The 72089-nt window shown below is 42.4% G+C and overlaps 2 protein-coding genes across 2 annotated transcripts; one reads left to right on the top strand and one right to left on the bottom strand.

Annotated features, from left to right (window-relative positions):
* Window positions 1-35085: 35085 nt before the first annotated feature.
* On the bottom strand, window positions 35086-35385 carry LOC134482238 (small integral membrane protein 14-like). Its single transcript, XM_063274932.1, has one exon. The coding sequence runs from the start codon at window positions 35383-35385 to the stop codon at window positions 35086-35088; it is 300 nt and encodes a 99-aa protein (XP_063131002.1).
* An 8126-nt stretch (window positions 35386-43511) lies between these two features.
* Window positions 43512-50745, top strand: LOC134482167 (uncharacterized). Its single transcript, XM_063274910.1, has 5 exons — window positions 43512-43704; window positions 44445-44607; window positions 45762-45893; window positions 46351-46527; window positions 50155-50745. Exons 1-5 carry the CDS (start codon window positions 43554-43556, stop codon window positions 50237-50239), a joined length of 708 nt encoding a protein of 235 aa, XP_063130980.1. The 5' UTR covers window positions 43512-43553; the 3' UTR covers window positions 50240-50745.
* Window positions 50746-72089: the final 21344 nt, after the last annotated feature.

The following is a 72089-nucleotide window of genomic DNA, read 5'->3' as shown; positions in this document are numbered from 1 at the left end:
CAGAATTACATCCTATTACCTTACTTTGGAGTCTGAGGCTTCCTTCTAGCCTCGCATGTGCCTCTGTTCAAGACATAGATGCAGATATTCACAGCCAACCATTGGACTAAGCCTGGGGACCACAATGAAAGAGTTAGGGAAAAGCCTGAAGGAGATGAAGGGGATTGGAACCCAATATGAAGAACAACAATATCAATTAACTGGGGCCTTCAGAGTTCCTCGGGACTAAACTACCAACTAAAGAGGATATATGGTCCCGGCTATGGCTCCTGATACATATAGTGTAGAGCATGTGTAGCAACAACTGGCTCATCTGACATCTCTGGGATGGGAGGCAACTGGCCCTGTAGAAACTTGATGTCCCAGAGAAGGGGGATGCTAGAGGGGTGAAGTGGAAGTGGGTGGGTAGGTGGAGGAGTGCCCTCTTAGAAACAAAGAGGATTGGGAGGGTATGGGGGTTCAAAGTGGAGAGACCAATGATGGGGATGACATTTGAAATGTAAACAAATAAAATGACTAGTGTATAATAGATGGTAACAGACGTCTCCATAAGGACTAGATATTCATTTTCTGTAACAGGTTCATTGAAAGTCAAAATCCATAACTGTTGTGACTTACTTATTATTGAAATTTCACATAGATGAACACAATCAACATTTTAACTTCTCTCCTTGCACCCATAATAAATCATTAGTTACCTTTATAAAACAATTTAAAAAGCAATTAGGGTTTCTACTCTCTTAGGCTTCGATACAGCGCCTCATTTTACTGTCCCTCTCTATGTTCCCTCCATTGCTGCCCTCTCCCTGTCTCTTCACATTTCACATTCCTATCCCTGATAGTGTCCCTCAGCCATCCATGAGTGAACTTGTACTTCCCTAAATGAGGACAGTCTGGCCCACGTCCCTAGACCCTCACACTAAACTGATCATACAGTCACACAGATTGAAGAATCAACAGCTAACACCCACACCCACATTTCAGTGAATATGTATCCCATTTGTCTCTTTCAGTCTGGATTGCCTCATCCAGAATGACTTTTACTAGATCCATTCATTGTCCTGCATAGTGCATGCTTCCTTTTTGCCTTTTGTAATTGTTAAGCAGCAATGCAGTGTGTAAATGCACCACCTTTTCTTTATGCATTCATCCGTTAAGGGACAACTTAAATATTTCCAAATTCTAAGCATTATAAATGAGCTTCACTGAACATGGTTGAGCAAGGGTCTGTATTCTAGGATGAATCAACATCTGGACATGAGACCTGGAGTTGTATCTTAAGGTACAACAATTTTCACCTTCCTGAAGAACCATCATACTGATCTCCGAAGTTGCTGTAGAAGTTTGCCTTTCCACCAGGAGAGTATGAATGTTCCCCTTGCTCCATAACCCAGTCAGCTTGAGTTGTCACACGTGTTATTAACCTTAGTCATACTGACAAGTGTGAAAAGTGATCTCAGAGTAATTTTGATTTGCATTTGCGTGATGTGGAAGGATGATGAATATTTCTTATGAATTTCTGTCATTTGAGTTTCTTTTATTATGAATGTTATGCTTAGATATGTAGCACTTTTTAATTATTTTTCTTCATATACAGTGTTTTAGTTTTTCCAATATATATTTATATTAGCCTGTTGGGCCCTACCTTGGAGTGTTTCCCTTCCCCCTCGCTGTGCCTTTCAGCCTACTATGGCCAGAAGTTGTTTACACCCTTGGCAGCTTCTCTCGGTCCCTGATTTGGGGCCAGGACCTTCCATGGCACCCATTCCTCTTGCTGAGCCTTTCAGCTTCTTATTGTTAAGAAGTTGTTTACGCCCCTGTGTTGGGGCCAGGACTTGCCACGATGCAGATTTTTCCTGTTTTCCTATTTTCCTGGTTGGGGTTTTCACCTGCTTTATTGTTTTTCCACGGCTTTTGCCTCTGGTATATAAGGAGATCTCAGTAAAGCGTGGACAGCCTTCTTTTAACACAAATGACCCGAGTGTGTGTTTCTTCTTAACTCTTATAGGCCTATGCCCGGTTCTGAGTGTCCTGATGACACAGGCATCATCAAATGGAGGTCCCACCAAGATTGGAAAAGAGAGGACACCCTGACGAGATGGTCCCAGGAAGCCGGCCAGTGAAGGAGGGACGTATTAGGGAAAATGGGCCAGGAAAGGTCCCAGTAAGCAGGATACAGAAGCACCATGGGCATTGAAAGCACTTGCAAAGAAAAATAAAGATTTGGGGTACTGGTGAGTAAACCTTGTAAAAAGGGACAAGGTAATAATGGTCAAATGTTTTTGTGTACGTGTTCTTTTAGAGTTATGCTAAAATCTAGAGAAGCAAAGTTAATTCTCATAGATGTTTTTAGTCTTTGGACCCTGATTAGAGACATTTTACACCCTAGACAAGAGAGAAAATGGTTTGAGAAAAACATTCCTCCCAGACTCTCCACAGATGCTTTGGCAAAAGAAGGAAAGTGAGATTAAGCTTTTTAAGAGCTCTCCTAGGCACATCCTGCCTCCTTGCTGGCTCCTATTGGAGAAGTGCTTATTTCTGGTTCTATGTCCTTTAGGTAGGGTATCTGAGTCCTTTTGGTGGGACACCATCTAGCTCCTTCCCTCTATGTCTATTGTCTGTCCTTGTTGCACCAAGCTGTCCATGGATGTCAATGTATGTCTGGGTTGTGCTTCTTGTTGCTTGAATGTTTTGTGTTTCATGTTTAAAAGAAAAAATGGTGAAAACTTTAAATGCTGGTTGATTCCCCCTTGATTTAGTTTTAAGTCCTTTCAAGAAAGGAACAAATAAATAAAACAGTTTCAATTGACCTTTGGAGCCCAGCATCCTAGATAACTGGTTATCTCTGGTGTTAACTGTCATGTGTGTCTCTGACTGAATCCTGCCTCAATGGAGGAATGTAGCTAGGAGCCTAGGTCTGTCCACTGGGGAAGCTCCCCAGGGGGCTGGCTCAATGTCTACACTAGCTGGCCTTAAAGGTGCCAGCAGCTTCAAAGCTTCTATGGTAATGGAGCTGTTAGCTGTTTCTCTTAGAGAAATCTTTGACTGTGATATTTGGAATCAACAGGTAACAAGGTGCTTCTTTTAAAATGACAGCTAAAGAAGTAAAAATGGTGTTTGATCTAAGTACTAAAGATATGTGTAGTCACTTCATTTTTTTCTGTTTGGTTTTAAATATATAATAAGCTTTACATGTCTTGGCTATAGGTGACTGGCTTTTAAGTTATTGGGTATGGTTGAAAATTTGTAATATTTGTAATACAATGTTGGCTTAAAAAAGGAGTCATTCGAGAAAACACGTGGCATGTGCCAACCCAGGGAAACAGGTCTAGATTGGGATAATATTTTAATATAACTCTTATCATGGAAACCGGACTTGTAAAAGAATTTAGGGCAATGTCTCTTTGGTGAGGTATTAGAGCCTGCAATATCGATCCTTCATATGCAAGGCTTGGCCGTCATACTTGATAGCATGAGGAATGGACTTGGTGTTTTGGAGAGACTGGATTTTGGAGGATAGTTTGGTGGAGGGCGAGTTTTGCTTTCCAAAGATATGGCTGTGCTCTGATGTTACAAGGGAAACTTAAAGATTGTGGCTAATGATTGCCAGTGTTACATTGACTACAGTTTACAGTCTCATCACAGACAGACCTCGGGATTCTAACTCACACATATCTGTGCTTAAGAAAAAATCAAACAGGTGGAGATTGTCACAAGGGTTGATGAGGCTATGGAATTTATAAGAGCATGACAGCCTGCTTCCTCCAACTGCTATTTCAAGAAATACATATAGAATTATTATAGATTTAAAAGATTGGTCTTTTTTTCTTTTCTTTTCTTTTTTTTTTTTTTTTTTTGGTGCTGGGGACCGACCCGGGGCCTTGCTCTACCACTGAGCTAAATTCCCAACCCCTAAGAGATTGTTTTTATACTGTTTCTTGCACTCTTGGGTTGTTGTAAAATATTTCATTTCTTGTGTTTCCTTGGGTTTTGTTTGACTTGACCATACATTTGTATGCCTTTTTGAAAGAAAAATGTACTAATTTTTATTTATTTTGGTGAATTGTTCTTTGGATGACTTTTGTCTGTGGTTCCTCTGAATGCAGTTCCAACGGTGGCCAGAGAGACACCAGATACTGAGTTATAAATGATGGTTAAGCACCCTGTAGGTCCTCAGAGTGAAGCCAGCAGGTTGCCCAGGTCGAACTCCAATTCTAGCTCCCAGTGCACCATGATGTGCTACAGCTTCTCTGCTTCCTCCTGCTCTTCCTTGGCCAGCAGCACCTCTGCATTCTGCCCCTCCATGGCTCTCGCTTGAGTCTCAGTTCCTCCCTCACTTTTGGGGATTTTAACTTTAAGAATGGACAGAAAGTTTACAATTTGATGTTTGCTCTATACCTGAGAAGCTTTTTTGCCAGGAAAAGGGAGTTTCCATTGCACAAAATGGGATGGTAAGACAGAGATTTCAGGAAAAAACATGGGTGAATATATTGAAACCATGACCCCTCTCAAGACACAATCCATGAAACAACAGGTCCAGCTTGCATACATTTAAAGGTGTAGGAAAAAAATATTGGCCTCTAGGGAACAGTAAAAACTGTAGAAATTGGACTATATGTCACATGCATGGACACTGGGTTTATACATTTCAGGAAGAAGAATATCCATCATCCACGGTCTTTAGACCTTTGGCTGTTAACAAAGATGTTCTATCCATTTCAAGGCCTGATACAACTCTCCCTCTCCTCAGCAACTGAGTTGTAATGAAGGAGTGAGAACTCTGAAGCTCTGGAAGGAGAGTGAGCGAATGGGTGTTCCCTGGCTCAAAAGTGAGTCTCTGGAAAAGCCACTCCAGAAACTGGTCAGTCTGGGTGGAGGTAGTTAGCAAGTAAGCTATGGCATTTCCCAGTGACATCACCGGTAGTGTCTTCCCTGGAAATTCTCTTGTATCCAGGAGACACTAGAATGTTCTGTGATGTCAGCAGTGTTGTGGTGACACCAACTGCCTGAGCGATTTCCCTTCATTTCCTAATGGGTTCCCGAGGAGGCATGTTCTCCAGGATCCTCAGTCTCTTTCGGAGGGACAATCATATCCATGCAGAGACCAGACCAAGGCAGAGGGAGGCCAGCCTTCTATCATGTTGGAGAAGAAGACGAATGGAAAGGTCCTTGAGGAGGTCAAGTGAGTACTGGGCAGGGCAAGGGGAGCTCCCTGGAGGAGGTTGGCTTGTGTTGGTCCTTCCAGGAGTAGGACGTATGATTTGGAGCCTCAGTCTTCCTAATGGCTGACCCAGACACAATAATTTCTGATCATTAGTTTGACAGAAAACCAAGAACTGTTATATGTCAAGGGGCTTTCCTTGGATCTCTTTAGTGTCCTGGGCAGTGTCAAAGAATACCAGGATGAGCCTTTATAAGAATAACAAAGTGTCTCTTCCAGGATCCGCTGTTGAAACACTTCATTCTCAGCAGTGTCCTGTAGATTACTTGGGTAATTGATGCCAAGAGGGATACTCTCCTGGTCATATATCAAGGTCTCAGTTACTTTGTCCTTGAACACACATGATTAGGGATTCAAGATGTTAAGCAGTTTGAACTCAAGGACTTACCTGCCGTAATTACCTGTAATTTGCTTAGAGTTGAATCTGCAGCACAAGATGTCCAGGAGTTATGCTGAGGTGGAATCACATCTTTGCCTCAGACAGAAACTGAGGCTCAAAATAGTCCAAAGCACTCACCCTGTGTTGTGTTGTGGCACTCTTAACCATTGTTATTCAAAATCATTTGATCTGAGTGAAAATCATCTGTAAGGAGGGTTTAGAACAGTGAGACCCTCAGACATTGCTGGAGGTGTCAAATGGGTAGCCCTGTGAGACACCATGTACAACTCTTGTGAAAGTTCAACCTTTTGACACAGCAATTCCAGAAGAAGAAGTAGGTGTGAGCAGAGAAACTGGGGCACATTAGTGTTGTAGGGGTTCACCTCAGAGCAGCCATGAAGTAAAATTATCCAGATGTCCATCAGTCAGAAAGTGAAAAGGTACAATGTTGTCCAGCCCTTCCATGGACTGTGGCTGAGTTTGATTATACCTGCCAGCATTTGGCTTTGAATTAGCCTTCTCTTACTCGAATTATATCTGATAGCATCCCAGTACAAGTTTTACCTTGGATTGTGGTTATGGAGATTTCCTAGCTGTTTGTGCTGGTAGTTTGGCTCCCCTGTCAGGTACTGTATGGTAAAGGGACCTCATATTGGAAAATGCAGCTCACTTTGCATGCACTGGGAAACAGTGAGCAGAGGACTGAAGAGGCTCACCTGCCCCCACCCAGTGCTCTGTTGCCTGAAATCAGCCTCCTGTGCACAGCCATGTGACCTTGCTAAGGAGGCTTGGCTAACAGGCCTAGATGTCACATTTCTAATTTCTGATTTTCATGGGAATACACTTTATTGGCTGAGCTGTCTTTAGGCTATGCTCACTGTGTACTTACCCCATTCCAGGTTTTTTTTTCTTATGCCACAATAGTAGACTGGGTGATCCCTTCTATTACCATTAACTGGGAAACTAACCACATTCTGCAAAATACTCTGCTTGTATGTGTGAACAAATATAATTGGGGGAGTTCAAAAGTGTGTATGTCTGGGTATCTGTCTGTGTCTGTATACATGCATGCCTCCATGGGCAATATAATCTTCTAATGACCAGGATGAGGAGAGCATGGAGGAAAGTCTGCAGGAGCCCCTGAATCAGCAAAAACTGGTCACTGAGCAAAAGGCCTTGTCTGAGAAGATGCAGCATCATTTCGGTGTCACTGAGATGATTTGAAAGCACAGGATGAGAGGACCCAAGTAGATTCCCTGTACTTATAAACTGTCTTATTGGGTGTGTGACTTTCTCCATAGTTCTCAGCATCTGTCAGCTAGGAGCAGATCAGAATATTATTCTTGTCCATTTTAAAAGACATTCCGTCCATGAAGTGTATGTGATCCATAGAGATTCTGGCTATTGTGTACTGATCCCTCCAGTCTGAGCTCTCTAGTATTATCTGAGCCCAGTGCCTTTAAGTCTCCCCACAAATAGTTTTACGATACCCATAAACAAAGGAGTGGTATAGTTTATTGTCTGCATGAATATGTGCTTTAGAGTTCAATGCCTACCCTCGGCAAGATTTCCATGCCGCATATTCTTGCCAAATATAATATCACTTCAGTGTGCATGTACTTCTTGCGATATTGTTTCTCTGGGTCTTTGCTGATATTGAGGTTGTCAAGTGGACCCCAGGCATATTCCTGCACTAGAGGAATAATAATAGTCTTCATTTCAGAGATGGCCGGGTTTCCAAGGCCTTCCTATTGTTTTCTAGGTTGTTCATATCTCTCCTCAACTGACATTTAACCATTGCTACATGATATTAAAATATAATGTATATGTATGATTGGATTTATCTGCTCTCCACTGTTCAATTTTTAGCAGTTTTAAAAGCTGAGAAAATATGCAGGCCTGTGGGATCTCTTCCCCTTCTCTCTTGGGCATGAGAGAATGACCTCAGATGAAAGATCATCCTGGATTATCCTGCTGAATTGTGCTGCTGTGTATGGGATAAGTGACATGGCAGGTCCTCACCAGGTCTTTTCCACCCCAAGGTCTGAACACTGCAGCAGAAGCTTTCCCAGGGCACAGAGCAGGACTACAGCTCTCAGAGACAGAACTGTCCACCAGGAGCACTGAGGGTGCAAAGATTGACACCACCTCCCCCATCTCAGTCCTTGTAACCATAGCAATCTTGGGCTGCATTTGAAAGACCTTGAGATGTGGCCTGGAACACGCCTCACGTTTAACCTTTTGACGACTTGTCCATCAACAACCAACCACCCGGAATGAGGCGTCTACATTCATCTTGAGGAGATTTTTACCATCTTACCTGCCGTTCTGCTGTGTTTGCAAGGCCAGCAACAGGCTGGAGTTATATGTTGAAAACTGTGTAGCAATTGAATGCTGACTAATTTACTTGTTATATTTGATATTTAGTTTGAAGTTTGGTTTTATGCATTTGGTTTTATTTGTTTAAGTTTGAAGTTTTGTTATTTATTTGTTAACTTTAGTTTTTTAATTAATATGCTATATTCCTAATGCTATATACATTGAACTCATTGACTCCCCACTTTAAAATGTTCTTGAATAAATTAATGCTTGCCTATAAATAAAAATGTGACCTTTAACCCTTCACTCACAAGACCGTCCTGAGTCGTCTGTGGTTCTTCCTCCTGTAACAGCACAAGTGTAAGGCAACAGTGGTGTTCTGCAAGTCTCATGCAGCTTAGGCTTCATCATCAGTTCACAGCCAGCCAGAGCTGCACAGGAACCTGTGCTCTTGATGTAGACAGTTTGTCATGCTCTGTGGAACCCACTTTCATGATGAAAAATATCCTTGCTTTATCCTTGTGCTCACAAATTTAGCTTCCTTTATAATGACAAACAAAGGAGAAACACAGAAGTATTTCTCTAATACCTTAGAGGAAATAAAATCATTCAGTATGGGAATATAGAAAGCGATCAGGACACATGGAGCTGTATGCCTCTGCATTCCTTTTAATACAGCATCGGATATGACTGCAGATTTATTGAATTCCAGCAATTTTTGAGGAACGAAACTTTTAAAATTTTTATTAGACACAGTTCTTTATTACATTTTAAACATTATTCCCCTCCCTTGTTTCCTTCCTTAAGCCCCCATTCCCTTCCCTCTCCCTACCCCATATGTGTATCCCCTATACATCCCCCTTATTGTTCACCACTATTCCCCTGCACTGCCCCTGGAACATTTTCTTTATTGTTTTGTTGGTTTGTTTGTTGTTATTCTTTTTCTCCCATTTTTATTAAATTGGGCATTTCTTATTTACATTTCAAATGTTATTCCTTTTCCCAGTTTCCTGTCCATCAGCCCCTTAGCCCCTCCCCTTCCCGTTCTAAATGGTTGTACCCTCCCCGTCCAACCCCCATTACTGCCCTCTCCAACATTCCCTACACTGGGGGTTCAACCTTGGTAGTACCAAGGGCTTCCCCTTCCACTGTTGCCCCAACAATGCTATTTACTGCTACCTACGCAGGGTCAGTCCATGTGTAGTCTTTGGGCAGTGGTTTGGTCCCTGGAAGCTCTGGTTGGTTCTTATGGGGTTGCAAGCCCCTTCAGCTCCTTCAGTCCTTTCCCTAATTCCTCCAATGGGTGTCCCATTCTCAGTTCAGTGGTTCGCTTCTGGCGTTTGACTCTGTATTTGACATGTTCTGGCTGTGTCTTTCAGGAGAGATCTATATCCGGTTCATGTCAGCATGCACTTCTTAGCTTCATCCATCTTATCAAGTTTTGGTGGAGATATAGATATAGATATAGATATAGATATAGATATAGATATAGATATAGATAGATAGATATAGATAGATATAGATATAGTAGATATATACATAGATAGATATGGACCACCTGTGGGGCAGGCTCTGAATGGCGTTCCTTCATTCTCTGCTCTAAAATTTGCCTCCCTATCCCCTCCTATGGATATTTTGTTCCCCCTTTAAAGAAGGAGTGAAGCATCCACATTTTCATCATCCTTCTTGAGTTTCATGTGGTTTGTGCCTTAGATCTTGTGTATTTCGAGTATAACCAAGAGGCGAGGATGCAAAAGAATCAAATGGATAGCTTGACGCCAGAGGTTGGTGGTGAACACCAGAGGGAAAGATCATTCTTCCAGAAACAATTGGCAGGTTTCTGGTAACTCAGCTTTACCAGACTACTTGTTTGGGTCCACAGAACTCTCTCAGTTGCCATCAGCAAGGTATGTTATACCCACATACACTGGACAGTGTAGAAGGAGATGTCAAAGCCAGATGTCACATTTACACCTATGTAAATAAAAAACAGAGATCATTTACCCAGAAGGATTGCATACAGGTAGCCAATGCTCTGATAAATTATGGGAACCTGAATTAACTGACACATGGCCTCCTAGAGTAAGATAAAAGTACCTGCTTGTTTTATTGATACCTTTTCTGGGTGAGTAGAAACTCACTACATCAGACTGAAACTGATCATAGAGCAACTAGAAAGCTCTGCTAGGAACTTTCCCGCTAATTTTGCCACTCACTAGGAATGCTGCCATATAATAGCCCAGCTCTCACGGCCAAAGCCTGTAAAGAACAGTCAAAGATTTATGCATAGTTTGGAGTCTTTGTTGTGCAGAATTCTGGGCAGGTGGAAATAATGAACAAGATGTTAAAGGAAACACTATGGAAACTTTCATTAGAGTCCAGGAAAGGTGGAAAGGCTCTTTTCTTATTTTGGGCCTGCTGTACTCCATACAAGGAGGGATTGAACCATAGAATATTATGTTTAGAATACACCCCCCATTGCTTCTAAGTCTTAGAGATCAGCACTTGGCAGAATTCTTCAACTATTTTATTCTTGAAATCCTGTCCGTCCAGTTCTCTGTAAAGTCTATTACTTTGACTATCAGAGAGACCCAGTGAACCTCTAAATCTATCAACAATATCCCCTAATTTGGACCTGGTGGTAGTGAAACTGCATGAGCCAAGTGGGCAACGAAAAGGACAATGAAAGCAATTTGCAAAGGACCTACGTGGTGATGTTTTACACTCTTACAGCTATGAGGTTAGGTGGAATTTTAACATGGATTCCTCACAACTAGGTCAAGAACGTAGAAGCCACAGATGACAAGGCCAAATAGACTCCCTCCAGAACTTCTGGACCTATTAACGTTGAGCTTTCACCTGACCTCAAGCCCTTCCACTCCCTGCCCAACCTCCTGGATCTTATGTTTGGCATGAATACAGGGTCATGGTCCAAACTCTAACAACCTCAGGCCTGGCCCTGGGAACTCAGGAAGGTGGACACTAGAGAAGTGACGTCTAATGGAACTGCAGAGGACCAATCTCCGTCCATGTTGTCCTTTGCTCACTGATATCTGGTTATTTTTTGGAGAAAGGATTTGAAAGTTTATCATTTGAAGTAGGTGCACAACATTTAACGTTGTATATTCACTGTGTAACTGGGTTCACTATGTTACCAAGATCATTGCAACAGAGGGATGCAAAACAGAGACTTTGTGAGTACACATCCATGAATATATGTAAAGAAAGACACCTTGGAAGGAATGCACAATAAGAAAATGAAATCAATATCCAATAAATTAAAGGTCTGGAGGGAAATACTGCCTTTTGGGAAACAGGAAAACCTAGGAAATGGGAATGTATGTCACAGGACTGGATCTGGGAATATAATTATTATGCAGTAGAATGTCTTCCATCACGTGTCCCTTGATCTTTTCTCCCCATGCCAGGCCCCTGACGCAATCTGCCCTTTCAGAGCATGAAACTACTAATGGAGCAAAGAGAAATCTCTAGCTTTAGAGGGAGGAGATATGGAAAGGGTTCCATTGTGTCACTGGAGAGCCTCCTGGAGATGGCACCTCAGAATCTGGTCACCATAAGGAAAGCTGGTTAGCAGGAGGCCCTGGCAGTTCCCAGTGACATCATCAGTGGACCCTTCCCTGAACAATCTCTTGTATCCAGGAGAGCCCTGGCATCTTCTGTGATGTCACAAGTGTTGTGGTGGCACCAACTGCCTGTGGGATGTTCCTTCAGTGTCTCTATGGTTCACTGATTGACCTGTTGTCCAGGCTAAGCCGGCCATTTGGGAGAAAGAACAAAGTGCATGAAGAGATGAGAGTTGGGGAGAAGGAAGCTGCCCTTCTGTCTTGTTGTAAAAAAGGAAGAAATAAATGGTCCACGGGAAAGCTCAGTGAGCTCTGGGCAATGGGTGAGGAGGTTCCTTGAGGAGAGAGCTTAAGCTGAGCGTTCCAGGTATGGAAATCTGGAGCCGGGAGCTTATAAGAAGCAGCTGGACTTCCCTGCTTGTTATGGTTCCTGGAAGTCAGAGACTTTACATCATTAATTTCTCTATTTCAGATGCCAGTTGTTGGGAAGGGCACCACTGTTTTCCTGAGAGCTCATGGCTTTTACTCCTTTTATCTAGAAGACAAAGGTCCTTAGGAAGAAGGGAGAGACTAGTGTGGTATCCTCGGCTCAGAGCTGACTCTTCCCCCTTTGGATTGGTTCAGTTTGTGTCTGACACTAATATCTGGGAGAGAGAAGACTTCTAGATGAGACCTCATCATCTCAGGCTTTCCACTAGAGTTATTCTGACTACCATTCCCTGATAGTGGTCCCCTTAGATTTCTGAGTCAACACGTGTGAGTGTCTTGCAGTTTTCTAGTGCAGTGAAGAACTGTTAGTCAGTGAACCAGAACCAGGACTGGCTCCTTCCTGACTTCTCTAGGTGTCCTGAGTAGTAAGTGGGTGTACTAAACGATCATGTTCTACCAATACAAGGCATCTATATCTACAGTCCTGGGGTCTAGAGAGATCTATCTGTGATTCTGGGCATCACCACAGCAAATGATTGCTGAAGGAGTTTGTAGCTTTCATCCTGGTTATGTACCACAGGCTAGGGTGTTCTGAAGCCAAGTCCCATCCTGTGCAGCTGTGAATAGGCCTGAGGAGGCTGTCTCCTTGGTTTTCTGAAGTATTACTAAGGGAGCCAGAGTAAATCAGCACCCACTGCTCAACAGAGCTCTGGGAATGTTGACATCCTCAGCTTCAGCTACATATTAAGCTAGGTCAAAAGATCACCTATCAGGTCCATTCTTAAATATCCTTCAGGGTGCTAGGGTTGGACTGTAATGAAGTAGTATGCAGGAGAGGTGCTGGCCCTCAGCTGCTCTATGTCAGTGTATGTGGGAAACACCTGAACTCTTCTATTACAGATCAGAGAGATGAGCTGCAATCACATTCAGTAGACTGTGTACATTCCTGGGCTTTGACTTTGACCATGCAGGTCTGTTGTTTCTCACTGCATTGTTCATGTGGCCAAGTTGTGGGAAAGTCCCACTCACAATTGTTTCCCATCCTCCGTCCTAGGATCTTAGATTTTAGCACAACACTTCACATCTTATCTTCTAGATCCACGGTCCTAACTTTACTTCAACATGCATGTCTCTATTATCTGTACACCGTGTGTGTGTGTGTGTGTGTGTGTGTGTGTGTGTGTGTGTGTGTGTGTGTGTGTGGTTAGTTTGCATACAACTTTAGGGAAACCTTGCCACTGAAATCCTCTAGGAGTCTATGTAAGTAATCTGTAAATTGTGGATCAGGCAAAATCCAAATGCTCTCCCGCAACGTGGCCTTCTAGAAAGAGTAGCATAAACTGCAATAAAAGGATATACTTGAAAGTAAAACTTGGAGGAAAGGCCCTGGCTTATCTACATTGTCACTGTGAACTGGGACATGGCTCTCTTGGCTTCTGTGCCCAGACATGAGGGCTCTGAAGCTATGCTGCCTCCTGTGGAACTGTGAGTGAGCTTGTGTCACACGAAGCATGTGAATGGAGTGAGAAGACAGTAGGGGGACATTGTGACACTGCCCCCCAATGGAGACATGGAAGTGTTGACAATCACAGTGGGTGAGTCTCAAGCTGCACTTTGAGACCCAGCCATGCTACGTTTCACCTGTCAGCTCACTTCCTGCACATCCACCACAGGCCAAGGGCAGGCTCAGATGAAGCTCTGTTGAAGACAGGTGCTGTCCCTTGTGAGCTGCGTCTCAGGGTATGCGGAAGACCATTCAGCCTCCTGTGATGTGGGAGATCAGAGTAGTAAGAGGCAGGCAAAGGGGACAGTTGTGTGTTTGTTTTTCTGTGCTACCATAACTACATCTTCCAGGCTAAGGATTTGCTCATGGAAGTCTGCTGTGTCACATGTGTAAAGGCCAAGCTGTCTGAAGTCTCAATAACACAACTGGCTCCAGGCTGCTTTCTCAGTCACTGGGATTTACACGCAGTCCTTCATACCTTGTCTTCTAGATCCACAAATTCTTGTCTGGCTTCATATGGACAAGGCACTTTATATGTCTTCTTACTAATAGTATGCTTTATAAGTGTGCTTATCCAGGGTGTTTTGTTATATATTTTAAGACTATTTTGAGTAGAATATTTCCCTGATTTCTTTCCCATAGTTGGTTTTTGGTATACAGGAAAGGTAATGAGTTTTGTGTGTTATTTTGCATTCTACTACTTTAATGAATGTATTTTCAGCTTTAAGAAACTTAATTTTTTAGAGACAAGTTGTCTCTATTTAGGATCACCTCTAACTAATTCATATTTGTCTTTGCATTTTAAGTATTTCAATCCACATTATTTTATTTTATATTTTCAGATGATTATGAGGGGAATTTTTCCCAGATTTTCTCATGGTATGATTTGGATTGGCATAAAGGAAGGCTAAGAAATTTTGTGTGTTCACATTGTATTGTGCTTTTATGAATGTATTTATCAGTCTTAAGAGATGGTGATATTGGGGTTGGGGATTTAGCTCCGCGGTAGAGCGCTTGCCTAGCGAGCCCAAGGCCCTGGGTTCGGTCCCCAGCTCCGAAAAAAAAGAAAAGGAAAAAAAAAAAGAGAGAGATGGTGATACATTTTTAGTTTTAAAAATAGTATCACGTCATCTGCAAATGAAAAGATTTTGACTTCTTCGTTTTTCATTTGGGTTACCCAAGTTCACCACCCACCACTGATGCTTATTGTTATTTATTCCACTTTTCCTCTGGGTTTCTCTCTTGTCTCTTTTCATTGTTGCTACTCCCCCCACCCTTTGTCCATCCTTCCCTGCCTCTACCTAGGTCCCTCCATCCTTCTGCCTCTCATGATTATGTTCTTCCCCTTCTAAGTGGGTTCAAGCATCCACAATTTGGCCTTCTGACATGTTACCCTTCGTGTGATCAATGAATTGTATAGTGGGTCTTCTGAACTTTTGGGCTAACATCCATTTGTCACTAAATACATCCCATGTTATGTCCTTTTCGATCTCTGTTACTTCACTATTTTCCAATTCCATCCTTTTGCCTATGAAGTTCTTGGTGTATTCATCTTTGATACCCGAGTAATGTTCCTCTGTTTGAATAGAGCGCACTTTCTATATTCATTCCTCAGTTGAGTTGAGGTCTATCGTGGTTGTTTCCAGCATTTGACTAATATGAGTAAGGCTGCTATGAACATATTCATCCACACGTCCTTGTCATTTGTGGATCATGTTTGAGTATATGCGCTGAAGTGGGTGGTAAAGCTGGGTCTTCAGGTAAAGCTATTTGCAATGTTCCCTGATCCTCCACATTGATATCCAGAGTGGCTATACAGCTAGTAATCGCACCAGCAATGGAGGAGTGTTCCACTTTCTCTACATCCCAGCCCACTCTGCTGCTGCCTTAGTTTTTATCTTAGCCATTCTGATTGGTGTAATGAAGAATCACAGGTTCGTTTTGATTTGCCTTTTTCTGATAACTAAGGATGTCGAACATTTCTTGATGAGTTTCGTAGGCACTGAGATCCTCAGTTGAGAATTCCTGGTTTAGCTCTCTGACCCAGTGTAAAAGTCGGGTTATTTGTTACTCTGGGAGTTTACCTTTTTGAGTATTTTGTTTATTTTGAATTTTGGCACTCTCTCAGATGTAGGGTTGGTAAAACTCTTCTACGAATCTGTAGCTTGCTGTTTTGTCCTACTGGCAGTGTCCTTTGCTTTAAAGAAAGTTTTCAGATTGTTGAGATTTCATACATTTACTGTTGATCTTAGACCCTGACTCTTTGGTATTCTGTTCTGAAAACGTTCTCCTGTGCAAATGTGTTCTAGAAACTTTGTGACACTTTCCCTTCTACTAGCTTCTGCATGTTTGGTTTTATGTGGATTTCCTTGATTCACTTGGACTTGAACTGTGTAGAAAGAGAGAGAAATGGATCAATTGGCACTCAACTACATGCAGACCACCAGTTAGGGTAGCATCATTTCTTAAAATGCCTTCTTATGTTCAAAATTCTCAGTCATCAGGGAAATGCAAATCAAAATAACCCTGAGATTCCACCTCACACCAGTCAGAAAGGCTAAGATCAAAAACTCAGGTGTCAGCAGATGCTGCTGAGAATGCGGAGAAAGAGGAACACTCCTCCACTGTTGGTAGGATTGCAAACTGGATAACCTCTCTGGAAATCAGTCTGGAGGTTCCTCAAAAATTGAACATTGCACTGCCTGAGGACCCAGCTATACCTCTCCTGGGCATATACCCAAAAGATGCTCCAACATACAACAAAGACACATGCTCCACTATGTTCATAGCAGCCGTATTCATAAGGGCCAGAAGCTGGGAAAAACCCAGATGCCCTTCAACAGAGGAATGGATACAGAAAATGGGGTACATTTACACAGTGAATACTACTCAGCTATTAAGAACAATGACTTCATGGAAATCTTATGGCAATGGAAGGAACTAGAAAATATCATCCTGAGTGAGGTAACCCAATCACAAGAAAACCCACATGGTATGCACTCACTGATAAGTGGATATTAGCCCAAAATCTCAGATTACCCAAGATGCAATCCACAGACCACATGAAGCTCAAGAAGGATGACCAAAGTGTGGAAGCTTCAGTCCTTCTCAGAAGGGGGAACAAAAATACTCACAGGAGGAAGTGTGGAGATGAAGTCTGGAGCAGAGACTGAGGAAAGGCTACCCAGGGACTGCCCTAACTGGGGATCCAGCCTATATACATCCACCAGACCCAGACAATATTGGTGATGCCAAGAAGTATGAGCTGACAGGAGCCTGATATAGCTGTCTTCTGAAAGGCACTGCCAGAGCATGACAAATACAGAGGCGGATGTTTGGAGTCAACCATTGAACTGAGAACAATGGAGGACGCAGAGGAAGGATTGAAGGAGCTGAACGGGTTTGCAACCCCATAACAACAATAATACCAACCAACTACAGATCCAAGAGACTAAACCACCATTCAAATGGTACAAATGGACAGACCCAGGGCTCCAGCAGCATGTGTAGAAAAGGATTGGCTTGTTGGGCATCAATGAGAGAAGACGCCCTTGGTCCTGTGAAGGCTCTATGCCCCAGTGTAGAAGAATGTCAGGGCAGTGTGGCAGAAAGGGTTGGGTGGGTGGGAGAACACCCTCAGAGAAACAGGGTGAGGGGGATGGAGTAGGGGGGATATGGGTGTGAAACAGAGAAAGGCTGTAACATTTGAATGTAACTAAAAACATATAAAGAATAAAAAAATTTAAAAAGGCATAACAAATGCAAAAGATTGTGGTGCCATTCCATAGTCGTGATGTGTTTCTTCTGTGAGAGCATACTGGTTAACTCACTTCTCTATGACTGTCTTCTTATTTGAAAGTAAATAATGGGATCATCTGTGGAGTGGTTAGTAAGAATAAAAGCATTGCCTAACATGAATAGGTCCCTCCAGAGCGTGAGCTTAATATTCTAGGTATAGAGCAATTAGCTGTGGAGGGGGGATTAAAAACAAAAACCAAACAAAAAACAAGAACATCAACGATTAACATAAATTTTGAATCCTGGGATTAATGCGTGTGCTGACTTTGATCAGCTTTGTGGATGCTTCTAATAAACACACACGTCCTATCACAGTTCTAGCAGTCGCCAGCAGAGGGAGCTGTGAGGTAGTGTGTGCTTCTTCCTTTCCAAGACACCCCATGGCCTCAGGCCTGCATCCAGTGAGCTGGAACTAAGAGCAGCCTGGTTGAAACTCCTGCTGCCATGGCAGATTCGCAGGAACATTTTCCTTTGCCCACAAGGAGCCTGTGTGGAGGAGACCTCTTGGCGGGTCCTAAAGGACTCTGCATGTCCTATTCTACAGGGAGAAGCCCAGATAGGTCTTTGAGAAAGGTCAGTGAGTTGTTGGGGAAGTCTCTGATTGTGTGGCCGAGGGCCTGGAATGGCTGAGAGAATGGCTGCTTCCCTGAGGGCAAAGGATAGACCTCCTAGGGCTCTGACCTCCTACTTTATATTTTCACCTGATGGCTTATTATTCATATTTTCTTAATGGGATACGACTATGGTCTTGGTGAGCATCTTGTCTCTCTGATTCTCATTCAGTTCTTTGTTGTCACAGACTTTTTGAGCTTACTCCAGCCCCTGGGACTTATTCATACCTCCAAATTTCTCTGACTTTTGGGATTTCTAATATTTGTGGCAAAGTGAGTGACAAAAGCAATGAATAGCCTGGTGTTCAGTGCATATGGATCTGTGGGTGTATAGATACCATAAGCCTCTAGGATACACTCTAGGAAAGCAGCAGTGTGCTCTTAGGTCCCCTGTGTGACCTCACTTAACTTTGCCAATTTGTGGGCTTCTATTCTGCTGCTCTCAGAAATGGAAACTCCTGGAATAGATGTATAGTGTCCCATTACCTTTGTCATTCTTAGGATATTAGTGGGAGTAAGTTTGATTGAAATATACTCTCAAGAACATTATCCAAATCAGTGCTTCTTGTGTGCTGTCTACATGAAGTACCAAGTTCACAGACAGATCTGCATGAACTTCCCAAAGCCAGCAAATTGGAGCATGAAGAAAGCCAAAGGCATCCATTACCAGCATCCTCAGCACCTGCCCCAGGACAGGGTAAATTGGCTTTGGTGGAAGAAGGGATCTACTGTGATAGCTGGCCCTCATACACCCAGAGAAGAATATACTAGGAGAGTTGGGGAAGGATTGTGGGAGAGAGTAACCGGGTGTCAGGGGGCAGTGAGCAGCATGCAATGTGAATAAGTAAAATATGTATAAATAAAAAATAAAATAAAGTTCTTTAACAAAATGGGACACAGTGTAATGTTGTAGTGACTCTACTATGTTTACACTAGCGAACACTTTAACAACTAGGGTGACTAGACATGATAAAGTAGGATGCCTTTGTCACTTACAAATACTATTTACACAGCAAAGATAAATGCACGACTTGCAGCCCAAAGATCAATTGTTTCCAGCACATCTATGTGACTCTCCTTCCCTTTATCAGGACTCTGGAGGCCTCTGTTCATCCAGGTCTCACGGATCATCCAAAAGGCAGTCCCTTACCAGCTCTGGTCAAGTGCCCTTGTGCTCTTGGTAGACCTCTGCTCAGGCTGCAGAGGCACTGAAGGGCAGCCTTTTCCATGCGTGGGAAGCCATTATTTCAGCCTTTCCAGACTCTCTGCTACTCAACTGGAGACTTCTGCAGAGGCCTGTCAATCTCAAAACCAGAAGCTTGTCAATCCAAAACCCTAGGATGCCATCCTGCACTCATGATGCATTGATTACCTGAGACCATACACGTTAACTCTCTTCTTCATGCCTGTTTTCCTTCTTTGAAAGTAAATAATGTGATCATGTGTGGTGTGGGTGGTAAGAGCAAAATCTTTACCATGAAGAATAGGGCCATGAAGAGTGTGGACTTAACATTCTAGGTACAGAGCAAATAGAGGGAATTACCAAAGAAAACAACAGGAATTCTAACAACAATTGCAAAAAAAAGAAGAGAAAAAAGAAAAAAAAAACTTTATGGGTGCTGGGATTAAAGGCATGTATCAATTCTGACCAGCATTGTAGGTATTTCCAATGAAATATTAAAAAACAAACAACCCGATTATTCTTTTAGCAATTGCAGCAGAGAAGACTGTGAGAGATCATGTGCTGCTACCACCATGCTATGATTCTGTAGCAACAACTTCCTTGGTGATAGGGGCCTGTATGCAGCAGGCCCCTTGGTGGGCCTGTCATCTCAAAAAAAGATGCTTCAGTCATCCAAAAGATTGGACTCCAGTATACTTCAGGCCAGGAAAGAAGCCAGCTACCATGGGTGAAAGAAGAAAGGAAAAATTACATTGGAAAAATATGTGCCTTATTTGGAAGAAATGACCCTAAACTTCTGAAGCATCCATCATCTCCACTCCTCTGTTTTGAGCTTTGTATAGCGATGTTGTCCAACTCCAGGTGGGAGTCAGAGGCAGAGCCCTTCCCAGAAAAGACAGACGTGATTTTCACTCTTACGTCTGTGAGGGTAGGAGGCGTCATAGCACAGATTGAGCGCACCTAGGAGAAGAACACAGACGCCACACATGACAATGCCAAATGGACTTTCCCCTGAACTTATGGACCCACTAAAATTGAGGCTTAACCTGACCTCAGGCCCTTCGACTCCCTGCCCATCCCGCTGATTCTTATGTTTGCTATGAGTAAAGTATCAAGGGGCAACCCCCGATATCCTCATGCCTGGACTTGGAAATTAAGGAAGACAGATATTGGAGAAGTGATGGCTGTCGGGCTAAAATGTAGGAACACGCAGTCCAGGTTGACCTTTACTCACTGATGACCAATTTAATTGTCTGGCTATATTTGAGAAAGGGATGATGTCCTACTTAATATGTAAAAGAAGGTATAGAAATCTAATATTTTATATTTGCCCTCAAGTTGATCCCCTATTTTCCCAAAAAAAGGGAGTTTTTATTGCAAAAAGTAGGATTATTAACATTGACTTTGTGAAATACATGGACGTGTATGTTGAAATAGTCCTGGCTATCAAGGAATGCACAATAAGCAAATATTATTCAGGTTTTATAAAAGTAAAATTATAGGAGAAATATATTGGCCTCTAGGAAACAGGGAAACTTTGGGAATTGGACTGTATGTATGTGCATTGTCTCAGGTGTAGATTTATTATTGAGAGAAATCTCCCTCATTTGTGGTCCCTAGAGATTTGGGTACTAACAAAAATCTCTTATCCAATTCAGGGTTGTAACCAACTCTCCCCATCAAAAGCATTGATGACATCCGATGAAGCAGACAGAAATATCTAACTTTGGAGGAGAAGTTGTCAAAGGATATTCCCTGGGTCACAAGAGAGGCTGCAGAAAAGGGCCCCATAGAAATTGGTTGCTTTTGGGAGAGCTGGGTAGCAGGTAGGCCATAAAACTTCCCAGTGACATAATCAGTAATCTCTTCCTTGGACAATCTCTTGTATCTAAGAGAGCACTAGAATCTTCTGTGACGTCACCAGTGTTGTGGTGACACCAACTGCCTGTGGGATTCCCTCAGTGCGTTTTGGGTTCACAAACAGGCATGTTTCAACAGCTGCTCAAGCTCATTCAGAAGGAGAGGGGAGACCAAGGAGAGACCAGACCGAGGCAGAAGAAAGCTGGCCTTCTGTCTTGTAAGTACGGAAGAATGAAATCATTCTGGGGAATGCACAGTGAGTACTGGGTAGAGTTGGGGAACTTCCTCCAGGAGGCAGGTTTCAGCTGTGCCTTTCAGGAGTAGTCCTTACAGGCAGGAGCCTTGGAATTTGTCAATTGCAGACCAAGAGTCAAGAGTCCTGATGATTAATTTGACAGAGAGCCAGGAATTGGCAGGCCTGCAGCTTCTTTTCTATGAGCTTTTTAATTTCTACTGCCAAGGAATGCCAGGAGGAAGCCCTATGAGGATAACAATGTGCCCGTTCATTTTTGGGTGCTGAAGCACTTCATCCTCTAGATTCCTGTAGGTTACTAAGTCTGTGATGACAACAACAAGGAAGGATGAACCCCCTAGTCATGAATTGAGGTCGCAGACACTTTAATCTTGAACACACGATTAGGGTTTGATGGTGCTGTGAACTCCAGGATTGACCTGCTCCACAACTGATATCTGCTGACAATGTCCCAAATCTTTATGTCTGAGGTAGATTCTATCTTTCAGTATGAGGGATCATGTAATAGTGAGTGAGGCTTATGTATGGCAATGGAGGTTGGGAAGAGGGAAATAGCTTAAGAGTCCACATTAGAGATAGCTTTTCTTCTCTTTCAGGGATTCAACAAGTCTCCAGCCTTTCCTCTTCCTCAACCTCCTTTTTGAGATTCAGAATGGTCTTTTCTACCCATGGGCTATCAAATATGTACATTCACTTGTGTTTATCTATCTACAGGGTTTATTCAGAAGGCATCATCAGAAAATTTCATCAGTAACCATGAAAAGCGTATAAAGAAATTGGAGGAACTAAAATCTGAAATCCAGAAGTGTAAAATCGAGCGGGATGAACTTTCTCGAATCCTGGACCTTTATGTCAATGATGGTTTGAACTACAGGTAGTCATTATGCCCTGTAACCTACTGACTGTCTGTGCTCTCTCTGCTAAGCCAAGATTTCCTCACATCCAGAAAGTGTTTCACCTTTCATCCTGGACTTTAAGGAGCCTTGGCAGGTGCTGGCCTGTGAGAGAAGCTAGGTGCTGTGTGTTTAGGGTCAACCTCTCTTGTACTTGACCCTGAGCTCCTTGGAGTTGGATTGGATTTTTTCAACAGCTGGAAGGACCTGGTCACACTTGCTGCATCTAAGTGTGGGAATGAAATGCCTGAATGTCCTCACTCTTACTCTGATTTTGGTCGTTATACACTGATTCTATGGCACCTCCACGATAAAGTTGGCATTCTAATTATGTTTGTATATGGGTTGGTATGTATGGATGGATGTGAAAGTATTTGTGTGTGTTTTGCTCAGGATCAGGGAGTCTGGGACCTTTGATTGGGTCTGAGGATTTGTTTGATGAACAGTTTGCAGGTCATGATAGTGATGAGTCCGTGGAGGCCGTCATTGATCAACAGAGCACTTTGCTCCTTCTGTTTACCTTGCTGGCACATAGGGCTCTCCTGAGGGGAGGAGGTGTTATGAATCCTCTTCCCTGCAAAAAGTAGTTACGGCCTCTGGGAGTCATGTAACACGGATTGAGAATCTCTGCATTCAAAACAAGAGAAATGTCATCACATCTTTCTGTTGGACCCAAGGCTATGGCACAGACTGGAGGAAACATCTTATACTTCTTACACAACTGTTCAATTACTTCATGCTTACCTGGCCAGATCTTGAAGGTCAGCTCCCTCCATTTGGTCCCCTGGCTCTGCCGTCCAATGCCCAGGATAATTAGTTTAACCAGCACCAATAGGAAGGAGCAAGTTTGTGTTATACAAATGGGCTTAGGTAATCCAAGGAACACTCTGATTTCACTTATTTATTTATTTATTTATTTATTTATTTATTTATTTATTTATTTATTTATTTATTTTCCTGCTTTGAATTTTCTTTTCTTTTTTTAACTATCCAAGGATGGTTTATTGTGACCTAGAAAAGGTCACTGTGGGAATAAATTCTTGGCACTTGTTATTCCCAAACATGCAGCTCTCAGACTTTCCCTCCTCCTATACAGAGGGTCTTTGTAGGATGGTATCTCACCAGCCTTTTAAGGAGCCCTTATTTCAAAACAAATGTGTGCTGATTTGCAGAGAAATATTTTCTATGGGAGAGTGATGGTTTGAGTCTCACTGTTGTGTTTTTGCTGTGGTCTTTGAGTTTTCCACTTTCTTCCCCAGCCCCCATTCCTTGAATTTGAATTTTTTATTGGGTACTTTTTATTTACACTTCATATAATTCTGAAATCATGAGTTCAGACAGTTATTTGTTCCTTGGGTCATGTTCTAACACAGGCTGAGTGTTGAATTGCCAATGCTTAAATCCCAACATGAGATGAGAACGATGGACATGCATAAGATGACCAACTGGATAAGTGATGCCATGGAGAAGTCCAAGGAGCTCATACAAGAGAACAATTCCTACCGGTGAGTCACTGACAGAAAGGAGACCCCAGCACTAGGCAGGGAATACTTCTGTCCAGCTATGACTTTGAAAAAAGATCTGTGATCCATGAGAAACACATGGGAAGATTGTATAGCTGCTGGGTCTTCTATCAGCCCTCAGAGGGGATTGGCCCTCCACCTGCCAATGGTTTTAGAATACCATGAACACATAAGCACCCATATGCACCATTTCCTCTTCTTTGATGTATATATACCCTCTAGTGTCAAGATTTTCTGAAGTACTTTGATTCCCATGGAGTGCGGACTCGGGATTTGACCTGCCTCTAATTGGTGCTAACATGCAAACTGTGGCTCTAGTCTGGAGATGCCTGGGGATGGGACCCTTGAAGGGATGATTGTACTTGCAGGAGTGGCAGGCAAATAGAAACTGCCTGGGATTTACCATTATTTGTTTTTGATTCAGCATCAGAAACTTCCACCTCCTGAATGAATGCAATGAATTGAAGAAGAATGTAAGGATTTTGATGAATGAGAACAGAAAACTGCTGGTGGAGCAGACTGAACTGCAAGCATCCTGTGAGGAGGGAAAGAGGTTCTGTGAGGAGGCCAGCAAGACCATCTACACCGCAGATATTGGATCCTTGTGTCCTGTTACTTTTGAATAAATCGAATGTATCCTTGTGAATCAAACAGTGATCTCGAACTCGTCACTCTTAAGAACCTTCTTTATTGAAGTGTGATGTAACCATCTGAAATCCCACAGCTCTCAGGCAGAGATGGATCTCTGCATTCTCACAGGGATTGGGCATCATAATGACTTCCCAGTCAGACTGAGATACAAAGACAATTGTACTTTCAGTGTAGATTGTGTGTCCAACTCTGAATACCAACTTCATGATGAAAAAATTATCAATGCTGTATCCTTATCAAATATTTAGTGACCACTAAAATATACTCTTTTGTGGATGAGAGTGTTGAACATATTAATGGAATATTCATCAGGTGTTCTGTAGTATCTCCCAGGAAATAAAACAATATTATAGGGAGTATAGAAGCAGTCATGAAACAGAATTGCTTGCTTTTGGTTTCCTTCAAACATGATATCAATTGTAACTGCACAGAAGAGATAATAAATTGCAAGACCTTTCAGGGGATAGGGTTTTTATGGCTGGTTGTTTTCTTGTTCTTCTTGATTAGGATGATGACTTTTGTTCTTGACAATATACTATGTTCCATTTGGGATTTCAACTCAAGCAGACCACATAGTTTACAATTCAGTTTCTAGATTTCTTTAAAAGCTGGACAAAATATCCAGGCAAAGGTGCCCTATGAGTTTTCTCCTTTGGTTTTCCCATCTTTGGGTGCTTTTGTTTTTGTTTGTTGTTGTCGTTGATTTATTTTATATTTATGAGTGTTTTGCCTTCTGTAGGTCTGTGCGTGCTATTCCCCAAAGGCCAGAAGAGGTCATTGGGTTTCACCTGGAACTTAAGTGACAGAGGATTGTTAGGTGCCCTGCAGGTCTTTTGAGAAACAAATTCTCAAATGATGAGCCATCTCTCCAGCCCCTACCCTGGACGTTTGTCCTTCATCGTGTTCCTTATTTGTGGCAATGGATCATACCTGAACAAAGTGTTTCTTGAGATATGTAGGGACACATTTATGGGGTCTGCATGCTAATTATCTAAACTTCCAGGCATCTATGTGAAGTTTTTAGTTAGGGTTTCACTGCCGAGAACAGATACCATGACTAAGACAAATGTTATAAAGGGCAGCATTTAATTGGAGCTGGATTAAAGGTTCAGATTTTCAGTTCTTTATCATCAAGGTGGGAGCCTGGCAGCATCTAAGCAGATATGGTGCTGTAGGAGCTGAGAGTTCTACATCTTCATCTGATGTTTGCTAGCAGAATACTCAGTTTCAGGCAGCTAGGATGAGGGTCTTAAAGGCCAGACCCACAGCTAAACACCTGACCCAACAAGGAAATACCTACTCCAAAGGAGCCATAACTCATAATAGTACCGCTCCCTGGGCCAAGCGTATACAAACCTTCTCATTCCACTCTGAGGCTTCCAGAGGCTTCTTCAAACGTATGAGACTATGGGGGCCACATAGTGGTGTTTCTGAGACTTCCTTTTTCAATTCAATTTATCTGATTTTCTTAATCTAGGTCTCACGCAGAATCTTCAGACAAGTGCAAAAGGTAGCCACATTCTTTACCATAAAATCTCCCCAAAGAGTCTCTAAGCAAATATTGAAATTCTTCACAGTATGCTTGGGACACAGTCACACAATTTAAACCACTTTCAGTAATAAAGTCTTCCATATTTGTTCTAGGATAGCCCATTAAGCCCTATTTAAAGCATTTCCACAGCTTTCCAGATCCAAAGTCCCCATGAAAGAGCCCGAGTTGGAACAAATCTGAGGCCAGTGGGAAAATTCGACCACAAACCTCTGAGCACAGAAGGACCCCTCCCTTCCAGGAGGAGTAGAGCTAGTGTAGTTCCTGCAACAGCTGCAAACCAGACTGTTGAAAAAGCCTCCTGTGACTCCCCATCCGACTCCCTCAGAAGGTCCCAAAACAGCCCACTGACTGCAAGTCAATTTGGAGGTTGCCTCTCTCCACTGATAGTACCCTATATAGTTACCTTTCTCCAAATTCTGCCCCAATTGTTTGAATTCTACCTTAATTGCAAGTATATAACTCCCTGGTAGACTCTACTCAGGGACTTCTCTCTCTGAAATGGGATGACCCTGATATTTTGGAATTTCTAAACTCTTGTTTTTGCATAGATTTCCTCCTCTGTGAGTCACATTTCAGGAGGTCCAGGTAGTGGTTCAATTTGCACCTCACATTTTGTGTATTGGCCAGTAAACTCCCCTCTTGTGGGGGACCCACAGGAGAGTGGTGAATCGGGGAAGTGACAGCTTGAGCGATGTACCACAGTTGTCTATGTTGCCTCTATCTAGCTTCCATGTGTTCTGCTTTTGGTCAGATTCATATGTGCAAGCTTAAGGAGGGCTCGGACAGCCTCAGTAACAGGACTTTGATCTGGCCAGTGGCTGGAGCAGAAGGCCTGAGTTATCCTGTCCGTGGCATGGACAGGCTGGTCTGTGTACTTCAGCTGCCAAGGAGGGCACTTTGTGTTAGTTGTTCTTTTGTTTTCTGTGTTCTTGGACTTGGACTGACGAAATTTTTTGACATGGGACAGGTTGTTAGGACTAAAGACCACTTAATGTAACTTAGAGTGGCCTGCTTTTGATGTTAAATGGCCACAGGACCTCCACAAGGTGTCAGCAGTAGAGGATATAGTGTTTCAGAAGTTGTCCCTCCTCCTTCCTGTAACACTTCTTTGTCAACGGGAACAAAATCTGAGTCCAGCCTAGCGGTTAGCTCCATCCTTGTTGACAGTGTTAGCTTTGGGGCTGGAGAGATGGCTCAATGGTTAAGAACACTGACTGCTCTTCCAGATGTCCTGAGTTCAATTCTCAGCAGTCATTTGTTGAGTTTCTTTTTCCCTCAGGACCAGCTCCAGGTTTTACATTTCTCACCGGTTTATCCCCTCTTCCCCTCTCCTTCTGCCTAGGGCAGACACAGTGCAGTCTGGCATCCAGGGTCCATGACAGGAGAGGCCCCAAGTGGTCATATGTATCCATTAACAGAGTTTGCAACTGACTCCTGCTCACATCTTTTGTTCAGTAAATGAATATCCTTCTTGCCAAGAGAAATGCATGCTCCCTGTCCGAGTAAATGTGGTCTCTGAGTTTTTAAGATGAAAAAGATTTATTTTATATAAAGAAAGGGGATGCCTCTGGTAGGCTCATGTTGAGGCATCTCTTCCCCTGAGGGACCAGCCACAAGATGGCATAATGTAGAATAAACTGTATTCAGGACATGACACCAACTCCCCCGAAAAGTTCATACAGGTTCTCTTCACCACAGACATAGGCCAAGAAACTGGCCCTTGGGCCCACAGGGAACCCACCCAGATTGGTTATTTAATGGGTGTAAGGGTTAGGGATCTCCTCCAGATTTGCCACCAGGCTCTGTAAGCAGGTTTGAACAATAATTTGCCAGTGTTTAGATATGATATTAAATAAGAGAAAACAGAGAACTCTAGTACAGGGCTTTCTTCAATTAGTTAGTGCCAAATATTAGATAAAAGTTACAGATACAAGCTAATAAAAGTTGCAAAGATTATAGAAGAGTGCAGATTAGACAAGAAGAATTAATTAGAGCCCCTCTAGCCAACAAAGCCATGGATCCAGGAGAAAAGACTACCATAGAAATGGCCAATGGCTTATTTATCATAGAAACTGGACTCAGTGACAGCAGTATTGCCTGCTTATTATTGTTGCCACAGCATTGTTGGATAAAGATGCGGATAAGTTAACTTTGCGACTCATCACACACACACACACACACACACACACACACACACTTCTGATTGTTGTTCAGTAATGCCTACAGGCTTCATTTTCAGACTTTCTCAATTTACCATGGCTTACATATTTTCCAGCCACCTGTTTCCCCGAACCGTGCAATTCTGCTGCCCGACCCTGACTTGGACTGTCCACTCCATCAAAGTGATTCTCCTCTGCCAGAGACAGAACAGATCTGGTTTATTAACAAAAGCAGCTTTACCCATGAGTGTCAGAGGAGAGCAGGGGCAGTGGTGACACTGGAAATGGAGGTAGTCTGGACTCAGTCTGTTCCTCCAGACACTTGAATTCAAAGGGCCAAGCTAATAACATTAACACAAGCCCTCATCATGGAAAAAGAAACCAATGGCTAGAGATAACACATGGGCTAACAAGGCCGCTAAGGACATAGTCTTAAAGAAAACAGCATCTCTAGATTGGATACTGTTCTATCTGAACCACCTAGATCAACTGATATATGGAGAAAAAGAAATTAAATGGGATGGTGATATCGACTGAATGTAAGCTAATATTATCCATCTCTTTAACAAGAACTCTTCTCAGAAAGATCCACAGAGTCACTCACTTGGGAGTAAAACGAATGACAAACTTTAAAGCTTATCAGCTGAGCAACATTCCCAGTCACCCCAAATATCCAAACTCCTGACTGAGAGGTAAGAGCCTGGAGGCCTCTACTGGGAAAATTGATTTTATAGAGATTAAGGAAGAAAGACATGGCTCAAAATACCTGCTGGTTTTTGTGGACAATTCCTCCTGGATAGACGGATAGAGATACCAGAAGAGATTTTCCCAGATTTGAAGCACCTAAAGTAATAGGACCAGATAATGGGCCTGCCTTCATATTTCAGAAATGTCAGTGACTAACTAAGATCTTGGGGACAAATTGGAAGCTTCATCATGCATATCATCCCCACAGTTAAGGGCAGGTAGAAAGGATAAATAGAACTCTAAATTAGACCTTAACTAAATTAGCCTTAGAGACTGGTGGGACTGGATGATGCTCCTTCCCTTTGCCCTATACTGGATGTATATGGCATTCTAGCTCCCATTGTATCCAGCCTACAGTTGGCAGCTATTACAGAACTGAAAATGATAATTTAATACTTAAGGTCAGCGCTACTCAATAGGCTCATGACTATGTTTGCCCTAAATTATGTGCCCTCAACACCCTGGCAGTCCCCTACATTGGGGAAATTATCCTTCACAGGACCATGAAGTTAGGGTTTTACTGCTGAGAACATATAGCATGACCAAAGTAAGTCTTATAAAGGACAACATTTAATTGGGGCTGGCTTATAGGTTCAGATGTTTAGTTCAATATCTTTAAGGTGGGGACGTGTCACCCTCTAAGCAGGTTTGGTGCTGTAGGAGTTGTGAGTTCTCCATCAGAAGGCTGCTAGCAGAATACTAACACTCAGGCCTTTCTCTGACCCCAGATATCTCAATCAAGCAACTGGCTTTTGAAAATGCTAGTACAGTAGAAAAACACTGTCTCAAAAACCAACCAACCAACCAAACCAACAAAGACAAATTAAAAACAGCAGCAACGGGGTTGGGGATTTAGCTCAGTGGTAGAGCACTTGCCTAACAAGTGTAAGGCCCTGGATATGGTTCTCAGCTCTGAAAAAAAAAAAAGACAAAATAAAAACAGGAGCAGCAGCAACAATAACAACAACAAACGAAAGAAAGAAAACACCAATGCATACTCTTATGTGACCTTACCTCCAAGTTATTTCTGAATTGTAAATAAAAAAGCCTATAGTCAAAAGCTGTGCAGAATTAAGATAGGTGTTCCCTGGTGGTTCCAATTGGGGGTGGGAGACCATGACAGACGGGGTAGAAAGAAGAACATAAATAGAGGAGAAGCCACCAGGAGGTAAGAATCTTTAAATAATGGACATGTGAGTGGGCTAATTGGAGTTTAAAGCATCCCAGAAAAAAACATGGCAAATTATATAACAGAATTATTGGAAAAATATGCATAATAGTATAGAGGATAGCTATCTGCCCAGTTCTTGTGCTAATTAAGGATTATCATAGATATAAAGCTAGTGTGAATCTTTTATCCAGAAACTAACTGGGCAAAGGATGGGCAGAAATCCATGGTTGGGATCAAATACTTTCTACACACAAAACCAGATTCAGCACCTAGAATTACAATCTTCCCAACCCCAGATAACTACAGACCAGCATACAAACACAACCAGTAACAGCCAGGGCATTCAAATCTCTATTAGAGCCCATCAACACTATGACAGAAGGCCCTGAATATGTCAACATGATTGAAGAACAAGAATAAAACAGACTGTAAAACAGCATTTGCACATATGGGAGAGGCCTTTAAAGAGAAAGTAAAGAAATGTGTGAAAACACTAACTGTGGAAGGAAATGAATAAAGAAATCCTAAACAGAGAGATGTGGATGAGTAAAATGTAGGAACTCAAATAGTCTCTCAGAGGCAGACCTTAATAACAGACTCCAACAGATGGAATAGAGAACCTCAGGCATTGAAGAGATGATAGAAGGAATGGATAGGTAGATAGAGGAAATCTTAAATCCAAAGGGAGGAAAAGAGTGGAGGGGGAAAGGAATAAAGGAAAAGCAAAGGAAGAAAGGAAGGAAGGAAGTCAATCCTGGAAGAAAACATCCAAGAAATAGACAGGATTTTTCTGCAAAATAACAAATATAATAAAGACAATAAAGTATATAGGAAGGATGAAAATAAACGGGTCAAAGGCAAATAAAACAAAAAACAAAAACAAAAACCAACCAACAAACAAACAAACAAACAAAAATTCTCAACAAAATCATAGAAGAAAATGTCCTTAACTTAAACAAGAGACTCATCAAAGTAAAAGGAGCACACAGTATGAAATAGACTGGAGTCGAAAAGAAATTCCCCTGGGCATATATTTCCTAAGACAGTGAAGATGGAGAACAAATAAGTGTAATAAAAGCTGCAAGGGAAAAAGTACTGGTAACATACAAAGTCAGTCCTCCTATGAGAATCACACATTACTTCTCCCAGAGACTCTAAAAGCCAGAAGAGCCTGGATAGATTCAATGAAGACTAAGAGACCAGACTAATAAAGTTGGATTTTTGTTGACCCAAGGGCCTCCCTTCTTTTATCACATACAATATTATTAGATACTTCCTAAAATTGCCTTCAGAGCTTCTTTGAGGAAGCCTGAGGAGCTTAAGACCTCTGATAAAGTATTTTGTACAAAAGGACCTGCTTGCTTTTTTCTTATTTCTACTACAGCAGGATGGAGGCAAAGTTTTTTGCAAACTACTTTTAATAAGTAGCCCACATCATAGGTAATGGAAGAGAAAAGTTATTAGGATATGGGGGAAGAGGACCTGTTCAGCAATAGTTCTTCTGGAACGAGCTTGTTTTCCTTTGGCAGCAGTTCAGTACACAGCAACAGCAAACATGACTCAGGAGGGGATTTCACAGGGGAGGAAAGCAGGAGTGTGGTGGAAACATTGTGGCAGCGGCTGTGCAGACTCAGCAGCTCCTGCTCAAGCTGCAACAAAGCACCCTGTGCTCTGAAGCACAGCAGCTTAGCCAGTTAGCTGGAGACCTGGCTCTCCCACTGCCCGCCTTACCTGGAATCCGCACAGAATACAAGAGGACAAACAACTGTGCCCAAGCTGAGCAGGCAGCGCAAAAGCGCCTGTGAAGGACCAGCAGGCACCACCTTAGTCAGCTTCATAGGAGCAGAGAGTCTAAAGTCTTTTCCTCCTTCAAGCAGGGCACCCCAGCCCATTTTCTTTCATTCCCTGCCTTTATTTTGATGGCTTCTACTTCCCTTCATAAGTTTGTCATTTAGTTTCTTTTCTCTCTTTTTTGTTTCTTTGTTACTTTCTTTCTATCAACTAATATAAAGGACCAGCAATTTGATATTTCTAACCTAATATTTGTTGTGGTTTATGCCATGCATATTTGCACATTAAAACTCTTTTTTCTTGCATTTGCCACACTTTAATCGGACTCATTAGCTTAGCTCAATTTCAGTTCTTGGGTTTTCTGAGGTAAGTGAATGTTGGGGTGACCTCATTCCCAACTCCTGATCCTTGTGCCTCTAAAGTCAAATGCTTATGAATTTTCAAAGTTTTCTTTGCCAGTGGATATGTGTGTGTCTGTGCACATATGTGCCACAATATTCAGTCCATGTTTGTACCATGGGTCCCAGGTATTGAACTCAGATAATCATACTAGGGTAGCAAGTTCTTTTACCTGCTAAGGACCTTGCTGCTATTGCACGTGTGTGTGTGTGTGTGTGTGTTTGTGTGTGTGTCTAATTTTCATATATGTATACACCATATATTGCGCCAATCTCTGCCTCTCAATACCATTGTCCTTCCTTTCCTCACCTCTTCTATCATTTCTTTTTATCCCTCTGGACAGTTTCTCGGTGTTGACATCAATTTAAAATGTAGGAACACACACACGCCATTTGAAACCAAGTTAAAATGAAAAAATAAAAATATGCAGTCTTTTTGATCAGTACTCCTTAGCAATAGCTTTTCTTTGATTTTTTTATACAATTGATATATAATAATTAATGGGCAATCAGCTTGCAAATTTTCCTTAATGATTATATCCTTGGAATTTTCATAAATGTTAGTATACTATCTGTGGATAAAAATGTCAACTTTTAATTCCTACTAGTGACGGGCCTTAAATTATCACCTTCCTCCATTCTGACCACAGCAGTCTGCTGTCTATAAGGGTGATCACCACTTAATAAATAAAAGGGAAACAGAAGAGTGGTCTTGTTCTGACCCCTTCTACCCAAATGGTGTTACATGTTTGTCCTGAAGAAATGAGGATATGTTTTGCTAGGTATGGGGTGCCAGCTTGTGGAAGTGAGAATTTAGTGCACCTGAGTGATGTCTTCTCCCACAGTTGCCTTGGCTGGAGGAGACCTGAATCATCCCAGTCACAAGCACTCCTCTCTCGAAAGAAACCCAACCTCAGCTTTAAAGGAAATGGACACTTAATATCCAGTGAGATTCGTGCACATCCCTCACTCTGGCATAAGTCCAAAAGACTTTCAGAAAAATGAAAGGGCACTTAGCGCCATTAGAAAATTCATGCCAGAGTCTTCTGTCTAGTCCAATGAAACAATGCCTCGAAATACCCAGCTACAAGTTGTTAATCTATACGCCATGCCGTGAATCATCTAAGGTGATAGTATATTTCATAACGCCCTAGTAGGTACTTAATTGCTTTTTTGTGGATTTTTTGTGATTTTTCATGGTGGTGGTCGACTGTTACTTCAAGAGTTCAAGCAGGAGGGCAGAGGCAGGGAGTAGAACATCCTTGTTTACATAGATAGTTCCATGCTAAATACAAACAAAAAGATCTTGGATTACAAATACAAAACCCCAAATGAACATGTCATTGCAGATGTGTGTCCCTTCTGAGCGCACAGGTTAAAATCAAACTTTATCATGCCAAGAGAACATCCACAAGAAAATTGCTGGAGACACCAGGCAGATTAGAATAGAAGTAATGGTGCCGGAGAGGTGGTTCCACACTTAATACTGGCTACTGTTCCAGAGGTCCTGAGTTCAATTCCCAGCAACCACATAGTGGCTCACAACCATCTACAGTGAGATCTGGCGCCCTCTTCTGGTCTGCAAGCATGCATGCAGGCAGAATGCTCTATACGTCATAAATCTTAAACAAACTAAAATAAAAATAAATAGGTTTGGAAAGCTATGTGTATTATATATAAAAAGTGCAATTACATCTACTGCTATCCTGCATAGATATACAGGGGCCTGCAGCATCCTTCTATTTCTGATAGTTCACCCACCACTTCAATATCTGAGACCAGTGTCACTTATGAAATACTTCATTTAAGTTATAAATGTACCATTGTCATTCAAGCCTGGAAATATTAACTCTTTGAATGAATGTACAGAGAATTTTAGTCAGTATGTTGCCACAGGATCTGTCAGGGGTTGGAGAGATGCTTCACGGATTAAGAGTACCAATTGTTCTCCCAGAGATCCTGAGTTCAAATCCCAACAACCACATGGGTACTTACAGAACTCTGCAATGTGATCTGATACACTCTTCTGGTGTGTTTGAAGATAACTACAATGTACTCACAAGTAGATATTATATAGTAAAAAAAAGGAAAAATAGGACTTCTCAGTTTAATCTGGCAGACCTAAATGTCATGGACTTACTGGATGGAAGAGGGTGGGCTTGATCCTGTAGGAATGTACCCAGGCACTGAAATTGGCACTTTGAGTCACTATGCCCAGTTGTGAAGAGTCCTTTCATGGTTGTGGTGAGCAACTTTGCTTATCCTTTCCCATCAGCCAATTCTTTCTATATAAATGAGATCATTTCTGTAGTGTCTGGTTTCAGGTGAATTCTGATTGGCTCTGTGATTCTGACATTTTTGTGGCTCCAGTTGACTAAAGAGGAAGCCATCCATGGTTTTCTAGGTCTCTGAGTGTTTTACCTCTTTTAAAAATATTAATCAATCATGTTTATTTAAAGTATTAACATCAGAAATTTTTAATGGGAATTATTTTAAAAAATCATTAAACAACCAAATCGATTTTCCTATTCTAGCCATATAAGCCAGCTGGACTTTGTAAGGAAAATGATCTAAAGCATCAGTGTCAAGGACTACAGAAAACTGCCACCCACAGGTAAACTGCCACAGTAAAGTGACTACAGCATGGTTCTGTCATTCATACCAGACAACCCAGAATAAATACCTTATAAAAAGAATTAAAATCTATCCAAACAACTTAAAATACTTAAATGCAGAAACCTTAATTTTCCTTCAGTTGGGCCAGAAACCACCACAGACGCTATGGTCAGTGTTCCAGGGAGAACGAGTGGAATGTTTAAGCCTAGGCCAACCAACATAGCCCTCGACTTTTCAAAGAAATCGTTTACTCAGGTATACTGTAAACAAGGACTGTGGCAACACAGGAAACAAAGGCAGTTGGCAAGTGAAACTTCTAGAAGCTCATGAAAACAATACCATCCAAACTGCAGATGGAAAAGGAGAGACAGGTAGTGCCAGGTTCTCTGCAGTCGTTCGGTCCTGCAGGGTGTCAAACAATCGCTGCTTCCCACACCAGGATGTTAGCCCACAGGAGGGGCTGGCGGGACCTGTCCACTGTGAGGACTGGAGGGCTTTCCAGGAAGGCTGAAGCCTCTCAGGTTAGGAGGCCTCAGTAGAAAGAGGAGCACAGCGATCACCATCCAGGCCATCAAGATCACAGTGATGCTGATGCCACTGTCACCGGAGGGCCCTGGCAATTCCCGAAGGCATTCTGTGTCGGTACAATAGGCCCGGGACTGCCGGAGCAGATTGATGAGTCTTCTCATGGCGCGTTCACGAGAGCAAATACATTCACAGGGATCAAATCCTCCTTCAGTCATGGTTGGTTACCAGCTTGATTTTACTCAACTCTTTAAAGCCACCCAAACAAGTGGTGGGTGGGGAGGGAGGTGGCCTGGAGTATTCTGGACGCCCCTGTCGCTGCGGCTGCTGCTGGCCGCCACCCTCCTCCCCTCCGGATTAGATAGTCAATGTCACTCTTAGCCACTAGACCCGGATCTGCGTTTTGCCTTTTGTATGGGTGGATCACGAGGTTGTCAAGTGTGGGCAGAATCTGGGAGACAGCTTTGCCTATCGAGGTTGGTGTTAGTCTTTGTATGGTTACCAGGAACCAATTCCAGATCCTCTGGAAGAACAGTAAGTGATTTCAACTGCTGTGATATCTTCCCTGCCCCTTCCTCTATACTTTGATCTTTCTTTCTTTTTTTTTTTTTTCTTTTCCGGAGCTGGGGACCGAATCCAGGGCCTTGCGGTTTCTAGGCAAGCGTCTACAACTAAGCTAAATCCCCAACCCCATACTTTGATCTTTCTGTAGTCTCTCTGACTCCATCTACCATAATGAAGACTTCATCTCATAAAACACTGTGGACAATAGCTACTGTGAAAAATACCATAAGTTGACAGAGCCTCCATTTTCACATAAATATATAAACACATAAATACCTAAAGAAACACAGAGACACACATAAACACAAGCACAGAACACACAAAGACACACAGAGACACACACAGCCCAAGTCATCATATTCTTTAGTAATTCTGTCCAGAGCCAAGTGGTTATAGGGATAGAAGAAAGTACAATTCCCAGCAATTTCAACTGAATATCATGTAATGCATATTTATGAAATGCATACTTCACAGTATTTTAGGATTCGAGTACATTATACTATCTATCCTTTATTTTCAAAAGTATCGAAAGTTATGAAGAGAATTCCAGCCTAGTATCAGACTTGTGTCCATCAGAATCAGAACAGTTTGCTGTTTGAAACTTTCTTTTATTACAACTGTTTCCTAATGTCACATAGGAAAACCGGCTTCAGCCAGAAATGCCTTTAGCTACCACATGCATCTGAATCTCACCCTGGGAAAACCATGAGAATCCATGAGAGAATGTGTGTGGCTCTTTGATGTCCAGCTTTCCTGTAGGTCTCTTCTGGCTTGCACGGATACCACTCCTTGATTCCTCCCTCTAAATGGCCGTGCAACCTTCTTGCCTTGCTCTGCTGCTGGTCACTGACAACTTGAGGAAGGTAAAAAGTGCCTAGTGTGTTAGTGAAGCAGGCCTTTGAATGTCGCTCTGAGGGGTTTTGGGGAGAGAATCGACATAAAGCTCACTCTGAATGGTGGTAACACCATAACTCTCAGGCCAGGTGCCTTCACTGAATGGCACAGAGAGGAAGCTAAGAGCTAGAATTTCCCTATTTCTGCTCCCTGCTCCACCCACATGGAAAGAGTCTCATTCACATCCTGCCAGCCAGTCCACTTCTACCAACTGCACCTCTCACGGCTACACTCACCCCTTCTAGGATGGAGTCTGTGCTTCCCGACTCTGAGCCAATGGAACCTCCTTTCTTAAAATGCTTCTGTGACAGAATGGGAAACACGACCAGTGCAGTCACTGCTTCCTTCTGCCTTTTGCAGTCTCCTCCCGCCTGGTTCCCTCACAGCCTTCGCAGTCCAATGTGTCTATAAGAAAACAGGGTAAAGATGTCACCTTAATTCTCCTTTGACTTGTCTCTGGGAAGAGCCTTTTGCTACATCAGCCCAGATAGAAGAGTGAAAGAGGAAAAAGAGAAGAGAAGACAGTAGATGGCCTAGGCAAGGGATAACTGAAGTTCTCCTTGTAACACAAGCTACTTCCCAAGATATTACCACTAATCCAGATTCTGTGTCAATAGACCCCCAAAACCTAACCACCTGTCATTAGAGCACATTTGCTGACAAAATTTTGTTGCAGTTAAATTTCTATTATATGTCTTTCAAAACACATCTAAAAGTGGAGTGGGCTTTTCCAGCTAGATTCATAACCTCCTCTCTCCCACACAGCACCCATATTCAAATCACCTGTGACATCTTGTTTCCTAAACACAGGTATGGCTGTCACTTTTACTTTTCTCCATGGGATAGTTTAGGTAGAATGACCTGACCACACCTGTCCATCAATGATTGGCCTTCTAGCTTTAATGACTTCGAAAAATTTATGTTTGTTGATAATGGAAATCCTCCCACAGTATAAAGTCATTTGCTCCTGCTCTCAAACAGAGGAAAAGAAAGAGAGAGAAGGTCTGCCTGCTAGGCATAGTCAAGGTAGGTCAAGGCCTGTTGGCAGATTTTTCAGCCTGCTGAGGTATGGAACCTTAAGAGAAGGTGTACTTGAGGCTTAAATTTCTATTGACCTTGGTGGATAAAAACGAGGTAGTTTGGGGGATGGGAACGAATGCATTGTTTATTTTAACAATTTGTTTCTGTCAGCTTGTGGTTATGCTTCCCACAGTGCTATAGTAAAATAGGGCTTTGAGAAATGTGCTTGTTGTTTCCTTGTACCCACCAGCAGCCCTTTCATAGCTGTCTCTTTCCTCTTCTTTTGGCCTTTCCTCATCTGCCCCTCAGAGAACCTTTCCACTTCCTACCAGTCAGTCCACCAAAGTAGGGCCATGCCGTTTCAGGAAACTGGAATTTCTGAAAAGCCCATTGAATATGGAAAGCAATATCCCCCAGGATATGTCCTGCAGCTCAGAGTAAGATGTTGCAAAAAGAGGATAACTGACTGATCTCCCACTTTGTGCTTTCAAAAAGAACAAATACTTCAAAACCATAGTTTCTTCTGCCTCTCCATTACAGAATCTGATTTCAGCCCTGCACACTGTGCTCTCCTGGATCCATGGATGCTAAGCTGCAGGTTCTGGAGATGCCAACCACTCAGATGAATTCAATGTCTGCTCAACTCAGTCCATTCATTCTCAGTTCCTGGAGTCAATCCGTCCACCGACCCAGACGCCCATCGCCGATCGAGAGTATTCCACGCAGCAAATCGAGTTCCAGCAAGCAGAAGGATCTTCAGTCACAGAGCACATTGCGGAACTTTCCTGACATGCTGGACAGAACTAAGAGGATAGTGAGAAACAAGTTTGTGAAAAGGATCCTATGTCGCCATCTTCTGGGAAAATACAGAATTACATCCTATTACCTTACTTTGGAGTCTGAGGCTTCCTTCTAGTCTCCCATGTGCCTCTGTTCAAGACATAGATGCAGATATTCACAGCCAACCATTGGACTAAGCCTGGGGACCACAATAAAAGAGTTAGGGAAAAGCCTGAAGGAGATGAAGGGGATTGGAACCCAATATGAAGAACAACAATATCAGTTAACTGGAGCCTTCAGAGTTCCTCGGGACTAAACTACCAACTAAAGAGGATATGTGGTCCCGGCCATGGCTCCTGATACATATAGTGTAGAGCATGTGTAGCAACAACTGGCTCATCTGACATCTCTGGGATGGGAGGCAACTGGCCCTGTAGAAACTTGATGTCCCAGAGCAGGGGGATGCTAGAGGGGTGAAGTGGAAGTGGGTAGGTAGGTGGAGGAGTGGCCTCTTAGAAACAAAGAGGATTGGGAGGGTATGGGGGTTCAAAGTGGAGAGACCAATGATGGGGATGACATTTGAAATGTAAACAAATAAAATGACTAGTGTATAATAGATGGTGACAGATGTCTCCATAAGGACTAGATATTCATTATCTGTAACAGGTTCATTGAAAGTCAAAATCCATAACTGTTGTGACTTACTTATTATTGAAATTTCACATAGATGAACACAATCAACATTTTAACTTCTCTCCTTGCACCCATAATAAATCATTAGTTACCTTTATAAAACAATTTAAAAAGCAATTAGTGTTTCTACTCTCTTAGGCTTCGATACAGCGCCTCATTTTACTGTCCCTCTCTATGTTCCCTCCATTGCTGCCCTCTCCCTGTCTCTTCACATTTCACATTCCTATCCCTGACAGTGTCCCTCAGCAATCCATGAGTGAACTTGTACTTCCCTAAATGAGGACAGTCTGCCCCACGTCCCTAGACCCTCACACTAAACTGATCATACAGTCACACAGATTGAAGAATCAACAGCTAACACCCACACCCACATTTCAGTGAATATGTATCCCATTTGTCTCTTTCAGTCTGGATTGTCTCATCCAGAATGACTTTTACTAGATCCATTCATTGTCCTGCATAGTGCATGCTTCCTTTTTGCCTTTTGTAATTGTTAAGCAGCAATGCAGTGTGTAAATGCACCATGTTTTCTTTATGCAGTCATCCGTTAAGGGACAACTTAAATATTTCCAAATTCTAAGCATTATAAATGAGCTTCACTGAACATGGTTGAGCAAGGGTCTGTATTCTAGGATGAATCAACATCTGGACATGAGACCTGGAGTTGTATCTTAAGGTACAACAATTTTCACCTTCCTGAAGAACCATCATACTGATCTCCGAAGTTGCTGTAGAAGTTTGCCTTTCCACCAGGAGACTATGAATGTTCCCCTTGCTCCATAACCCAGTCAGCTTGAGTTGTCACATGTGTTATTAACCTTAGTCATACTGACAAGTGTGAAAAGTGATCTCAGAGTAATTTTGATTTGCATTTGCGTGATGTAGAAGGATGATGAATATTTCTTATGAATTTCTGTCATTTGAGTTTCTTTTATTATGAATGTTATGCTTAGATATGTAGCACTTTTTAATTATTTTTCTTCATATACAGTGTTTTAGTTTTTCCAATATATATTTATATTAGCCTGTTGGGCCCTACCTTGGAGTGTTTCCCTTCCCCCTCGCTGTGCCTTTCAGCCTACTATGGCCAGAAGTTGTTTACACCCTTGGCAGCTTCTCTCGGTCCCTGATTTGGGGCCAGGACCTTCCATGGCACCCATTCCTCTTGCTGAGCCTTTCAGCTTCTTATTGTTAAGAAGTTGTTTACGCCCCTGTGTTGGGGCCGGGACTTGCCACGATGCAGATTTTTCCTGTTTTCCTATTTTCCTGGTTGGGGTTTTCACCTGCTTTATTGTTTTTCCACGGCTTTTGCCTCTGGTATATAAGGAGATCTCAGTAAAGCGTGGACAGCCTTCTTTTAACATGAATGACCCGAGTGTGTGTTTTTTCTTAACTCTTATAGGCCTATGCCCGGTTCTGAGTGTCCTGATGACACAGGCATCATCAAATGGAGGTCCCACCAAGATTGGAAAAGAGAGGACAACCTGACGAGATGGTCCCAGGAAGCCGGCCAGTGAAGGAGGGACGTATTGGGGAAAATGGGCCAGGAAAGGTCCCAGTAAGCAGGATACAGAAGCACCGTGGGCATTGAAAGCACGTGCAAAGAAAAATAAAGATTTGGGGTACTGGTGAGTAAACCTTGTAAAAAGGGACAAGGTAATAATGGTCAAATGTTTTTGTGTACGTGTTCTTTTAGAGTTATGCTAAAATCTAGAGAAGCAAAGTTAATTCTCATAGATGCTTTTAGTCTTTGGACCCTGATTAGAGACAGTTTACACCCTAGACAAGAGAGAAAATGGTTTGAGAAAAACATTCCTCCCAGACTCTCCACAGATGCTTTGGCAAAAGAAGGAAAGTGAGATTAAGCTTTTTAAGAGCTCTCCTGGGGACATCCTGCCTCCTTGCTGGCTCCTATTGGAGAAGTGCTTATTTCTGGTTCTGTGTCCTTTAGGTAGGGTATCTGCGTCCTTTTGGTGGGACACCATCTAGCTCCTTCCCTCTATGTCTATTGTCTGTCCTTGTTGCACCAAGCTGTCCATGGATGTCAATGTATGTCTGGGTTGTGCTTCTTGTTGCTTGAATGTTTTGTGTTTCATGTTTAAAAGAAAAAATGGTGAAAACTTTAAATGCTGGTTGATTTCCCCCTTGATTTAGTTTTAAGTCCTTTCAAGAAAGGAACAAATAAATAAAACAGTTTCAATTGACCTTTGGAGCCCAGCATCCTAGATAACTGGTTATCTCTGGTGTTAACTGCCATGTGTGTCTCTGACTGAATCCTGCCTCAATGGAGGAATGTAGCTAGGAGCCTAGGTCTATCCACTGGGGAAGCTCCCCCAGGGGGCTGGCTCAATGTCTACACTAGCTGGCCTTAAAGGTGCCAGCAGCTTCAAAGCTTCTATGGTAATGGAGCTGTTAGCTGTTTCTCTTAGAGAAATCTTTGACTGTGATATTTGGAATCAACAGGTAACAAGGTGCTTCTTTTAAAATGACAGCTAAAGAAGTAAAAATGGTGTTTGATCTAAGTACTAAAGATATGTGTAGTCACTTCATTTTTTTCTGTTTGGTTTTAAATGTATAATAAGCTTTACATGTCTTGGCTATAAGTGACTGGCTTTTAAGTTATTGGGTATGGTTGAAAATTTGTAATATTTGTAATAGAATGTTGGCTTAAAAAAGGAGTCATTCGAGAAAACACGTGGCATGTGCCAACCCAGGGAAACAGGTCTAGATTGGGATAATATTTTAATATAACTCTTATCATGGAAACCGGACTTGTAAAAGAATTTAGGGCAATGTCTCTTTGGTGAGGTATTAGAGCCTGCAATATCGATCCTTCATATGCAAGGCTTGGCCGTCATACTTTATAGCATGACGAATGGACTTGGTGTTTTGGAGAGACTGGATTTTGGAGGATAGTTTGGTGGAGGGTGAGTTTTGCTTTCCAAAGTTATGGCAGTGCTCTGATGTTACAAGGGAAACTTGAAGATTGTGGCTAATGATTGCCAGTGTTACATTGACTACAGTTTACAGTCTGATCACAGACAGACCTCGGAATTCTAACTCACACATATCTGTGCTTAAGAAAAAATCAAACAGGTGTAGATTGTCACAAGGGTTGATGAGGCTATGGAACTTATAAGAGCATGACAGCCTGCTTCCTCCAACTGCTATTTCAAGAAATACATATAGAATTATTATAGATTTAAAAGATTGGTCTTTTTTTCTTTTCTTTTCTTTTTTTTTTTTTTTTTTTTTTTTTTTTGGTGCTGGGGACCGACCCGGGGCCTTGCTCTACCACTGAGCTAAATTCCCAACCCCTAAGAGATTGTTTTTATACTGTTTCTTGCACTCTTGGGTTGTTGTGAAATATTTCATTTCTTGTGTTTCCTTGGGTTTTGTTTGACTTGACCATACATTTGTATGCCTTTTTGAAAGAAAAATGTACTAATTTTTATTTATTTTGGTGAATTGTTCTTTGGATGACTTTTGTCTGTGGTTCCTCTGAATGCAGTTCCAACGGTGGCCAGAGAGACACCAGATACTGAGTTATAAATGATGGTTAAGCACCCTGTAGGTCCTCAGAGTGAAGCCAGCAGGTTGCCCAGGTTGAACTCCAATTCTAGCTCCCAGTGCACCATGATGTGCTACAGCTTCTCTGCTTCCTCCTGCTCTTCCTTGGCCAGCAGCACCTCTGCATTCTGCCCCTCCATGGCTCTCGCTTGGGTCTCAGTTCCTCCCTCACTTTTGGGGATTTTAACTTTAAGAATGGACAGAAAGTTTACAATTTGATGTTTGCTCTATACCTGAGAAGCTTTTTTGCCAGGAAAAGGGAGTTTCCATTGCACAAAATGGGATGGTAAGACAGAGATTTCAGGAAAAAACATGGGTGAATATATTGAAACCATGACCCCTCTCAAGGCACAATCCATGAAACAACAGGTCCAGCTTGCATACATTTAAAGGAGTAGGAAAAAATATTGGCCTCTAGGGAACAGTAAAAATTGTGGCAAATGGATTATATGTCCCATGCACGGACCCTGGATTTATACATTTCAGGAAGAAGAATATCCCTCATCCACGGTCTTTAGATCTTTGGCTGTTAACCAAGATGTTCTATCCATTTCAAGGCCTGATACAACTCTCCCTCTCCTCAGCAACTGAGTTGTAATGAAGGAGTGAGAACTCTGAAGCTCTGGAAGGAGAGTGAGCGAATGGGTGTTCCCTGGCTCAAAAGTGAGTCTCTGGAAAAGCCACTGCAGAAACTGGTCAGTCTGGGTGGAGGTAGTTAGCAAGTAAGCTATGGCATTTCCCAGTGACATCACCGGTAGTGTCTTCCTTGGAAATTCTCTTGTATCCAGGAGACACTAGAATGTTCTGTGATGTCAGCAGTGTTGTGGTGACACCAACTGCCTGAGCGATTTCCCTTCATTTCCTAATGGGTTCCCGAGGAGGCATGTTCTCCAGGATCCTCAGTCTCTTTCGGAGGGACAATCATATCCATGCAGGCACCAGACCAAGGCAGAGGGAGGCTAGCCTTCCATCACGTTGGAGAAGAAGACGAATGGAAAGGTCCTTGAGGAGGTCAAGTGAGTACTGGGCAGGGCAAGGGGAGCTCCCTGGAGGAGGTTGGCTTGTGTTGGTCCTTCCAGGAGTAGGACGTATGATTTAGAGCCTCAGTCTTCCTAATGGCTGACCCAGACACAATAATTTCTGATCATTAGTTTGACAGAAAACCAAGAACTGTTATATGTCAAGGGGCTTTCCTTGGATCTCTTTAGTGTCCTGGGCAGTGTCAAAGAATACCAGGATGAGCCTTTATAAGAATAACAAAGTGTCTCTTCCAGGATTGGCTGTTGAAACACTTCATTCTCAGCAGTGTCCTGTAGATTACTTGGGTAATTGATGCCAAGAGGGATACTCTCCTGGTCATATATCAAGGTCTCAGTTACTTTGTCCTTGAACTCACATGATTAGGGATTCAAGATGTTAAGCAGTTTGAACTCAAGGACTTACCTGCCTCACATCAGACATTAGCTGAGAAGGTCCTCCAATTCTTCTTGTTTAGGCCAGCTTTAGTATTTCAGTGACAGAGGAATGGCTTTAGGAGGTGTGGTCTATATCTATGATGGCATATGTCATCATATGGCTATGATGGTGGGAACAGGGAACTAGCTGAGTTCAGCTTAAAGATAGCTTTCTTGCTCTGTCAGGGATTCACTGTATCTGTAGAACTGTTCATCCTCAGACTTCTGTTTAGAGTAAGCATAGTTTTCCTTGACACTGTGTCCACATATATGCCTGTTCACTGGTGTTTATCTACCTACAGAGTTTGATCAGAAGGCATCGTCCCAACCCTCCACGACACCTGTTGAAGAGGAGAGAATGAAGCATTTGGAGAACATCAAAATTGCTCTCCAGAAGATGCAGAAGGAGAGAGATGAACTCAGGAGTATCCTGGCCGATTACCCGGGAAAGAATTTAAATGACAGGTAGTCACAATGCAAGTTCTGTTAAATCCACATTTCCTCACATCACAGTAGGCTACAACTCCAGGGTGTCCTCATGGTCAAAATCACTTTCCTGATTGCATCAGAATGTGAAGTTCAGATGGGAATGGGATGGTGGCACAGGCTATTTTAATTCCTACAAACGTAAATCATAGCCTGTGGCCTGATTGTATCACAGGCTGAGAGTGAGGGTAGTAGTGTGTGTGCTCTCATTGTGTGGTTTAAGGAGACTGGACAGGTGTTGGCTTGTGGGAATTTCTAGGTGCTCTGATTATGACCAATCATTGTTGTAATTGACGTGGAGATGCTTTGGGTTCAATAGGTCCTGTGATGAGCTGGAGGGACCCAATCCCACTTGCTGCCTCACAGTGTGTGACTGGACTGACAACAGGGGATCATTGGTTTTCTCTGATTTTATTCATTGTATTTGGAGATAATGCCACATCCTTATATTTAATTGGCATTCTAATTGTATTTGAGAGAGAGAGAGAGAGAGAGAGAGAGAGAGAGAGAGAGTGTTTTGTGTGAGTTTGTGTGTGTGTATGCATGTGTGAGTGTGCTTGTGTGTATCACTTAAGATCTGGGTATTCTATGTATTGATTTGGCCTGAGAATTATCCTGTGTCAATTTCCATGGCATGATAATGATGAGGGTGAGAGCCTCACTGTGAGCAGTAGAACATTTCACATCTGCTCAGGTGGACGCACATGGAAATCTCCTGGTGCGTGTTATAAATTCTTTTCCCTGTAAATACTGTTCATGTTCCTTTGGGTTTTCATGTAGCAATAGATTCTATGATTGAGAATTGTTACCTAAGAACAGGAGAATAGTCTTCATGGGCTTAAGTTGGAGCCTGGATTGTGACACAGGGTCCTCGAATGTTCTTGGCAAGCTAGTCTATTCCTTCAAACCCCCTCAGGGAGCTCAAGCAAATCAGCTCCCTCCTTCTGTTTCCTGGCACTGCTGTCTCCGTGTTCACAATACTAAACTTAATAAATATCAAATGACCCAGTACCAAGAAGCAAGGGCGTGGCATGTCCTAGGCTGGGGTAGTTCAGGATTCAGTCTGAATTCATGTAATTCTTGAATCCTTCATTCATAATGTTATTTCATCTTTGGACCATGCCTTACCACAGGAACAACTTTGAGTCTGAGATGCTCACGATGCAGCACCAGGAAGTGATGACCGACATGAAGAAAATGAGCGAGCAGGTCAATAGAGCTTTGGTCAAATGTACACACCTCACACTGGAAAATGACTGGTACTGGTGAGTAACTTACAAGGTTGTGACCCCAGCACAGGGCACAGCATGTGTCAGCCCATTCTTATCTTTGAAGTAAAGTAGGATCAGGCTTTATAGGGTTTGAAGCAGACAAGGAAGCCTGTGTCTAAGGAAGGCTCTAGGACACACAGGACACAGAAAGATTGGCCTCCAAGCGATATTCTAATAAAATGGACAAATAAGCACACATGGGGATTAAGTCCTCTTCTGGGAAAAACTTGAATCAATGGTGTCAGGTTTTTGAGAAGTGCCCTGAGTCTTCTGGAATGTGGCTCTTTTCTCCATTTGACCTGTCTCTAGGTCATGCTCCATGGCTACTGTGGACTTGGACTATAATCTGAGACTCTCTTCAGATCAGGACCCTAGAAGAAGTAATGGACTTGGAGACGTGGGAGGAAGTTGGAGACTGGCTGGGAGTCACCATTTTTTCTTTGTGTCTCAGCCGAAGCTTCTGCCCCCTCCTAACTGAGTTGTTTGAGCTGAAGAACAATGCCCAGAGAGCACGGCATGAGAACAGGGAGCTTCTATGGGAACAGATTGCACTGGAAGAGTCTATTAAGGAAACAACAAGGTTCTGTGGGGAAGCCAGTATGAAAATCCATGTAACAAGCAGCCTCAGGTAGGATGAATGAAGCATCAAGGGCAGGTTTTCCTGATATCTAAGCATAAACCAAGTCAAACCAGTTTAACCTTTCTCCACCTTATCCAGACACTCTCCTAGGTCTCATCCAGTTGTTCATCTCTTTGAACATTTACAAAACTTTCTGTGATGTTAGCTTCATGCAAGAAACTGGAGGATTGACAACCAAATCCTCCTGCTCAACTAGAAAATGCATTTCCTTAAGGGGGATCTGTTGATCACACATTGCACACTTACATGCCATTATGCTAGAGGGATGCCATGAGGTAGCCGTCTTTGTAGTGCACAGAACTGATTAGAGTTCAGTTCAATTGCCAAAAGAATGGCTCTCATTGTCAATTATGATGGGACTTGTGGACTTTCTCTCCTTTTCCCCGTACATTGAAAATGGTCCCTTCTGCCTGTCCAATACGTGGTTTCTAGTGACAGAGCTTGAGAAGCAGTTTGTCCGTCCTGTTTTATGTCAGTGTTTTAGTGTTCTTTCCTGTGGCTTATGTCCTGGAGCTGACTGGATGAACAGGGATGTAGGAAAGACTTCTCTCAGGGTGAGGGTTTGTGTGAGATATGTGAGGATTAGAGGGATATTTTTGTCCAGCTCTCTCAACCTAGTGTGCCCAAGAAGTGCATTCCCTACACAGGTTTACTCTATAAGGGATGGATAGCAGTGTCTAAGCTCTCACTTGACACATTTCCTTTGCCTCATCTGTATTCAACAACTGTTGTTCTAGCATGATGGCCTCCCCATTCTTTTCTGCTTCTCACTTATGATTTCTGTTCTCTCTCTCTCTCTCTCTCTCTCTCTCTCTCTCTCTCTCTCTCTCTCTCTCTTCTCTCTCTCCCTTCCCCTCTCCATCTCTCTCTGACTCTGTGTGTGTGGGGGGGTGTTTTTTGTGTGTTTGTGGGTACATATATGTGTGATCATGTTTATGACTATGGTGCATATTGTACTTTGGAAGTTGTTTGTTTTAATTGTTTGTGATATGGGGGTCTTATATATATAAGTGTGTGTATATGTGTGCTTTTTCACATGTGTGTGTGAAGTCATCAAGTTTCTGAACACAGACACATATATATATTTATATATTGTATAAGTCTATATGTGCATATTTAGAAACATGTAAAAGTATACACACACTAACACACACACACACACACACACACACACACACACCACAAACACTCTGAGAGAGAAAGAAGAAGAGAAAACATAATCTTTCCAATTACATTTTAAACTGTTCTTAATGGGGTCTTGATCACTATTCAAACTATTTACACTGGGAAAACTATTCATAAATATTGATATTACTTGGAGAAAACTTGAATAGGGTACAGGGATGTGAGGAGAGGCTGCTGTGTGAAATCTATATACCTCAGTATAGAAACTGATGACTCAGAGCTCTTCTGCCTTCTTTGCTCTCGGTGTATTGTAACACTGGAAGGTCATGTGGCTTGTTGTGTCTTCTCAGCATCCTGGTTATGTTAATCATTACCTGCCACCACTTTCTTTCCAGATTGGCCTAAACTTGGTTGAATATACCTTGGCTTTGGAGTTTGGCCTGGAATTTGTTAATTGAAAGATTAATTTGCTTAGAGTTGAATCTGCAAGCAGAAGATGTCCAGGAGTTATGCTGAGGTGGAATCACATCTTTGCCTCAGACAGAAACTTAGGCTCAAAATCCTCCAAAGCACTCACCCTGTGCTGTGTTGTGGCACTCTTAACCATTGTTATTCAAAATCATTTGATCTGAGTGAAAATCATCTGTAAGGAGGGTTTAGAACAGTGATGACCCTCAGACATTGCTGGAGGTGTCAAATGGGTAGCCCTGTGAGAAGCTGTGTACAACTCTTGTGAAAGTTCAACCTTTTGACACAGCGATTCCAGAACAAGAAGTAGGTGTGAGCAGAGAAACTGTGGCATATTAGTGTTTAGTGGTTCACCTCAGAGCAGCCATGAAGCAAAATTACCCAGATGTCCATCAGTCAGAAAGTGAAAAGGTACAATGTTGTCCAGCCCTTCCATGGACTGCGGCTGAGTTTGATTATACCTGCCAGCATTTGGCTTTGAATTAGCCTTCTCTTACTCGAATTATATCTGATAGCATCCCAGTACAAGTTTTACCTTGGATTGTGGTTATGGAGATTTCCTAGCTGTTTGTGCTGGTAGTTTGTTTCCCCTGTCAGGTACTGTATGGTAAAGGGACCTCTTATTGAAAAATGCAGCTCACTTTGCATGCACTGGGAAACAGTGAGCAGAGGACTGAAGAGGCTCACCTGCCCCCCCCCCCAGTGCTCTGTTGCCTGAAATCAGCCTCCTGTGCACGGCCTTGTGACCTTGCTAAGCAGGCTTGGCTAACAGGCCTAGATGTCACATTTCTAATTTCTGATTTTCAGGGGAATACACTTTATTGGCTGAGCTGTCTTTAGGCTATGCTCACTGTGTACTTACTCCACTCCAGGTTTTTTTTTTTTCTTATGCCACAATAGTAGACTGGGTGATCCCTTCTATTACCATTAACTGGGAAACTAACCACATTCTGCAAATTACTCTGCTTGTATATGTGAACAAATATATTTGGGTGAGTTCAAAAGTGTGTATGTCTGGGTGTTTGTCTGTCTATGTCTGTATACATGTATGTCTCCATGGACAATATAATCTTCTAATGACCAGGATGAGGAGAAAATGGAGGAAAGTCTGCAGGACCCCCTGAATCAGCAAAAACTGGTCACTGAGCAAAAGGCCTAGTCTGAGAAGATGCAGCATCATTTCGGTGTCACTGAGAGGATTTGAAAGCACAGGATGAGAGGACCCAAGTAGATTCCCTGTACTTATAAACTGTCTTATTGGGTGTGTGACTTTCTCCATAGTTCTCAGCACCTGTCACCTAGGAGCAGCTCAGAATATTTTTCTTGTCCATTTTAAAAGAAATTCCGTCCATGTAGTGTATGTGATCCATAGAGATTCTGGCTATTGTGTACTGATCCCTCCAGTCTGTGCTCTCTTGTATTATCTGAGCCCAGTGCCTTTAGGTCTCCCCACAAATAGTTTTACGATACACATAAACAAAGGAGTGGTATAGTTTATTTTCTGCATGAGTATCTCCTTTGGACTTCAATGCCTACCCTCGGCAAGATTTCCATGCAGCATATTCTTGCCAAGTATAATATCACTTCAGTGTTCATGTACTTCTTGAGATATTGTTTCTCTGGGTCTTTACAGATTTTGAGGTTGTCATGTGGACCCCAGGCATATTCCTGCACTGGAGGAATTATAATAGTCTTCATTTCAGTGATGGCCAGACTTCCAAGGCCTTCCTATTGTTTTCTAGTTTGTTCATATCTCTCCTCATCTGACATTGAGACATTGCTACATGATATTAAAATATAATGTATACGTATGATTGGAATTATCTGCTGTTCACTGTTTAATTTTTAGCAGTTTTAAAAGCTGGGAAAATATGCAGGCTTGTGGGATCTCTTACCCTTCTCTCTTGGGCATGAGAGAATGACCTCAGATGAAAGATCATCCTGGATTATCCTGCTGAATTGTGCTGCTGTGTATGGGATAAGTGACATGGCAGGTTCTCACCAGGCCTTTTCCACCCCTAGGTCTGAACACTGCAGCAGAAGCTTTCCCAGGGCACAGAGCAGGATTACAGCTCTCAGAGACAGGACTGTCCACCAGGAGCACTGAGGGTGCAAAGATTGACACCACCTCCCACATCTCAGTCCTTGTAACCATACCAATCTTGGGCTAAATTTGAAAGACCTTGAGATGTGGCCTGGAACACGCCTCACGTTTAACCTTTTGACGACTTGTCCATCAACAACCAACCACCCGGAATGAGGCGTCTACATTCATCTTGAGGAGATTTTTACCATCTTACCTGCCGTTCTGCTGTGTTTGAAAGGCCAGCAACAGTCTGGAGTTATATGTTGAAGAATCAGCAGGAATTGAATGCTGACTAATTTACTTGTTATATTTGTTTTTAGTTTGAAGTTTGGTTTTATGCATTTGGTTTTATTTGTTTACGTTTGAAGTTTTGGTATTTATTTGTTAACTTTAGTTTTTTAATTAATATGCTATATTCTTAAGGCTATATACATTGAACTCATTGACTCCCCACTTTAAAGTGTTCTCGAATAAATCAATTTTTGCCAATAAATAAAAATGTGACCTTTAACCCTTCACTCACAAGACCGTCCTGAGTCGTGTGTGGTTCTTCCTCCTGTAACAGCACAAGTATAAGGCAACAGTGGTGCTCTGCAAGTCTCATGCAGCTTAGGCTTTACCATCAGTTCACAGCCAGCCAGAGCTACGCAGGAAACTGTGCTCTTAATGTAGACAGTGTATCGTGCTCTGTGGATCCCACATACATGACGAAAATTATCCTTGCTTTATCCTTGTGCTCACAAATTTAGCTTCCTTTATAATGACAAACAAAGGAGAAACACAAGTATTTCTCTAATACATTAGAGGAAATAAAAACATTCAGTATAGGAATATAAAAAGCGATCAGGACACACAGAGCTGTATGCCTCTGCATTCCTTATAATAAAGCATCGGTTATAACTGCACATTTATTGAATTCCAGCAATTTTGGAGGAACGATATTTTTAAATTTTTTTATTAGATATATTTCTTTACTTACATTTCAAACGTTATTCCCCATCCTTGTTTCCTTCCTTAAGCCCCCATTCCCTTCCCTCTCCCTTCCCCATATGTGTATCCCCTATACATCCCCCTTATTGTTCACCACTATTCCCCTGCACTGCCCCTGGAACATTTTCTTTATTGTTTTTGTTGGTTTGTTTGTTGTTATTCTTTTTCTCCCATTTTTATTAAATTGGGCATTTCTTATTTACATTTCAAATGTTATTCCTTTTCCCGGTTTCCTGTCCATCAGCCCCCTAACCACTCCCCTTCCCGTTCTAAATGGGTGTCCCCTCCCTGTCCAACCCCCATTACTGCCCTCTCCAACATTCCCTACGCTGGGGGTTCAACCTTGGTAGTACCAAGGGCTTCCCCTTCCACTGTTGCCCCAACAATGCTATTTACTGCTACCTACGCAGGGTCAGTCCATGTGTAGTCTTTGGGCAGTGGTTTGGTCCCTGGAAGCTCTGGTTGGTTCTTATGGGGTTGCAAGCCCCTTCAGCTCCTTCAGTCCTTTCCCTAGTTCCTCCAATGGGTGTCCCGTTCTCAGTTCAGTGGTTCGCTTCAGGCATTTGACTCTGTATTTGACATGTTCTGGCTGTGTCTTTCAGGAGAGATCTATATCCGGTTCATGTCAGCATGCACTTCTTAGCTTCATCCATCTTATCTAGTTTTGGTGGATATATATCCATATCTATATCTATATCTATATCTATATCTATATCTATATCTATATATCTATATCTATATCTATATCTATATCTATATCTATATATCTATATATCTATCATCTATCTATCTATCTATCCATCTATCTATCTATCTATATGGACCACATGTGGGGCAGGCTCTGAATGGCCGTTCCTTCATTCTCTGCCCTAAAATTTTCCTCCCTATCCCCTCCTGTGAATATTTTTGTTCCCCCCTTAAAGAAGGAGTGAAGCATCCACATTTTCGTCATCCTTCTTGAGTTTCATGTGGTTTGTGCCTTAGATCTCGTGTATTTCGAGTATAACTAAGAGGCGAGGATGCAAAAGAATCAAATGAATAGCTTGAGGCCAGAGGTTAGTGGTGAACACCAGAGGGAAAGATCATTCTTCCAGAAAGAATTGGCAGGTTTCTGGTAACTCAGCTTTACCAGACTACTTGTCTTGGGTCCACAGAACTCTCTGAGTTGCCAACACCAAGGTATGTTACACCTACATACACTGGACAGTGTAGAAGGAGATGTCAAAGCCAGATGTCACATTTACACCTATGTAAATAAAAAACAGAGATCATTTACCCAGAAAGGATTGCATACAGGTAGCCAACGCTAGGATAAATTATGGGAACCTGAATTAACTGACACATGGCCTCCTAGAGTCAGATAAAAGTACCTGCTTGTTTTTATTGATACCCTTTCTGGGTGAGTAGAAGCTCACTACATCGGACTGAAACTGATCATAGAGCAACTAGAAAGCTCTGCTAGGAACTTTCCTCCTAATTTTGCCACTCACTAGGAATGCTGTCCTATAATAGCCCAGCTCTCACGGCCAAAGCCTATGAATAACAGTCAAAGATGTATGAATAGTTTGGAGTCTTTGTTGTGCAGAATTCTGGGTAGGTGGAAATAATGAACAAGACATTAAAGGAGACACTAAGAAAACTCTCATTAGAGTCCAGGAAAGGTGGAAAGGCTCTTTTCTTATTTTGGGCCTGCTGTACTCCATACAAGGAGGGGTTGAACCCTATAATATTATGTTTAGAATACACGCCCCATTGCTTCTAAGTCTTAGAGATCAGAGGTTGGCAGAATTCTTCAACTATTTTATTCTTGAAATCCTGTCTGTCCAGTTCTCTGTAAAGTCTATTACTTTGACTATCAGAGAGACCCAGTGAACCTCTAAATCTATCTACAATATCCCCTAATTTGGACCTGGTGGTAGTGGGCAACGAAAGGACAATGAAAGCAATTTGCAATGAACTTACGTGGCGATGTTTTACACTCTTACAGTTATGAGGTTAGGTGGAATTTTAACATGGATTCCTCACAACTAGGTCAAGAATGTTGAAGCCACAGATGACAAGGCCAAATAGACTCCCTCCAGAACTTCTGGACCTATTAAAGTTGAGCTTTCACCTGACCTCAAGTCCTTCCACTCCCTGCCCAACCTCCTGGATCTTACATTTGGCATGAATACAGGATCATGGTCCAAACTCTAACACCCTCAGGCCTGGCCCTGGGAACTCAGGAAGGTGGATACTAGAGAAGAGACGTCTAATGGAACTGCGGAAGAGCAATCTCCGTCCACGTTGTCCTTTGCTCACTAATATCTGGTTATTTTTTGGAGAAAGGATTTGAAAGTTTATCATTTGAAGTAGGTGCACAACATTTAAAGTTGTATATTCACTGTGTAACTGGGTTCACTATGTTACCAAGATCATTGCAACAGAGGGATGCAAAACAAAGACTTTGTGAGTACACATCCATGAATATATGTAAAGAAAGACACCTTGGAAGGAATGCACAATAAGAAAATGAAATCCAATATCCATTAAATTAAAGGTCTGGAGGGAAATACTGCCTTTTGGGAAACAGGAAAACCTAGGAAATTGGAATGTATGTCACAGGACTGGATCTGGGAATAAAATTATTATGCAGAAGAATCTTCCACCCCATGTCCCTTGATGTTTTCTCCCCATGCCAGGCCCCTGACGCAATCTGCCCTTTCAGAGCATGTAACTACTAATGGAGCAAAGAGAAATCTCTAGCTTTAGAGGGAGGAGATATGGAAAGGGTTCCATTGTGTCACTGGAGAGCCTCCTGGACATGGCACCTCAGAATCTGGTCACCATAAGGAAAGCTGGTTAGCAGGAGGCCCTGGCAGTTCCCAGTGACGTCATCCAAATGCTCTCCTGTATGGTGGCCTTCTAGAAAGAGTAGCGTAAACTGCAATAAAAGGATACACTTGAAAGTAAAACTTGGAGGAAAGGCCCTGGCTTATCTACATTATCACTGTGAACTGTGACATTGCTCTCTTGGCTTCTGTGGCCCGACATGAGGGCTCTGAAGCTATGCTGCATCCTGTGGAACTGTGAATGAGCTTGTGTCACACGAAGCATGTGAATGGAGTGAGAAGACAGTAGGAGGACATTGTGACATTGCTCTCCCAATGGAGACATGGAAGTGTTGACAATCACAGTGGGTGAGTCTCAAGCTGCACTTTGAGACCCAGCCAGGCTACATTTCACCTGTCAGCTCACTTCCTGCACATCCACCACAGGCCAAGGGCAGGCTCAGATGAAGCTCTGTTGAACACAGGTGCTGTCCCTTGTGAGCTGCGTCTCAGGGTATACGGAAGACCATTCAGCCTCCGGTGATGTGGGAGATCAGAGTAGTAAGAGGCAGACAGAGGGGACAGTTCTGTGTTTGTTCTTCTGGGCTACCATAACTACATCTTCCAGGCTAAGGATTTGCTCATGGGAGTCTGCTGTGTCACATGTGTAAAGGCCAAGCTGTCGGAAGTCTCAATAACACAACTGGCTCCAGGCTGCTTTCTCAGTCACTGGGATTTTCACGCAGTCCTTCGTACCTTGTCTTCTAGAACCACACATTCTTTTCTGCCTTCATATGGACAAGGCATATTTTCTCACTCTCTCTCTCTAGAGACCAGTAGGAACACATATATTGGATAGCCATGCTTACTGTCTAAACTGGCAGGCGTCCAGGTAAGGCATTAGTGGGTACAGCATCATATCTCAGGATCTCTTCCTGTAAGGGTTGGAGCAGAACTCCCCCATCTCATCCTGGGTGACGATGTAGATTAGACCCATCAGATTAAATAAAGAATTGAAAAACTCTCCTGGGGGTGAAGTGGTGAGGAAATCATGTTGCCGTCCCATAAATGCACTGCTATGAGCAAGCTTCAGACAGCCTGGGGGGTGCAGCCTGCAGCAGAGACCACAGGCCTTTGGTGGAGAATGATTCAGTTCAGAACTGGGAAGGGAGAAGGATGGTTGATATTGTTCCAGTAGATCTCACTGCCTATAAAAAGAGTTTCTTCTAGATCAATGAATGGTTCTTGTAAAGCAGCTCCTGGACTGGACTACTGAGACCAACCATGAGCCCACCAGACTGGTGCTTTCCAACCAACAGACAAAAGTATCCACTGTACAAATGATACACAGATATATACACAGAATACCAGATGGATACAGAGTTTCTTCAGTTCCATGAATGAGGGATTCAGCAGATGAGATGGCTCAGCAGATAAAGGTAATTGTTGCCAACTCCCTACACCTGAGCTCCTTCCTAGGACCTACATGATTGAAGGAAAGAACAAACCTCTCACAACTTGTCCTCAGATTGTTATGTAGTTGGATTTTTCCGGTCTTGGTCCACAGAAGCAAAGACATCAGGTTTTCCAATTCCATTTGACACGGGACCAGCACCTTCAACCGAATGTTCCTTCCTGGAAAGCTGCAGCCTGTCGGCGTGGCTCAGTGGTTTGTGAACTGCAGGTGTCCGTCTGGGAAGGTGGTCGTGTTCATCCAGCCCACCTGCCCCTATTGCAGAAAGACCCAAGAAATCCTCAGTCACCTGCCTTTCAAACTTGGTCTTATGGATTCGTGAACATCACAGCCACTAACAACACCAATGAGATTCAAGATTATTTACAACAGCTCACTGGATGGAGAACAGTTCCTCAGGTCTTCATAGGTAAAGAAAGACTGCATAGGCAGACACAGCGATCTGATCTCCATGCCACACAATGGGGAGCTGATGACCCGGCTGAAGCAGATTTGAGCTCTGCAGTTAGGAAAGGGGTGCAGGCAGAGCCCATGCCGAGAGCCATCATCCAGCTATTCTGATGGCCCGGACCCCTGAGAGATGATGTGCATCACAGAGGATGTCAGTATTTTCTGGTGACCAGACTTTTCAACAAATTGGCTTTTATTTCTTCTTTTCCTCAGTGCTAAAACTTGTTGCTGTTTGCCTTTAACCATGGGGCTGAGAAGCTTAACAGACAACACTGGCTTTTCCACTCTTCCTGAGCTGACATGTCTCTGCCTCTAAGCCCATGTTTCCCATCCAGTTGATCTAAATCCCCATTGAATCTGTTTCTGGTTTCCTGCCATGCTGGTCAGCTGAAGTCATTTTGCAGAAGTCCACTTCCTGAATGGTCATTAAATCAATGGATATTGTGATTTTGTTTATGACCTACACACAGGCCTTTCCCTCCATCCTGCATGCACCGTCCCACTTCTCCATTCACAGCCCTCAGCCAGTGTTCTCAACCTTGCCCTCGCACAACCCACAGAAGTCCACACTTGTATGAGCACGCTGTTTGAAAAATCAGATGAAGAGCTTTAGCATACTTGGTCCTCACTGTAGCCATAATAACATAGACGACAGAGCAGATTGTGCATTCATCTCTATTCATAAAGGAGATTAAGAAAATCCCAAGTTTTATGTTGATCCTCGTCAGAGTACCAGCAAAGTCAAATATGAAATGCAAAATTGCATCAATTGTATCAAGGGGCAACCCCCAATATCCTCATGCCTGGACTTGGAAATTAAGGAAGACAGATATTGGAGAAGTGATGGCTGTCGGGCTACAATGTAGGAACACGAAGTCCAGGTTGACCTTTGCTCACTGATGACCAATTTAATTGTCTGGCTATGTTTGAGAAAGGGATGATGTCCTACTTAATATGTAAAAGAAGGGACAGAAATTTATGATTTTATATTTGCCCTGTAGTTGATCCCCTATATTCCGAAGAAAAGGGAGTTTTTATTGCAAAAAGTAGGATTATTAACATTGACTTTGTGAACTACATGGACGTGTATGTGGAAATAGCCCTGGCTATCAAGCAATGCACAATAAGCAAATATTATTCAGGTTTTATAAAATTAAAATTACAGGAGGAATATATTGGCCTCTAGGAAACAGAAAAATTTGGGAATTAGACTGTATATATGTGCACCGTCTCAAGTGTAGATTTATTATTGATAGAAATCGTCCTCATTTGTGGTCCCTAGAGATTTAGATACTAACAAAAATATCTTATGCAATTCAGGGTTGTAACCAACTCTCCCCATCAAGAGCATTGATGACATCTGATGAAGCAGAGAGAAATATCTAACTCTGGAGGAGAAGTTGCCAAAGGATATTCCCTGGGTCACAGGAGAGGCTGCAGAAAAGGGCCCCATAGAAATTGGTTTCTTTTGGGAGAGCTGGTTAGCAGGTAGGCCATAGAACTTTCCAGTGACGTCATCAGTAATCTCTTCCTTGGACAATCTCTTGTATCTAAGAGAGCACTAAAATCTTCTGTGATGTCACCAGTGTTGTGGTGACACCAACTGCCTGTGGGATTCCCTCAGTGCCTTTTAGGTTCACAAACAGGCATGTTTCACCAGCTGCTCAAGCTCGTTCAGAAGGAGAGGGGAGACCAAGGAGAGACCAGACCGAGGCAGAAGAAAGCTGGCCTCCTGTCTTGTAAGTACAGAAGAATGAAATCATTCTGGGGAAGGCACAGTGAGTACTGGGTAGAGTTGGGGAACTTCCTCCAGGAGGGAGGTTTGAGCTGAGCCTTTCAGGAGTCGGCCTTACAAGCAGGAGCCTTGGAATTTGTCAATTGCAGACCAAGAGTCAAGAGTCCTGATGATTAATTTGACAGAGAGCCAGGAATTGGACAGCCTGCAGCTTCTTTTCTATGAGCTTTTTAATTTCTACTGCCAAGGAATGCCAGGAGGAAGCCCTATGAGACTAACAATGTGCCCATTCATGGTTGGGTGCTGAAGCACTTCATCCTCTAGATTCCTGTAGGTTACTAAGTCTGTGGTGACAACAACAAGGAAGGATGAACCCCCTAGTCATGAATTGAGGTCGCAGACACTTTAAGCTTGAACACACGATTAGGGTTTGATGGTGCTGGGAACTCCAGGATTGACCTGCTCCACATCTGTTATCTGCTGACAATGTCCCAAATCTTTATGTCTGAGGTAGATTCTATCTTTCACGATGAGGGATCATGTAATAGTGAGTGAGGCTTATGTATGGCAATGGAGGTTGGGAAGAGGGAAATAGCTTAAGAGTCCACATTAAAGATAGCTTTTCTTCTCTTTCAGGGATTCAACAAGTCTCCAGCCTTTCCTCTTCCTCAACCTCCATTTTGAGACTCAGAATGGTCTTTTCTGCCCATGGGCTATCCAATATGTACATTCACTTGTGTTTATCTATCTACAGGGTTTATTCGGAAGGCATCATCAGAAAATTTCATCAGTAACCATGAAAAGCGTATAAAGAAATTGGAGGAACTAAAACTTGAAATCCAGAAGTGTAAAATCGAGCGGGATGAACTTTCTCGAATCCTGGACCTTTATGTCAATGATGGTTTGAACTACAGGTAGTCATTATGCCCTGTAACCTATTGACTGTCTTGTGCTCTCTCTGCTAAGCCAAGATTTCCTCACATCAAGAAACTGTTTCGGGGCTGGGGATTTAGCTCAGTGGTAGAGCACTTACCTAGGAAGCACAAGGCCCTGGGTTCGGTCCCAGCTCCGAAAAAAAGAACCAAAAAAAAAAAAGTGTTTCACCTCTCATTCTGGATTTTAAGGAGCCTTGGCAGGTGCTGGCCTGTGAGAGAAGCTAGGTGCTGTGTGTTTAGGGTCAACCTCTCTTGTACTTGACCCTGAGCTCCTTGGAGTTGGATTGGATTTTTTCAGCAGCTGGAAGGACCTGGTCACACTTGCTGCATCTAAGTGTGTGAATGAAATGCCTGAATGTCCTCACTCTTACTCTGATTTTGGTCATTATACACTGATTCTATGGCACCTCCACGATAAAGTTGGCATTCTAATTATGTTTGTATATGGGTTGGTATGTACGTATGGATGTGAAAGTATTTGTGTGTGTTTTGCTCAGGATCAGGAAGTCTGGGACCTTTGATTGGGTCTGAGGATTTGTTTGATGAACAGTTTGCAGGTCATGATAGTGATGAGTCCGTGAGGCCGTCATTGATCAACAGAGCACTTTGCTCCTTCTGTTTACCTTGCTGGCACATAGGGCTCTCCTGAGGGGAGGAGGTGTTATGAATCCTCTTCCCTGTAAAAAGTAGTTTCGGCCTCTGGGAGTCTTGTAACAAGGATTGAGAATCCCTGCATTCAAAACAAGAGAAATGTCATCACATCTTTCTGTTGGACCCAAGGCTATGGCACAGACTGGAGGAAACATCTTATACTTCTTACACAACTATTCAATTCCTTCATGCTTACCTGGCCAGCTCTTCAAGGTCAGCTCCCTCCATTTGGTCCCCTAGCTCTGCTGTCCAAAGGCCAGGATAATTAATTTAACCAGCACCATTGGAAGGAGCAAGTTTGTGGTATATACTGGGCTTAGGTAGTCCAGAGAACAGTCTGAGTTCATTTATTTATTTATTTATTTATTTATTTATTTACTTATTTATTTATTTATTTATTATTCATTTTCCTGCTTTGAACTTTATTTTCTTTTTTTTAATTATCCAAGGATGGTTTACTGTGACCTAGAAAAGGTCACTGTGGGAATAAATTCTTGGCACTTGTTATTCCCAAACATGCAGCTCTCAGACTTTCCCCCCTCCTATACAGAGGGTCTTTATAGGACCATATCTCACCAGCCTTTTAAGGATTACTTATTTCAAAACAAATGCATGCTGATTTGCAGAGAAATATTTTCTATGGGAGAGTGATGGTTTGAATCTCACTGTTGTGTTTTTGCTGTGGTCTTTGAGTTTTCCACTTTCTTCCCTAGCCCCCATTCCTTGAATTTGAATTTTTTATTGGCTATTTTTTATTTACACTTCACCTAATTCTGAAATCATGGGTCAGACAGTTATTTGTTCCTTGGGTCATGTTCTAACACAGGCTGAGTGTTGAATTGCCAATGCTTAAATCCCAACATGAGATGAGAACGATGGACATGCATAAGATGACCAACTGGATAAGTGATGCCATGGAGAAGTCCAAGGAGCTCATACAAGAGAACAATTCCTACCGGTGAGTCACTGACAGAAAGGAGACCCCAGCACTAGGCGGGGAATACTTCTGTCCAGCTGTGACTTTGAAAAAAGATCTGTGATCCATGAGAAACACATGGAAAGTTTGTATAGCTGCTGGGTCTTCTATCAGCCCTCAGAGGGGATTGGCCCTCCACCTGCCAATGGTTTTAGAATACCATGAACACATAAGCACCCATATGCACCATTTCCTCTTCTTTGATGTATATATACCCTCTAGTGTCAAGATTTTCTGAAGTACTTTGATTCCCATGGAGTGCGGACTCGGGATTTGACCTGCCTCTAATTGGTGCTATCATGCAAACTGTGGCTCTAGTCTGGAGATGCCTGGGGATGGGGCCCTTGAAGGGATGATTGTACTTGCAGGAGTGGCAGGCAAACAGAAACTGCCTGGGATTTACCATTATTTGTTTTTGATTCAGCATCAGAAACTTCCACCTCCTGAATGAATGCAATGAATTGAAGAAGAATGTAAGGATTTTGATGAATGAGAACAGAAAACTGCTGGTGGAGCAGACTGAACTGCAAGCATCCTGTGAGGAGGGAAAGAGGTTCTGTGAGGAGGCCAGCAAGACCATCTACACCGCAGATATTGGATCCTTGTGTCCTGTTACTTTTGAGTAAATCGAATGTATCCTTGTGAATCAAACAGTGATCTCGAACTCGTCACTCTTAAGAACCTTCTTTATTGAAGTGTGATGTAACCATCTGAAATCCCACAGCTCTCAGGCAGAGATGGATCTCTGCATTCTCACAGGGATTGGGCATCATAATTACTTCCCAGTTAGACTGAGATACAAAGACAATTGTACTTTCAGTGTAGATTGTGTGTCCAACTCTGAATACCAACTTCTTATTGAAAATAAAATATCAATGCTTTATCCTTATCAAATATTTAGTGACCACTAAAATATACTCTTTTGTGGATGAGAGTGTTGAACATATTAATGGAATATTCATCAGGTGTTCTGTAGTATCTCCCAGGAAATAAAACAATATTATAGGGAGTATAGAAGCAGTCATGAAACAGAATTGCTTGCTTTGGTTTCCTTCAAACATGATATCAATTGTAACTGCACAGAGGAGATAATAAATTGCAAGACCTTTCAGGGGATAGGGTTTTTATGGTTGGTTGTTTTCTTGTTCTTCTTGATTAGGATGATGACTTTTGTTCTTGACAATGTACTATGTTCATTTGGGATTTCAACTCAAGCAGACCACATAGTTTACAATTCAGTTTCTAGATTTCTTTAAAAGCTGGACAAAATATCCAGGCAAAGGTGCCCTATGAGTTTTCTCCTTTGGTTTTCCCTCCTTTGAGTGCTTTTGTTTTTCTTTATTGTTGTTGTTGATTTATTTTACATTTATGAGTGTTTTGCCTTCTGTAGGTCTGTGCATGCTATTCCCCAAAGGCCAGAAGGGGTCATTGGGTTTCACCTGAAACTTAAGTGACAGAGGATTGTTAGGTGCCCTGCAGGTCTTTTGAGAAACAAATTCTCAAATGATGAGCCATCTCTCCAGCCCCTACCGTGGATGTTTGTCCTTCATCGTGTTCCTAATTTGTGGCAATGGATCATACCTGAACAAAGTGTTTCTTGAGATATGTAGGGACACATTTATGGGGTCTGCATGCTAATTATCTAGACTTCCAGGCATCTATGTGAAGTTTTTAGTTAGGGTTTCACTGCCGAGAACAGATACCATGACTAAGACAAATGTTACAAAGGACAGCATTTAATTGGAGCTGGATTAAAGGTTCAGATCTTCAGTTCTTTATCATCAAGGTGGGAGCCTGGCAGCATCTAAGCAGATATGGTGCCGTAGGAGCTGAGAGTTCTACATCTTCATCTGATGTTTGCTAGCAGAATACTCAGTTTCAGGCAGCTAGGATGAGGGTCTTAAAGCCCAGACCCACAGCGAAACACCTGACCCAACAAGGAAATACCTACTCCAAAGATCCGTACCGTATAATAGTACCGCTCCCTGGGCCAAGCATATACAAACCTGCACATTCCACTCTGAGGCTTCCAGAGGCTTGTTCAAACATATGAGACTATGGGGGCCACATAGTGGTGTTTCTGAGTCTTCCTTTTTCAATTCAATTTATCTGATTCTCATAACCTTGGTCTCAGGCAGATTCTTCAGACAAGTGCAAAAGATAGCCACATTCTTTACCATAAAACCTCCCCAAAGAGTCTCTAGGCAAATATTGAAATTCTTCACAGAAGGATTGGGACAGATTCACACAATTTAAACCACTTCTAGTAACAAAGTCTTCCATATTTGTTCTAGGATAGCCCATTAAGCCCTATTTAAAGCATTTCCACAGCTTTCCAGATCCAAAGTCCCCATGAAAGAGTCAGAGTTGGGGCCAATCTGAGGCCAGCGGGAAAATTCCACCACAAACCTCTGAGCACAGAAGGACCCCTCCCTTCCAGGAGGAGTAGAGCTAGTGTAGTTCCTGCAACAGCTGCAAACCAGACTGTTGAAAAAGCCTCCTGTGACTCCCCATCCGACTCCCTCAGAAGGTCCCAGAACAGCCCACTGACTGCAAGTCTATTTGGAGGTTGCATCTCCCCACTGATTGTACCCTATATAGTTACCTTTGTCCAAACTCTGCCCCAATTGTTTGAATTGTACCTTAATTGCAAGTATATAACTCCCTGGTAGACTCTGCTCAGGGACTTCTCTCTCTGAAATGGGATGACCCTGATATTTTGGAATGACTAAACTCTTGTTTTTGCATAGATTTCCTCCTCTGTGAGTCACATTTCAGGAGGTCCAGGTAGTGGTTCAATTTGTACCTCATATTTTGTGTATTGGCCAGTAAACTCCCCTCTTGTGGGGGACCCACAGGAGAGTGTGAATCGGGGAAGTGACAGCTTGAGCGATGTACCACAGTTGTCTACGTCTCCTCTATCTAGCTTCTTTGTGTTCTGCTTTTGGTTAGATTCATATGTGCAAGCTTAAGGAGGGCTCGGACAGCCTCAGTAACAGGACTTTGATCTGGCCAGTGGCTGGAGCAGAAGGCCTGAGTTATCCTGTCCGTGGCATGGACAGGCTGGTCTGTGTACTTCAGCTGCGAAAGAGGGTACTTTGTGTTAGTTGTTCTTTTGTTTTCTGTGTTCTTGGACTTGGACTGATGAAATTTTTTGACATGGGACAGGTTGTTAGGACTAATGACCACTTAATGTAACTTAGAGTGGCCTGCTTTTGATGTTAAATGGCCACAGGACCGCCCCCCCAAGGTGTCAGCAGTAGAGGATATAGTGTTTCAGAAGTTTTCCCTCCTCCTCCCTGCTAACACTTCTTTGTCAACGGGAACAAAATCTGAGTCCAGCCTAGCGGTTAGCTCCATCCGTGTTGACAGTGTTAGCTTTGGGGCTGGAGAGATGGCTCAGTGGTTAAGAACACTGACTGCTCTTCCAGATGTCCTGAGTTCAATTCTCAGCAGTCATTTGTTGAGTTTCTTTTTCCCTCAGGACCAGCTCCAGGTTTTACATTTCTCACCGGTTTATCCCCTCTTCCCCTCTCCTGCCTAGGGCAGACACAGTGCAGTCTGGCATCCAGGGTCCATGACAGGAGAGGCCCCAAGTGGTCATATGTATCCATTAACAGAGTTTGCAACTGACTCCTGCTCACATCTTTTGTTCAGTAAATGAATATCCTTCTTGCCAAGAGAAATGCATGCTCCCTGTCCGAGTAAATGTGGTCTCTGAGTTTTTAAGATGAAAAAGATTTATTTTATATAAAGAAAGGGGATGCCTCTGGTAGGCTCATGTTGAGGCATCTCTTCCCCTGAGGAACCAGCCACAGGATGGCATAATGTAGAGTAAACTGTGTTCTGGACATGACTCCAACTCCCTTACAAGTTCTCTTTACCACAGACATAGGCCAAGAAACTGGCTCTTGGGCCCACAGGGTACCCACCCAGATTGGTTATTTAATGGGTGTAAGGGTTAGGGATCTCCTCCAGATTTGCCACCAGGCTCTGCAAGCAGATTTCAACAGTAATTTGGCCAGTGTTTAGATATGATATGAAATAAGAGAAAACAGAGAACTCTAGTACAGGGGCCCTGGCTTTTATCAATTAGTTAGTGCCAAATATTAGATAAAAGTTACAGATACAAGCTAATAAAAGTTGCAGAGAGTATAGAAGAGTGGAGATTAGACAAGAAGAATTAATTAGAGCCCCTCTAGCCAACAAAGCCATGGATCCAGGAGAAAAGACTACCATAGAAATGGCCAATGGCTTATTTATCATAGAAACTGAACTCAGTGACAGCAGGATTGCCTGCTTATTATTGTTGCCACAGCACTGTTGGATAAAGATGCAGATAAGTTAACTTTGGGACGCATGACACACACACACACACATACATACACACACACACACACACACACACACACAACACACACACATACATTTCTGATTGTTGTTCAGTAATGCCAACAGGCTTCAATATCAGACTTTATTAATCTACCTTGGCTAACATATTTTCCAGCTACCTGTTTCTGCAAACCATACAATTCTGCTGCCCAACTCTGATTTTGACTGTCCACTCCATCAAAGTGATTCTCCTCTGTCAGAGACAGAACAGATCTGGTTTATTAACAAAAGCAGCTTTATCCATGAGGGTCAGAGGAGAGCAGGGGCAGTGGTGACACTGGAAATGGAGGTAGTCTGGACTCAGCCTCTTCCTCCAGACACTTTAATTCAAAGGACCAAGCTAATAACATTAACACAGGCCCTCATCATGGGAAAAGAAACCAATGGCTAGAGGTAACAGACGGGCTAACAAGGCCGCTAAGGACATAGTCTTAAAGAAACAGCATCTCCAGATTGGATACTGTTCTACCTGAACCACCTAGATCAACTGATATATGCAGAAAAAGAAATTAAATGGGACGGTGATTATGGAGCGTAAGCTAATATCATTCACCTCTTTAACAAGAACTCTTCTCAGAAAGATCCACAGAGTCACTCACTTAGGAGTAAAACAAATGACAAACTTTAAAGCTTACCAGCTGAGCAACACTCCCAGTCACCCCAAATACCCAAACTCCTGACTGAGAGGTAAGAGCTTGGAGGCCTCAACTGGGAAAATTGATTTTATAGAGATCAAGGAAGAAAGACATGGCTCAAAATACCTGCTGGTTTTTGTGGACATTTCCTCCTGGATAGACGGATAGAGATACTAGAAGAGATTTTCCCAGGTTTGGAGCACCTAAGGTAATAGGACCAGATAAGGGCCTGCCTTCATATTTCAGAAATGTCAGGGACTGACTAAGATCTTGGAGACGAATTGGAAGCTTCATTATGCATATCATCCCCAGAGTTACGGGCAAGTAGAAAGGATAAATAGAACTCTAAATTAGACCTTAACTAAATTAGCCTTAGAGACTGGTGGGACTGGATGAAGCTCCTTCCCTTTGCCCTATATTGGATGCATATGGCATTCTAGCCCCCATTGTATCCAGCCTACAGTTGGCAGTGATTACAGAACTGAACAATGATAATTTAATATTTAAGGTCAGAGCTACCCAATAGGCTCATGACTATGTTTGTGTTGTTGTAAAAATATAAAAATAATAATGAGTAATTGTCTTTTACCCCACTGGGTCTACACCTCGGTGCCCAGATATCTGGCGGAAACACATCCTACCCACACACTTTCTTACACTCAAACCCTCACATAAAAGAACACACAACACAACAATCTTTGACCCAATTGGTAAGATATAATGCCCACTTAAACATACAAAGCCCGGTACCATCCATCCCTTGAGAACATTAATAACAACCTGTAAATACACAGAGCAGAATCTTAACATCACCTGCCATGGTTTCTCCCCTCTCTCTGTCTCCCTTCTCTCTCCCCTAGTCTCCTCCTCTTCCTTCAAACTTCTCTCCAGCCCATCATTCCTTCTCCTCCAATGACAGGCCTCCTTCTCTCCTGTACCTGCCCCTCACCTGTACTTTACAAATTCAATGGAGAGGTTGTTCTGGTGAAGTCACCTGAGTTCTGAGTCCTTGACTAGGCAGTTGTCCTTGGGGCAGTGGAATTAGCATCAAAATACAGTAACTACAGGGCAAACCACAACATGTTTGCCCTAAATTATGTGCCCTCAACACCCTGGCAGTCCCCTACATTGGGGAAATGATCCTTCACAGAACAGTGAAGTTAGGGTTTTATTGCTGTGAACATATAGCATGACCAATGTAAGTCTTATGAAGGACAACATTTAATGGGGCTGGCTTACAGGTTCAGAGGTTTAGTCCATTATCATTAAGGTGGGGGCGTGTCACCCTCTAAGCAGGTATGGCACAGCAGGAGTTGTGAGTTCTACATCTTCATCAGAAGGCTGCTAGCAGAATACTAACATTCAGGCCTTTCTCTGACCCCAGATATCTTAATCAAGCAACTGGCTTTTGAAAATGCTAATACAGTAGAGAAACACTGTCTCAAAAACCAACCAACCAACCAAACCGACAAAGACAAATTAAAAACAGCAGCAACCGGGTTGGGGATTTAGCTCAGTGGTAGAGCGCTTGCCTAGCAAGTGCAAGGCCCTGGATTTGGTCCTCAGCTCCGGAAAAAAAAAAGACAAAATAAAAACAGGAGCAGCAGCAACAATAACAACAACAAACGAAAGAAAGAAAACACCAATGCATACTCTTATTGACCTTACCACGAAGTGATTTCTGAATTGTAAATTAAAATGCCTATAGTCAAAAGCTGTGCAGAATTAAGACAGGTGTTCCCTGGTGTTCCCAGCTTGGGGGTGGGAGACCATGACAGATGGGGTAGAAAGAAGAACATAAATAGAGGAGAAGCCACCATGTGAGTGGGCTAATTGGAGTTTAAAGCAGTCCAGACAAAACCATGGCAAATTATATAATGAAATTATTGGAAAAATATGCATAATAGTATAGAGGATAGCTGTCTGTCCAGTTCTTGTGCTAATTAAGGATTATCATAGATATAAAGCTAGTGTGAATCTTTTATCCAGAAACTAACTGGGCAAAGGATGGGCAGAAATCCATGGTTGGGATCAACACAAAACCAGATTCTGCACCTAGAGTTACAATCTTCCCAACCCTAGATAACTACAGACCAGCATAGAAACACAACCAGTAACAGCCAGGGCATTCAAATCTCTATTAGAGCCCATCAACACTATCACAGAAGGCCCTGAATGTGTCAACATGACTGAAGAACAAGAATAAAAAAGACTGTAAAACATCATTTGCACATATCATAGAGGTCTTTAAAGAGAAAAATAAAGAAGTCTGTGAAAACACTAACTGGGGAAGGAAATGAATAAAGAAAACCTAAACAGAGAGATGTGGATGAGCAAAATGTAGGAACTCAAATAGTCTCTCAGAGGCAGACCTTAATGACAGACTCCAACAGATGGAATAGAGAACCTCAGGCATTGAAGAGATGATAGAAGGAATGGATACATAGATAGAGGAAATCTTAAATCCAAAGGGAGGAAAAGAGTGGAGGGGGGAAAGGAATAAAGGAAAAGTAAAGGAAGAAAGGAAGGAAGGGAGGAGGGAGGGAGGGAAGGAAGGAAGTCAATCCTAGAAGAAAACATCCAAGAAATAGGATTTTTCTGCAAAGTAACATATAATAATAAAATGATAAAGACATTAAAGTATATAGGAAGGATGAAAATAAACTTGGGTCAAAGGCAAATAAAACAAAAAACAAAAACAAAAACCAAAAAACAAACAAACAAAAAAACATTCTCAAAAAAATCCTAAAAGAAAATGTCCTTAACGTAAACAAGAGACTTATCAAAGTAAAAGGAGCACACAGTATGAAATAGACTGGAGTCGAAAAGAAATTCCCCTGTGCGTATATTACCTAAGGCAGTAAACATGCAGAACAAATAAAGTGTAATAAAAGTTGCAAGGGAAAAAGTACTGGTAACATACAAAGTCAGTCCTCCTATGAGAATCACACATTACTTCTCGCTAGAGACTCTAAAAGCCAGAAGAGCCTGGATAGATGCACTGAAGACTAAGAGACCAGACTAATAAAGTTGGATTTTAGTTGACCCAAGTGCCTCTCTTCTTTTATCACATGCAATATTATTAGATACTTCCTAAAATTGCCTTCAGAGCTTCTTTGAGGAAGCCTGAGGAGCTTAAGACCTCTGATAAAGCGTTTTGTACAAAAGGACCTGCTTGCTTTTTCCTTATTTCTACTACAGCAGGATGGAGGCAAAGTTTTTTGCAAACTACTTTTAATAAGTAGCCCTCATCATAGGTAATGGAAGAGAAAAGTTATTAGGATATGGGGGAAGAGGACCTGTTCAGCAATAGTTCTTCAGGGACGAGCTTGTTTTCCTTTGGCAGCAGTTCAGGACAACAGCAAGCAGCAAACCTGACTCAGGAGGGGATTTCACAGGGAAGGAAAGCAGGAGTGTGGTGGAAACATTGTGGCAGCGGCTGTGCAGACACAGGAGCTCCTGCTCAAGCTGCAACAAAGCACCCTGTGCTCTGAAGCACAGCAGCTTAGCCAGTTAGCTGGAGACCTGGCTCTCCCACTGCCCGCCTTACCTGGAATCCGCACAGGATCCAAGAGGACAAACAACTGTGCCCAAGGTGAGCAGACAGGGCAAAATGCCTGTGAAGGACCCGCAGGCACCACCTTAGTCAGCTTCATCAGAGCACAGAGTCTAAAGTCTTTTCCTCCTTCAAGCATGGCACCCCAGCCCATTTTCTTTCATTCCCTGCCTTCATTTTGATGGCTTCTACTTCCCTTCATAAGTTTGTCATTTATTTTCTTCTCTCTCTCTCTCTGTTTTTGCTTCTTTGTTACTTTCTTTCTTTCAACTAATATAAATGCCCAGCAATTTGATATTTCTAATGTAATATTTGTTGTGGTTTATCTTGCACATTAAAATTCTTTTTTCTTACATTTGCCACACTTTAATAGGACACATTAGTTTAGCTCAATCTCGGTTCTTGGGTTTTCTGAGGTAAGTGAATGTTGGGGTGACCTCATTCCCAACTCCTGATCCTTCTGCCTCTAAAGTCAAATGCTTATAATTTTCAAAGTTTTCTTTGCCTGTGGATATGTGCATGTGTCTGTGCACATAGGTTCCACAATTTTCAGTTCATGTTTCTACTAGCAGTCCCAGGTGTCGAACTCAGATAATCACACTAGTGCAGCAAGTTCTTTACCTGCCGAGGACCTTGCTGCTATTGCACAAGAGCGTGTGTGTGTGTGTGTGTGTGTGTGTGTGTGTGTGTGTCTAATTTTCATATATGTATATACCTTATATTGCACCTATCTCTGCCTCTCAATACCATTATCCTTCCTTTCCTTACCTCTTCTATCATTTCTTTTTATCCCTCTGGACAGTTTCTCTTTGTTCACATCAGTTTAAAATGTAGGAACACACACACACTGTTTGAAACCAAATTAAAATGAAAAATAAAAATATGCGGTCTTTCTGATCAGTACTCCTTAGGAATAGCTTTTCTTTGATTTTTTATACAATTGATATATAATAATTAATGGGCAATCAGTTTGAAATTTTTCCTTAATGATTATATCCTTGGAATTTTCATAAATGTTATACTATCTGTGGATAAAAATGTCAACTTTTAATTCCTACAGTGACAGGCCTTAAATTATCCCCTTCCTCCATTCTGACCACAGCAGTCTGCTGTCTATAAGGGTGATCACCACTTAGTACTCAATAAAAGGGGAACAGAAGAGTGGTGTTGTTCTGACCCCTCCTGGCCAATGTCCCTTATGTGTTTGTCCTGAAGAAATGAGGATATGGATTGCTAGGTATGGGGTGCCACCTTGTGGAAGTGAGAATTCAGTGCACCTGAGCGATGTCTTCTCCCACAGTTGCCTTGGCTGGAGGATTCCTGAATCATCCCAGTCACAAGCACTCCTCTCTCAAAAGAAACCCAACCTCAGCTTTAAAGGAAACGGACACTTAATTTCCAGTTAGATTCGTGCACATCCCTCACTCTGGCATAAGTCCAAAGGACTTTCTGAAAAATGAAAGGGCACTTAGCGCCATTAGAAAATTCATGCCAGAGTCTTCTGTCTAGTCCAATGGAACAATGCCTCGAAATACCCAGCTACAAGTTGTTAATCTATACGCCATGTCGTGAACCATCTAAGGTGATAGCATATTTAGTATGCCCTAGTAGGCACTTAATTGCTTTTTTGTGGTTTTAGGACACAAAGAAGAAAGTGCCTTTCATGGTGGTGGTCCACTGTTACTTCAAGAGTTCAAGCAGGAGGGCAGAGGCAGGGAGGAGAACATCCTTGTTTACATAGATAGTTCCATGCTAAATACAAACAAAAAGATCTTGGATTACAAAATACAAAACTCAAAATGAACATGTCATTGCAGATGTGTGTCCCTTCTGAGTGCACAGGGTAAGACCAAACTTTATCCTGCCAAGAGAACATTCATAAGAAAATTACTGGAGACACGAGGCAGATTAGAATAGAAGTAATGGTGCCGGAGAGGTGGTTCCACAGTTAATACTGGCTACTGTTCCAGAGGTCTGGAGCTCAATTCCCAGTAACCACACAGTGGCTCACAACCATCTATAGTGAGATATGGCGCCCTCTTCTGGTCGGCAAGCATGCAGGCAGGCAGAATGCTGTATACGTCATAAATCTTAAACAAACTAAAAAAAAGTAAATAGGTTTGGAAAGCTCTGTGTGTTTTATGTAAAAAGTGAAACTACATCTACTGCTATCCTGCATAGATATCCAGTGTCCTGCAGTGTCCTTCTATTTCTGATAGTTCACTCACCACTTCAGTATCTGAGACCAGTGTTACTTATGAAATACTTCATTTAAGTTATAAATGTTCCATTGTCATTCAAGCCTGGAAATATTAACTCTTTGAAGGAATGTACAAAGACTTTTAGTCAGTATGTTGTCACAGGATCTGTCAGGGGTTGGAGAGATGGTTCAGGGATTAAGAGTACTGCTCTCCCAGAGATCCTGAGTTCAAATCTCAACAACCACATGGCTATTTACAGCCATCTCTAATGGGACCTGATGCCCTCTTTTGGTGTGTTTGAAGATAGCTACAATGTACTCACACAAGTAAAAATTAAATATTAAAAAAAAGGAAAAACGGGACCTCTCAGTATAATCTGGCAAACCTGACCGTCATGGACTTGCTGGGTGAAGCAGGGTGGCCTTGATCCTACAGGAATCTACCTACTTCTTTATCCCAAGTACCGAAATTGGCACTTTGAGTCACTATGCCCAGTTGTGAAGAGTCCTTTCGTGGTTGTGGTGAGCTACTTTGCTTATCCTTTCCCATCAGCCAATTCTTTCTATGTAAATGAGACCATGTCTGTAGTGTCTGGTTTCAGGTGAATTCTGATTGGCTGTGTGATTCTGACATTTTTGTGGCTCCAGTTGACTAAAGAGGAACCCATCCATGGTTTTCTCGGTCTCTGAGTGTTTTTACCTCTTTTAAAAATATTAATCAATCATGCTTACTTAAACTATTCTTTATCAGAAATTTTTAATAGGAATTTTTAAAAAATCAGTAAACAACCAAATCGATTTTCATATTCTAGCCATATAAGCCAGCTGGACTTTGTAAGAAAAATGATCTAAAGCATCAGTGTCAAGGACTACAGAAAACTGCCACCCACAGGTAAACTGCCACAGAAAAGTGACTACAGCACGGCTCTGTCACTCATACCAGACAACCCAGAATAAATACCTGGGGCTTCAGCACTTTGTCTGAGTCACTGTCATTGCCCACTTCACTATTGTTCTTCCCGTCACGGTGCACATTGTTCCTGCTGCTTCCATTTGAAGAAATTGCA

This window comes from Rattus norvegicus, chromosome 15 (genome assembly GCF_036323735.1).
Source record: "Rattus norvegicus strain BN/NHsdMcwi chromosome 15, GRCr8, whole genome shotgun sequence".
NCBI classification, from domain to species: Eukaryota; Metazoa; Chordata; class Mammalia; order Rodentia; family Muridae; genus Rattus; species Rattus norvegicus.
Note: the sequence above shows the minus strand (reverse complement) of the source record. Positions and strands in the feature narration are given on the sequence as shown.

What these genes read in the sequence shown, in the direction of transcription:
- LOC134482238 (XM_063274932.1), bottom strand. Translation starts at nt 35,385, where the DNA reads ATGACTGAAGGAGGATTTGATCCCTGTGAATGTATTTGCTCTCGTGAA.
- LOC134482167 (XM_063274910.1), top strand. Translation starts at nt 43,554, where the DNA reads ATGGGTTCCCGAGGAGGCATGTTCTCCAGGATCCTCAGTCTCTTTCGG. An exon ending in CTGGAAAATGACTGGTACTG is followed by an intron (nt 45,894 to 46,350) that starts GTGAGTAACTTA and finishes TTTGTGTCTCAG; the next exon opens with CCGAAGCTTCTGCCCCCTCC. An exon ending in CATGTAACAAGCAGCCTCAG is followed by an intron (nt 46,528 to 50,154) that starts GTAGGATGAATG and finishes TTCCACCCCTAG; the next exon opens with GTCTGAACACTGCAGCAGAA.